Source organism: Nicotiana tabacum, chromosome 14 (assembly GCF_000715075.1).
Source record: "Nicotiana tabacum cultivar K326 chromosome 14, ASM71507v2, whole genome shotgun sequence".
Taxonomy (NCBI): Eukaryota; Viridiplantae; Streptophyta; class Magnoliopsida; order Solanales; family Solanaceae; genus Nicotiana; species Nicotiana tabacum.
Genome location: NC_134093.1, coordinates 95,787,778 through 95,859,866, shown reverse-complemented (window position 1 = coordinate 95,859,866; position 72,089 = coordinate 95,787,778). Strand labels below are relative to the sequence as shown.

At 37.4% G+C, this 72,089-nt stretch overlaps 2 protein-coding genes across 3 annotated transcripts; one reads left to right on the top strand and one right to left on the bottom strand.

Moving 5' to 3' along the window:
- The first annotated feature begins 31,338 nt into the window (after nt 1-31,338).
- Nucleotides 31,339-33,815, top strand: LOC107817288 (uncharacterized). Of its 2 annotated transcripts, none has more exons than XM_075229779.1 (3): nt 31,339-31,752; nt 32,048-32,529; nt 33,141-33,815. In XM_075229779.1, exons 1-3 carry the CDS (start codon nt 31,436-31,438, stop codon nt 33,464-33,466), a joined length of 1,125 nt encoding a protein of 374 aa, XP_075085880.1. In that variant the 5' UTR covers nt 31,339-31,435; the 3' UTR covers nt 33,467-33,815. The 2 variants fall into 2 exon arrangements, with proteins under 2 accessions (XP_075085880.1, XP_016498575.2); XM_016643089.2 differs by having other exon boundaries at nt 31,342-31,752; nt 32,051-32,529.
- A 10,287-nt stretch (nt 33,816-44,102) lies between these two features.
- LOC107830121 (serine/threonine-protein kinase STY13-like) lies at nt 44,103-48,065 on the bottom strand. Its single transcript, XM_016657602.2, has 6 exons — nt 47,709-48,065; nt 45,879-46,011; nt 45,393-45,588; nt 45,133-45,254; nt 44,901-45,056; nt 44,103-44,718 (listed from the first exon to the last, which is right to left on the bottom strand). The coding sequence occupies exons 1-6, from the start codon at nt 47,909-47,911 to the stop codon at nt 44,353-44,355; spliced, it is 1,176 nt and encodes a 391-aa protein (XP_016513088.2). The 5' UTR covers nt 47,912-48,065; the 3' UTR covers nt 44,103-44,352.
- Between the last annotated feature and the right edge of the window lie 24,024 nt (nt 48,066-72,089).

Here is a 72,089-nt window from a genome sequence, read left to right as displayed (position 1 = left end):
ACCGCAACTCTTCCCTTTGGGAGGGTGGAATATACCTGTCCAAGAAGATACGGGTGAACCTGTCCCAAGTCATGGGAGGAGAATCTGCTGGTCTACCAAGAGCATAAGACTGCCACCATCTACGGGCTCTACCCTCTAGCTGAAAAGTAGCGAAATCAACCCCATGGGATTCCAATATCCTCATGTTTTACAGTCTATCCTTGCAACGATCAATGAAATCTTGTGGATCCTCATGTCGCTCACCCCCGAAGACAGGAAGATGTAGTCTAGTCCATCTGTCCAATAGTTTCTGAGGATCGGCGGCTACAGCTGGCCTGGGCTCAGGTGTAGCTACTCCCACTGGCTGGACTCCACCCACGGGTAGTGCACCCTGGGTCTGATATACAGCAGCTGCTTGTCCATGAGCCTGTGCGGTAGGGGTCTGTGCTCCTCCGCCCGCCTGAGATGTGGCTGGGTTTGCCGGAAATAAACCGACCTGAGTCATATTATCCATGAATCGCAGCATACGACCCATGACATCCTAAAATCCCGGTGCAGATGTGAAGTCCACCGAAGCTGGCTCTGCCACAGGCACCTCACCCTGCTCCTCAATAATGGGATTCTCTACTGGATCCACAGGCGGCATAACCGGAATAGTCCTAGGACATCCTCGCCCTCTACCACGGGCTGGAGCCCTCCCTCGACCTCTGCCTCGGCCTCTAGCAACTGGGGGAGTAGCTCTTCCCTGGTCTGGAATCTCATTAGAGCGTGTTCTCACCATCTGTGAGAGAATAAGAGAAGGATATTTAGTACTACATCAATTGCACGATAGAATATGAAGAAAGGTAGTTTCCTAACACCATATAGCCTCTCGAAGATAAGTACAGACGTCTCCGTACCGATCCGCAAGACTCTATTAGGTCTGCTCATAACTTGTGAGACCTACGTGAACCTAGTGCTCTGATACCATGTTGTCACGACCCAATTTCACCTATAGGTCGTGATGGCGCCCAACACTACAGCTAGGCAAGCCAACTAATAAGTCAAACGTACATTGGTTAAACTTTTATTCCAAGAAAATAATAAAATACCAACTTCTACCAATGTGTGTGTGCTAAGACCCGGTATCACAAGTGCATGAGCATCTAGTAGATTATACAAAACTCCAAATACTGTCTGAAATAAAATAGACAGAATATAAATATAAGAAGAGACACTGATAGCTGCAGAATGGCTCAGAAAGACAGCTCACCACTATGCCTCGGGATGACGTGAGTATGTGATGATAGGTCCTCCACTAGTACATGTCTCAGATCCTGCACAAAAAGTGCAGCAAGTGTAGTATGAGTACGTAAACAACGTGTACCCAGTAAGTATCAAGCCTAATCTCGAAGTGGTAGAGACGAGATGGCCGACTTTGACACTCACTATGGGTCAATAATAATAAATGAAATATAACTAAAATATTTAAATCAACATGATTTACAGAATTTACAATAATTTATTTAATCAGCAGAGATAATCAAATTCCTTCAAATGTAACAATTCTCAATATATTAATTAAATTCCTTCAATTCAGAAAAATTCCAATTTATCAATTTAAATCTCATTTATAGGAGTAACAATTAATTCCATAAACAAGCAAGAATAATAATTCATTAAATTCCAAGGATTTTCCAACTTATTAATTAGCTTCTCAAGCTGAAATAAATTATTAAAGTATCGTGTAATTATTATTATTAAGCATGATTTCTGCCAAGGACGTACGGCCCGATCCAGAGTATCGTGTACACTGCCAAGGGACGTGCGGCGCGATCCATAGATGCATCTATCTTGCCGAGGCATTCGGCCCGCTCCATAAGAAAGGAGGACATTTTCTTATGTGCCTCCGGAAGGACAGTATGTTTATTATAAGATAAATTTGGGAGGAGAATAATTTCTTTTGACAATTAATTGATTTAAATAGAAAATCAAGCCTATGAGATTTTCATCCTTTAATATCTTTATCAAACAATTCACAATATATTCATATATATCAATTAATATTAATTAATCAAAAAATATAATTTACACAAGTAATACATACTTTGAGTCCTAAACTACCCGGACTTTAGCATTAATAGTAGCTACGCACGGACTCTCGTCACCTCGTGCGTACGTAGCCCCCACAATTAGCAACAATTATTTAATCTTAATCACCTATGAGGTAATTTCCCCCTCACAAGATTAGACAAGAGACTTACCTCGTCTTGCTCCAATTTAATCCACTATAAGGCCTTTTCCACGATTATCCAACTCCGTCTGGCTCGAATCTAGCCAAAATAATTCGATACAATCACTAAATATTATAGGAATCAATTCTATAAGAAAATACTACATTTTAAAGAAAAGATCCGAAATTAATTAAAAATTTGCCCGCGGGGCCCACATCTCGGAATCCAGCGAAAGTTATGAAATCCGATAACCCATTCAATTACGAGTCCAACCATACCAGTTTCACTCAAATCCGACTCCGAATCGATACCGAAATCTCAAAATTTCGTTTCTATGAGATTTCTAAACTTTTCCAAATTTCAATCTCAAAACACTAATTAAATTGTGAAAACAATGATATATTCGTGTATATTAATCAAATCCGAGTTAGAATCACTTACCCCAAATGTCTTTCCTTGAAAATCTGTCAAAAGTCGCCTCTGTTCAAGCTCAAGTTTGTCAAAAATGGCAAATGGGTTGAATGCCTCTGTTTTTATAACTTACAGATCTGCCCAGTTCGATCTTGGGAGCTCGATCTGTCCAGTTCGATCTTGGGAGCTCGATCTCGGGATCTCGTTCTCGAAAGCTCGATCTCGGGAGCTTGTTCTCGGGAGCTCGATCTCAGGAGCTCGATCTTGTCAGGGGTTCGAGTTTTGTCAGGCAGCTCGATTTTGACAGCATTTCCAGCAGAAAAATTGCAGCAGCTTTTGCAGCAACTAAGTCCTACTTTTGATCCGTTAACCATCCGAAACTCACCCGAGGCCCTCAGGACCTCAACCCAAAACACCAACAAGTCCTAAAACATCATACAAACTTATTTGAAACCTAAAATCACATCAAACAACGCTAAAATCACGAATCATGCTCCAATTCAAGCTTAATGAAACTTAGAATTTTCAACTTCTACATTCGATGTCGGAACCTATCAAATCAACTCCGATTGACCTCAAATTTTACACACAAGTCATAAATTATATAATGGAGCTATGAAAAGTTTTGGAACTGGATTCCGACTCCGGTATCAAAAAGTCAACTTCCCGGTCAAACTTTCAAACTTTAAATTCCTATTTTAGCCATTTCAAGCCTAATTTTACTACGGACTTCCAAATAAAATTCCGATCACGCTCCTAAGTCCAAAATCACCATACGGAGCTGTTGGAATCATCAAAATTCTATTCCGGGATCATTTTCTCAAAATGTTGAACGAAGTCAAATTTAGCACTTTAAGGGCAACTTAAGGAACCAAGTGTTCCGGTTTCACCTCAAACACTTCTAAATCCCGAACCAACCATCCCCGCAATTCATAAATTATTACAAGCACCTACGAAAAGTTTTATTTTAGGGAACGGGGTTCTAAAAGTTAAAATGACCGGTTGGGTCATTACAAATTAGATTAGTCTATTATAGTTGTATTTATGATATGTAATTGTTTTTTGCTACATTTGGACCATTCAGAGTCGGATATTCGTGGAAAAGGCATTGTTACCGATTGATTGAGCTTAGTTCGAGGTAAGTGACTTGCCTAACCTTGTGTGGGGGAAATTTCCTTAGGATTTGGTACTATTTTGATATATGAGCGCCGTGCAAGAGAGGTGACGAGTACGTACACGGGCTAGTTGTTGTAAAAACACGATTCCTGCTAAGTAATAATCTGTTTCCTTCTTATTTGAGTTACATCAGCATGTGTAGTATCCTGTTAGTTTAGAATAGCATGTCTACTTGCCTTAATTGCTTATCTGAACTTCATGCAACATGTTTAGTGAATTTCTTGCTTTTCCTTGACTTGTACCTTGTCTAAATTGTAGGATTTCACGTTGTTTCTGTTAATTCTATTATTTAAGCTGCATATTTACTTTTAGGACTATGGAACGGTATTCTGGGAGATCCCCCTGTACTGCATATTTACTTTGGGACTACGGGACGGTATTCCTGGAGATCCCTATGTACTGCATATTTACTTTGGGACTACAGATCGATATTCCGAGAGATCTCCATGTACTGCATATTTACTTTTGGACTACAGAACAGTATTCCGAGAGATCCCCCTGTACTGCATATTTACTTTGGGACTACGGAATAGAATTCCGGGAGATTCCCCTATTCTGCATATTTACTTTGGGACTATGGGACGGTATTCCGGGAGATCCCCCTGCACATTTACGTTTGGGACTACAAGACAGTATCTCGAGAAATCACCTATTGTTATCTCTGTTTACTAAGCTGTTGTCTTCTATGATTTTATTCTTATTAAATTTCAGTCTTTATTTTACTGCGGTATTTCATTCTATCTTATTTTATTTTATATATATATATATATATATATATATATATATATATATATATATATATACAGTAGGGCCCTGGCCTGACCTCGTCACTACTCGACCGAGGTTAGGCTTGGCACTTACTGGGTACCGATTGTGGTGTACTCAAGCTACTCTTTTGCATATATTTTTCGTGTGCAGATCTAGGTGTTCCTTGTCAGTCGCACTATCAGTGAGTCGGGATAGCTTTGGAGACTTCAAGGTATATCTTCCGCGTCTGCAGACTTCGGAGTCCCCTTCTACTCTTCTTCATGTCCATTATCTTCTATATATTTTTTTTGTTAGACTTTGATGTATAGAGACACTAGATTTTCCTTCTGTAGTTTGTGATTCACGATGTTCCGGGTTTTGGAAATGTTGTGTAGTATATTGAGTAGTTGGTTATTGTACATGCTAACGGGCATACTATTCAGTTACGGTGTTATTGCTACAGTTAGTTGTTAAATTTATGTTTTTATTTTATTATTCCGCAAATGTTGGGCTTACCTAGTCGTAGAGACTAGGCGCCATCAAGACGTCAAATGAAAGGAAAGTTGGGTAGTGACAACTGCATATACTGACTGAGAGTTTGCACTACATAGGAGAGATCCGGACGAGTATTTGTTAAACAATTCAACTTTCCTATGAGGCGTCTATACACAGTCGTGTCAGGCAAAGTTGAACCAAAGACAGAGGAAAACTTTACACTAGGATCCAAAGGAGTGGAGACAGTCCTAGATCCCTGGCAATTAAATTCAGACAAGAGCTCAAGAGCAAATTTGTGTTGTGTGTTCACCAATCCACCATATTCGTGAAGCAATTCCATGCCCAAAAAATAATGAGCCCGACCAAGATCCTTAATTCAAAATTCAGTATCAAGAAAATGCTTGAGCTCAACGATCCCTTCTTGATTATTCTCGATAATCATAATGTCGTCAACATATACTACCATAATTGTCACAAGATCGCCCGAAGCTTTGAAAAAGAGACTATAGTCAATGAGAGAAGAACTGAAGCCTCGTGTACGTAAAGCATAAGAGAGGCGAGCATACCATCGGCGAGATGCTTGTTTAAGGCCATAGAGGGATTTGCGTAGACGACAGACATGAGAATCGGAAGGTGGAGTGATCCCAGGAGGGAAGCATATGTACACTTCTTCATCTAAATCTCCATAAAGAAAGGCGTTGTTCACATCAATCTAGTAAAGTGTCCAACCCTTCTTCACAGCGATACTCAGAATACAACGGATTGTAGTCATCTTAATCACCAGTAAGAATGTTTCTGTATAGTCGATGCCTTGCCTCTGTGTATCCCCCATTACTACCAATCGTGCTTTGAGGTGCTCAAGAGTACCATTTGACTTTAATTTCACTTTATAAACCCATTTGCAGGGAAGGTCTTTCTTTCCTTCCGACAGAGGAACCACGTCCCAAGTTCGATTGGAAGCCAAAGCTTCAAATTTTGTTACCATCGCAGATTGCCAAGCCGGATGTAAAGCTGCCTGCTAGTAAGAATATGGTTCTTGTATTTGGCATATATAAGTGACAAGATGTTGGTTCTCATGTGATAATGCAGTAAAATAAAATGAGTGAAAGGGAATAAAAGGGGGATCAGGGGAAAACACAGAGGAAGCATTATTATAAATGTAGTATGATAAGTGCTTAGGAGGGTTGTGATCTATTTGAGATCTGCGCAAGCCTTGAGTTGATGCCTGAGATAACAATTTACCTATAGAAAAATGGGTAACTAAAGAAGGAGAAATATTGGAAGAAGGGTATTGAATAATAGAAGAAATTGGAGAGCGAGGTAAAGGAGATGGAGATGAAGGAAAACTAGATATAAAACTGCTTAGAGAAGAAGAGGAAATGGAGGTGGTAGGAGTGGAGGGGGGAAGGGCAGGAAGAGACATTGTATCATTGAAAACAGGAGAACAAATAGGAGGAAACAATTTGGTCATAGATGTAGAAGAAGAAAGAGGAAAAATAGACTCAACAAACTTGACATCTCTTGAAATAGAAATCTGATTAGTCTGCAAATTTAGAACTTTGTATCCCTTTTTTTCCAAAAGGATAGCCAATGAAGACACCAGGAAAAGCCCGAGGTTCCAGTTTATCCCTGCCTCTAGTTAAGGTAGGAGTAAAACATAAACAACCAAAGGCCCGTAGATGACTATAATTAGGCTCATACCCAAACAAGACTTGATATGATGATTGGTATTGGAGAACCCTAGAGGGGAATCTATTAATCAAATAAGTAGTAGCGAGCTAACAATCACCCCAAAACTTCTTAGGAAGATGAGACTGGAAAATCAAGGCTCGACAAGTCTCTAACAAGTGTCGATGCTTGCATTCAACTATCCCATTTTGTTATGGAGTAGCCACACAAGAAATCTGGTGAATTATACCTTGAGAATTGAAGAAATCAGTAACAATCTTTCCTATTCCTAGCTCATAAGCATTATCCGATCGAATGGTTTTAACTTTGGTAGAAAACTGTCTCTCAACATGAAGAAGGAAAGCTTTTAAAACTGGAAAGGCATTAGACTTAGTAGTTAGGAGATATGTCCAAGTACATCGTGAAACATCATCTACTATTGTTAGGAGGTATCTTTCACCTTTATAAGTTGAGGTTCTACAAGGGCACAAATACCAATGTGTATTAGGTCAAAATATTATTTGGATGCAATTTTACTGATTGGAAAAGAAAGGCTTAGACTGTCTTGCCATCGGACAAATGGAACAAGGCATCTCTCTTTTTCCTGTGAATTTTGGTATAGTAGTTATGTGTTTCATTGAATTAAAGGGTAAATGCCCTAATCTATGATGCCAAAGTTGCACATTATTAGAAATAGTAGAAACAAAAACCTTTTCTTTCATAATCTCATGGGAAGTTTCTTGACAAACATGACTCAACCGACTAGGACTCAAAGGACTGGGACTAACAGACTTAGACAAAAAAGAAAAAGACTCAGGACTACAAGACTTGGACTCAGAACTACAAGCCTTGGACTCAAAACTTAACACTGGAACAACTTGTTCATGTAGCTTGGAAGGAGAAATGATCAATTAAGAGGTGTTATCTTTCAGCACATACAACCCTGCTTTTTCTTCACCAAAAATTCGTACCCTCCATACTGAAAGGTCACGTAGAAAATAACCAAACTTAGCAAATAACATCATACAATTGTCCTGATGACATAACTGATATACTGACAGTAAATTATGTGAAACTGCAGGTACAAAAAGGACATTGTGAAGTTCATAATCAGAGGAAAGGTGAATGCTACCTGAACATGTCACTTGAACTTTATAAGTATTAGGTAAATTAACCAAACGAGGGACTGAGAAAACTTTTATATTGTGCATGAGGGTTTTATCAAAAGTCATGTCTTGTGTGGCTTCTAGTATTGTCCTGGTTCCCCCTTTTTTATGTCCATTTCTGCCCAGGTGATAGGATATATGAGGAATCAACAGAAAATGGTGAGTTAGAATATACCTCTCTTTGTGACTCCTCATGTAAGTTATAGAGTAAGCTTGGACTGTTGACGTATAGGTTTTATCATTAGGATATTTCCTCGCACTCCTGTATAAGCATCATTTAAATCCATCAAAACCTGAATGAGTTTTTGATCCTCGTTCACCTTATGGTTATGGGTCTTAGCACTATAGTTGCAGTCATAGGAACAAGTCATAAAAGTATTTAGTTCCTTTAGCCGATCCCAAATCTTCTTCAGTTTAGTAAAATACCCTGCTACTCCAGAAACACCTTGTTGAATATTGTTCAGCTCTCTTTGCAATTAGAACAACTTAGTTCCATCAGCTTGTTTGTACCTCTTTTCCTGCTCATTCCATAACTCAGCAGCAATTTGTGAGTAGATTACACTAGCTGTGATTTCCTTGCTGAATGAGTTTAGTAACCAAGCAAGGACCATGTCGTTACATCTAGTCCATTGAACAAGAAGTGTTGAGTCTTCCTTAGTCAATATGCAGGTTCTATTAATGAAAACCAACTTATTTTTTGTAGAAAGAGAAATCAAGACACAATGTCTCCAGTTTCCAAAGTTTGTTCCATCAAAAATGGTGGTGATAAGGGTCATTCCAGGGGAATCCGAGGAAGCCAAAAAGTATGGATGACTAGCATCAATGAGTGCTGAGTTGTTCTTGGAAGATTGATCTTCTCCTACCATTGTATTGATATAAAAATAATATGAGAAATGATTGTTAGAAAATTGGTTTTCAGATCAATTGCTCTGGTACCATAAAGCAATTTAAAGGAAATATTTGTGAAACTTTCAAGCTTTCATTTTCTGTGTGTTCTTCTTTTACACTGTAGAAGCCTATTTATATACTACAAAAGGAATAAAATGGACTAGGCTGGAAGAGCCCCTGCCGACCCAACAAAAGAATCTAATCATCAACTTCCTAACAACCTACAATAAAAATATATACAAAAGAATACATGATTACAGCTCTTTACTAAGTATGATAAAACAATATCTTCTAGAACATTTGACATTTGGCTCTTCCTTTAGCATATGATACTATCCACGCGTCTTCATCTGCTTATCTCCAAATTAGAAAATATAACATGTTGGTCTTTGGACAACACCTTATTTCATATTCATAGACCAGATCGAAAAATGAATCAGCCACATTCATCACTGGAATTAGATTCACTAGAGCTCGAAATTATCTTTTTGTCAACAATTTCTAGTAGTATGTGAGCATTTTGCCTAGAATGTATTTTCCATGCCCTCTTGATCACACAACAACTGCTTTTCTGTCGTGCAAAGGCTTTCCGTCTATAATTCTTTTTGTTATCTGGTCACATGTCTTTGCCAAAAAGTAGGATTTGGCTTCAAGCCGAGTGAGCCGGGCCCGAGTCAAATCCAATTGATTTTATAGAGGTTTTCATTAGTCTTTTTATTATGGAAAGACTAAGCAGTATAGCACCTTTCAAAAATAATAGCCAGCAAAACGTATATGTTTTTTTGTATATTAGTGTATAATATACATATTTTATACATACCTTTTAATTTGGATAGCAAATATAATTAGTTTTGGCCAACCGACCAAATGAGCAACTTGTCCTTTCTTTAACCATAAGTTTCCTATGCCTTTTAGGTTTTAACTTTGCTGGAGTAAATGTCACGACCCAATTTTACCTATAGGTCATGATGGCGCCCAACACTACAGCTAGGCAAGCCAACTAATAAGTCATACGTACATTGGTTAAACTTTTATTCCAAGAAAATAATAAAATACCAACTTCTACCAATGTGTGTGTGCCAAGACCTGGTGTCACAAGTGCATGAGCATCTAGTAGATTATACAAAACTCCAAATACTGTCTGAAATGAAATAGACAGAATATAAATATAAGAAGAGACACTGATAGCTGCAGAACGGCTCAGAAAGGCAGCTCACCAATATGCCTCGGGATGACGTGGGTATGTGATGATATGTCCTCCACTAGTACCTGTCTCAGATCCTGCACAAAAAGTACAGCAAGTGTAGTATGAGTACGTAAACAACGTATACCCAGTAAGTATCAAGCCTAATCTCGAAGTGGTAGAGATGAGATGGCCGACTTTGACACTCACTATGAGTTAATAATAATAACTGAAATATAACTAGAATATTTAAATCAGCATGATTTACAGAATTTACAATAATTTATTTAATCAGCAGAGATAATCAAATTTCTTTAAATGTAACAATTCTCAATATATTAATTAAATTCCTTCAATTCAGAAAAATTCCAATTTATCAATTTAAATCTCATTCACAGGAGTAACAATTAATTCCATAAACAAGCAAGAATAATAATTCATTAAATTCCAAGAATTTTTCAATTTATTAATTAGCTTCTCAAGCTGAAATAAATTATTAAAGTATCGTGTAATTATTATTATTAAGCACGATTTCTGCCGAGGACGTACGGCCCGATCCAGAGTGTCGTGTACACTGCCGAGGGACGTGCGGCGCGATCCATAGATGCATCTATCTTGCCGAGGCGTTCGGCCCGCTCCACAAGAAAGGAGGACATTTTCTTATGTGCCTCCGGAAGGACAGTATGTTTATTATAAGATAAATTTGGGAGGAGAACAATTTCTTTTAACAATTAATTGATTTAAATAGAAAATCAAGCCTATGAGATTTCCATCCTTTAATATCTTTATCATATGAGATTTCAATCCTTTAATATCTTTATCTAACAATTCACAATATATTCATATATATCAATTAATATTAATTAATCAAAGAATATAATTTACACAAGTAAGGCATGCTTTGAGTCCTAAACTACCCGGACTTTAGCATTAATAGTAGCTACGCACGGACTCTCGTCACCACGTGCGTACGTAGCCCCCACAATTAGCAACAATTATTTAATCTCAATCACCTATGAGGTAATTTTCCCCTCACAAGATTAGACAAGAGACTTACCTCGTCTTGCTCCAATTTAATCCATAATTTTGCCTTTTCCATGATTATCCAACTCTGTCTGGCTCGAATCTAGCCAAAATAATTCGATACAATCACTAAAAATTATAGGAAATAAATTCTATAAGGAAATACTATATTTTTAATAAAAATCCCGAAATTAATTAAAATTTCGCCTGCGGGGCCCACATCTCAGAATCCGGAAAAAGTTATGAAATCCGACAATCCATTCAATTACGAGTCCAACCATACCAGTTTCACTCAATTCCGACTCCGAATCGATACCGAAATCTCAAAAATTTGTTTCTACGAGATTTCTAAACTTTTCCAAATCTCAAATCTCAAAACACTAATTAAATTGTGAAAACAATGATATATTCGTGTATATTGATCAAATTCGAGTTAGAATCACTTACCCCAATGTTTTTCCCTTGAAAATCTGCCAAAAGTTGTCTCTGCTCAAGCTCAAGTTCGTCAAAAATGGCAAATGGGACGAATGCCCTCTTTTTATAAAACTGCCCAGCAGCCTTCGGAACTGGTCCTCGAACTGGGCCTCGATCGCGGCATCGAACATGTGCCCTCGATCAGGGCATCGAGGTTGTACCTTCGATCAGGGCATCGAGCTTGGGTCTCGATCCTAGCCCTCGAGCCATACCTTCGATCATGCCCTCGAGCCTTGCCTTCGATCGCGGCTTCGATCACAGGCTCGAGCCTGGACCTCGGTCATGGCCTCGATCAGGGTATCGAGGTTGGGCCTTCGATCATAGCCTCAATCATGGCATCGAGCTTGAGCCTTCGATTGTGACCCCTCGATCTTGGGTCTCGATCCTGGCCCTCGAGCCTTGCCTTCGATCATGGCCCTCGAGCTGGACCTTCGATCATGGCCCTCGAGTTGGACCTTCGATCATGGCTTCGATACACTAGCTCGAGCCTGTACCTCGTCAACCCTGGGCTCGATATCTGGCTCGATAGCTGGGCTCGATCACAGCCCAGAATGTCCAACAGAAGAGGAAAAATTGCAGCAGCTTTTTAAATTTTTGATCCGTTAACCATCCGAAACTCACCCGAGGCCCTCGGGACCTCAACCAAATATACCAACAAGTCCTAAAACATCATACGAACTTAGTCGAACCTCTAAATCATATCAAACAATGCTAAAACCATGAATCATACCCCAATTCAAGCTTAATGAAACTAAGAGTTTTTAACTTCTACATTCAATGTCGGAACCTATCAAATCAACTCCGATTGACCTCAAATTTTACACACAAGTCATAAATTACATAACGGAGCTATGAAAATTTTCAGAACTGGATTCCGACTCCGGTATCAAAAAGTCAACTCCCCGGTCAAACTTTCAAACTTTAAATTCCTATTTTAGCCATTTCAAGCCTAATTTCACTACGGACTTCCAAATAAAATTCCGATCATGCTCCTAAGTCCAAAATCACCATACGGAGCTGTTGAAATCATCAAAATTCTATTCCGGGGTCATTTTCTCAAAATGTTGATCGAAGTCAAACTTAACACTTTAAGGCCAACTTAAGGAACCAAGTATTCCGGTTTCACCTCAAACACTTCCAAATCCCGAACTAACCATCCCGCAAGTCATAAATTATTATAAGCACCTACGAAAAGTTTTATTTTAGGGAACGGGGTTTTAAAAGTTAAAATGACCGGTTGGGTCATTACAGTAAATTTCATGTATTGTCATCCAACTTTGTATACATTACTCAAAAGTCACTATTTTTTCTTTGAAAAAATACATAAAATGCATCCTGTACTTGTCCGAAAAAATTAGTTTCACACTTAACTTTATGGATGTTCTAATACCATTATCCTTATTTTTAGTGCAATAACAAACACTTCCCTAACACACATATAACCAGTCACATGGTGGGAAGTGTTCTACACTTGCTTCCACATCATTGCGATGTCACTGACACGTCAACACCATGTCAGATTTCAAAAAGATTATTTTGTCACCCAATTTTTTCTTCTCCGTTTCCCACCATCAAACCTGCCACAACACCACTACCAAAACCGTCAGCACCACCACAACAGATTTGACCACCATTCACATAAAATGATTCATTCATAAAAAGTCACCATCTTCCATTAAATTTCTAACATTTAGATAAGAAAAAAGAAGCTTAATTGCAACGAGAAGAAGAAACAACATCCTTTTTCCTATGGATCATCCTCTTTCTCTGAAATGGGTAAAAAGTTCCAAAACAAGAATGAAAATTTTGCTAGTTAGTAATATAAAGAATTTACTTCTGATAAAAGGGAAAAAATGAAAAGGAGAACCAAAAAATGTTCATTTTAGAGAGAGGAATTTTGTAGAAGCCAAATTGAAATTGTATTCTGTTGAAATCTGTCTTTGTTACAAGTAGAAAAGAAATATATACATTTCACTATCTACTAACTACCTTTTGTTATCCACGTGTAAATGAAAAAAAGAATACATAATTAGGCTATTCTAGAAACTTCTTAAAACTATATGTACAAACCATATGGGAAAATAAGAAAGATCTGGTGGTGGCCCAATAGGCTCAATAACTTCCTTGATGCCCAATAGCTTCCTTTATCCGTATATCTCCATTTAGTGGCCATTTACCTCATTTAAGCATAGGCATTGAGAAGAAAACCCTAGCACCTCTTCTTCTTCTTCATTCTGAGACTCAACTTGGGTCCAGTGAAATGTCACCGGCAACACCCCCTCCCCCCAAGTTGGAGGGGGAGGAAAGAACACCCAACTTGTCTAGCAAACCACGATGAAGAGGCCCAGAAAGGGGCTTGGTGAAAAGATGAGCGAACAGGTGCTGAGAAGGAAGGAAAGAAAGAGAGATGAGACCAACTTGGAACTGTTGCCGGATGAAATGGCAGTCAAGTTCCACATATTTGGTACGCTCGTGAAAGACAGGGGTTTTAGCGATGTGGATAGCATCCTGACTGTCCGAGTGAAGAGGGACTGGTAAAGAATGGACGATAGAAAGGTCATCGAGAAGACGAACGAGCCAGGTTAACTCTGCAACAACACGCCTCATTGACCGGTACTCAGCCTCAACAGAAGACAAGAGACGGAAGGTTGTTTCTTGGATTTCCAAGAAACAGGATAACCCCCCAAACTGATGAAAAATCCACTAACCGAACGATGACTATCAGGGCAAGAACCCCAATCGGAGCCGCAGAAGGCAATCAAATCAAGAGAAGGATCACCAAACATAAAAAGGCCCAAACCAGGATCACAAAGGAGGTAACAAAGACAGTGATGAGCAACAGAAAAATGAGGCTCACGAGGATCCTGCATGAATTGACTAAGATGTTGAACGGCAAAAGAGATATCAGGACGAGCATGAGTCAAAAAATTGAGTTTCCCCAATAGTTGACGATAGAGCAAAGGGTCAGAAAGAGGAGCACCAACCCCTGCATGGAGTTTTGAAGAAGGATCCAAATGAGAAGAAGTAGGAGATAAACCAAGACAATCAAATTCAGTAAGGAGTTCCAGGGTGAACTTGCGTTGATAGAGAATCAGACCAGAGGGCTCATGAAGGACTTCCATTCCCAAAAAATAAGATAAGTTGCCCAAATCCTTTATCTTAAACTCCTGATCTAGAAAATATTTTAAATCATTGAGCTCCTTAATATTGTTGCTTGTGAGTAAGATATCATCCACATAGACAGCCACCAAAGAGACATAATTAATATTCTTCTTGTAAAAAAGAGAGTAGTCGTTAAAGGAATGAGTAAAACCTTTGAAATTAAGGGCAGTAGTCAAGCGAGAATACCATTGTCTAGAAGCTTGACGAAGCCCATAAAGAGATATCTTGAGACGAAAAACCAAATTAGGAGCAGGAGGGTCTAGGCCAGTTGAAAATTTCATATAAACCTCTTCGTGTAGATCCCCATGTAGAAAAGCGGCGTTCATATCCAATTGATAAAGACCCCAATTTTTCTTGACTGCAATAGCAAGAATACACCGAATTGTGGTCATTTTGACCATAGGAGAGAAAGTCTCTGTAAAATCAATCCCTTCTCTTTGAGTGTCTCCTCGAATAACTAAACGAGCCTTGAGTCTTTCCACACTACCATCAAATTTTAGTTTGACCTTGTAGACCCACTTACAGGGTAGTGCTTTCCTTCCAACTGATAGTGGAACAACTTCCCAATTTATCATTATCCTTCAAGGCATCAAGCTCTTTGGCCATTGCTTCTTGCCAACCAGGGTCAAATATTGCCTGAGAATAACTAGAAGGCTTATGTATGTGAGGTAGGGAATTCAAGAGGTTTTGGTTAGGAGTTGAGAGTAGGTTAGCAGAAATAATAGAAAGGGGATACTGGTAAGAGGAAACAAGATGTAGAAACATCAGTTAAATGGACTGCTCCACAAATATAGTCAGACAAATAGGCAGGTGCATTGTGCTCTCTTAAAGACCTGCGCAAGACATCATGAGTAACACTGGAATTAGGTGAATAGACAGGATTAGGATTAGGATTAGTAGAAGAGGCAGATGTGAAAGGTGAAGTGGTAGAAGCAGTAGAAGAATCAGAAGGAGAGAAAGATGGTGTGGATAATGGGCTAGAAACAGGACTATGGTGATGTGAAGGAAGGGAAGCAGTATGTGAAATAGGAGCAGAAGGTTGTTCAGTTAAAGGGGATAGAGCAGGGGATGAAACAGGAGGAATAGAGAAGAAGGAGTAGCAGCAGGTGAGGAATCAGCATATATAGAGAAATCAGTGTTAGAAGAGGGAGGAAACAAAGAAGAGAAGCTAGTGTGAAAGTTTGTAAAAGGAAAAACTGACTCATGAAAAATAACATTTCTGGAATTGAAAATTTCTCCAGTCTGTAGGTTTAATAACTTGTATCCTTTCTTGCCAGTAGGATATCTAAGAAAAACACAAGTAATTGCCCTGGGATCAAGTTTGCCTCTAATATGAGGCAAAGTGGAGGCAAAACATAGACAACCAAAACTCCTAAGAAAAGTGTAATCAGGAGCTTTGTGAAAAAGTACTTCATAAGGAGATTTATAGTGAAGAAGTTTAGTTGGAAATCAATTAATGAGGAAAGTGGCAGTAAGAAGACATTCACCCCAATAACAAATAGGTACTTTAGAATGGAAAAGAAGGGCTCTACAAGTTTCCATCAAATGCTTGTATTTTCTTTCAACAATACCATTTTGTTGAGGAGTACCAACACAAGTGGTTTGGTGAAGAATTCATTTTGAAGAGAAATAGGCTATGGCTGCAATACTATTGCCTAATTCAAAGGCATTATCAGACCGAATTTTCTTGACCTTGACTTCAAATTGTCTTTCTACCATAGATATGAAAGACTTTAGGACAGTGAAAGCATTACTCTTGGTGCTCAACAAATAGGTCCAAGTACCCCTACTAAAATCATCAACAATTGTAAGGAAGTACTTAAAACCATTATGGGTAGGTACTTTATAAGGACCCCAGGTATCAATATGAATGAGTTCAAAAATGTGAGAAGTAGAACTGTTGCTATCAGAAAAAGGTAATTAGTGTCGCCAGCCATAGGGCAAATGGAATAAGGAATATCTTCTTTACAAATAGCATTTTGTGGTAAAATAGAAATGTATCTCATGGTAGAAATGGGTAAATGTCCCAGCCTTACATGCCACAAATTGTTACCACAACTAATAGAATTAGACATAGTATGTGAATGACAAGAAGTTTGAGAGGAATTTTGTGTAAATGTAACATTCTGATGTGGATGCAGAGAATCAGCAGAATGATGAATTTAATGGAAAAGATAAAGTCCAACTTTGACATCACCAAGAACCAGATTCCTCCTCAAAGAAAGGCCTTGCATCAAACAACAAGTTTCAGCAAAGGTAAGAAGGATTTTGAATTGGCTGCATAATTTGTTAACTGAAATGAGGTTGAATTTAAAGTGTGGGACATAAAGCACTCTGTGTATGGTCAAATTTGGATGTATGGTTACTTGTACCGCTAGAGTAACTTTTACCCTTTGTGAATTAGGCAGGTTAACATTAACAGGAATAAGTTATGGTTTGATATTAACTATGATAGTAGAGTCAAATGTCATGTGTTCTGAAGGACCAGTCAATGATCCAAATATGACTCTTAGAATTACTATGTGAGTAGGGAAGAATAGACAAGCATGTACCAGCACAGTTAGCATTTACATTGATTTCAGGACTTGTTGCAGCTTGATGACCAATTTTAACTTATTGAAGCAATTCCATTAACAGTGATAATTGTTCCTGCTTTATACCAATTATTGCTTCTGTATCATTTGCCTGAACTTTCCCATAACCTTCATCTGTTGTGACAGCATTCCCTTGAATAGGATTTTGAAATCTTCTTTGTTTAAAATTTGGCTTAAAATTTTGTGGATAACCATAAAAGTTATAGCATTTGTCAACTGTGTGTCATTGTTTTTGCAATAGTTGCAATTGATATTCCTCCTATTTTCTTGGTTATTTATGAAATTATAACCATCAGTATTCATTGTAAAATTTGTGGTTCTTCCTTGAGTCTGGTTAGACCTTTGTGTTGGAATAGCAAAAGAACTAGATTCACTAGAATATTGACCCATACTTTGTATTCCTCTCTGCCTTTCTTCTTGCAAAAGTAGGTAATATGCTCTATCAATGTTAAGTGGTGGATGCATCATCATGATATTACCCCTAACACTAGTGTATGACTAGTTCAACCCCATTAAAAACTGAACTAGTTTCTGTCTTTCTTCGAGTGCAACATTTTTGTCATTAGCCCCATATTTGCAGTCAACACAGATACACATAGTCCTAGCATCAAGCAATTCTATTTCACACCAGGTAGCCTTCATCTTATTGAAATAAGTTGCAATTTTTTAGGATCCATGTACTGTTTCCAACAACTGTTTTTTGTAATTCAAATGATTGTGCTAGGTTTGATTGCATATACCTATCTCCGAGTTGTTTCCACAAAATCCTTGCAGATTTGGAGTGAATTACATTTGGCCTAATTTCTGGAGTGAGAGAGTTCAGAAGCCAAGCAAACACCATGTCGTTATACCTAATCCAATACTTCAGATATGGTGAGTCATCTTTGGGCCTGACTAAGCTTTCGTCAATAAATCCTAGCTTGTTTTTGGCTGATAATGCAATCAGAATTTATTTTCTTCAACCTCTGTATCCAGTTCCATCAAAAGGAGGTGAAATCAAGCACATTCCAGGAGAATCCGAAGCATGAAGAAAATAGGGATGATCTGGATCAATTTTCGTCGCCATTGCTGCCATTAAAACAACTTCAAAGATGAAATTCAGAGAACTTCGAGTAACGGAACAGAATTCTAGAAGATCTAGAAGAAATATGTAATAGATTGATAGTGAAAAATAGCTGGGTCGAGCATAGGCTCTGATACCATGTTGATTTTAGAGAGAGAAATTTTGTAGAAGCCAAATTGAAATTGTATTCTGTTGAAATCTGTCTTTGTTACAAGTAGAAAAGGAATATATCCATTTCACTATCTACTAACCGCCTCTTGTTATCCACGTGTGTAAATGAAAAGAAGATTACATAATTAGGCTATTCTAGAAACTTCTTAAAACTATATGTATATCCCATGTGGGGAAAAGATCTGGTGGTGGCCCAATATGCCCAATAACTTTTTTGATGCCCAATAGCTTCCTTTACCGGTATATCTCCATTTAGTGGCCATTTACCTCATTTAAGCATAGGCATTGAGAAGAAAACCCTAGCACCTCTTCTTCTTCTTCATTCTGAGATTCAACCTAAGTCCGGTGAAATGTCACCAGCAATACAAGAACCAAGAGTTATCCACAATAGATTTAAAAAAAATAAATTATCAAAAAAAAAAAGATTAAGAAGAATAAGAGCTCTGGAAGGTATATAGGTATGAGAGATTTAACATCATAATTGTTAGAGTGGGCATGACTTTCAATTTTGATTGGTCTTAGAAAGGAATTCAATTAGATATTTTAACTAAAAAGTATTACTAGTAATTAAGGTTTTTTTTTGGGGGGGGGGGGAAGTTTTGATTTTTGGGCCTCTATGGTTTCTATATAAAAGTATTTAAAGGATTAGAAGATGGATAAGAAAGGAGGATGGCGTGAAGACAGGGGAGGTGGGGTTGGTGAAGATGAAGGACGGGCTGGTTGGCCTTGCTTTAGAATCTTACGCGCTCACTTTTTCTTTATATTTAATATTTTTGCCACATCAGCTTTTAGGATAGTATTTATTACACTAAAAATAAGTATAGGGTGGTATTACGACGCCCGTAAAGGTTAAGTGTGAACTAATTTTTTCGGACAAGTATAGGGTGCATCTTATGTATTTTTCTTTTTTCTTTTGTTACATAAACAATATTTTAATTTGCTCCACTTTTCACAAAAATAACTTTGATCATTTTTTTTTATTAAAAATCCACCTAAAATATGAGATAAATAAAATAAAAAAATTGATCCTTATATTTGTCACGACCCCAAATTCCCTCAGTAGGATGTCATGATGGCACCTAGTCTCTAAGACTAGGTAAGCCTATAAATGTGGAATAAAAATAGAAATCTAAAACTTTAAATAATTTCAACTCCCAAAACCTGGTAAAGATAAGTCACAAACTTCTAAGAGAAATAAGTCACGAGCTTCTAAGAATTTTATCCTCAATGTCTCTATATATATATCAAGGTCTAAAGAAAATAAGGAAGCAACATAATAATAATAGAAGGGGACTCCGGAGTCTGCGGACGCTGGTAGATATACCTCGAAATCTCCGTGTACAGGTAACTCACTGATGTCGGGGCTGGTAAGGAGTACCTGAATCTGCACAAAAAGATGTGCAGAAGCGTAGTATGAGTACACCACAGCGGTACCCAGTAAGTGTCAAGCCTAACCTCGGTAGAGTAGTGACGAGGTCCGGTCAGGCCCTACTGGAAAATAATAATTTTATGGTAAAATATTTAACAATATAATAAAATAAAATGACAATGAAAATAAATCAAGTAGCATGTCACCATTTAATTACACAAAATAATGGCAAATAATATCTCGTGGAATCAAAACAGAATTTCCTTTTAACTTTAAGAAAATCACGACAAATAATCAAAGGCAACTGCGGCCATAAATCAATGTCAACAAGGGCACTCCCGAGGTACCACCTCGTAGTCCCAAATCATAAATAAATTCGCAATATCTCATTTTCTTTTCTCACCGCGGGAGCCTTCACAATTTATTTTAAAGAAAATATTTTTCCCGAAATAGCATCCTGCGTTTTAGCCATCCTTATCACACTGCATGGACTTCTAGTAGTTCCCCTACTAGCCACGCGTATCAAGCCACCCTTATCTCACCGCATGTGTTTCAACACTCAAACCTTATACCACCGCATGCGTATCAATATCACAATATATCACAATTTGCACCTCAAGTGCCCAAATAATTCAACTTGCCAAAATAATTCAACAATAATACTTTTCACAATAAAGAGCTCACGGCTCATGCCAAATAAATTAACAATAATAGTTTTTCACAAATAAAAGCTCATGGCTCCATCACAATGAGTCCGAAAACCTTACAAAATATTCAGGAATAATTAATTCAACAAAATAATATTTCAAAAACCTTAATATGTTGCTTAAATACCAAATTTAAAACGTCAAATACTTCTTATTAATAACATTTAATTTAAAGAAAACCAGCCTTCAAATAATGCACAGAATAAAAACAATCAAGTTCCAACTAAACAGGTAACAATTAGCAAGAAAATGTCAAGCAATTTAAATTATAAATATTTAAATAAATGATGAAGAATATAATAAGGTAGAATTATTTAATTAACATGCAATAATGATATACACAATTTAAAGATATAATCTTTCACATTTAGCCCGTGTATACACTCTTCACCATATATACACGACTTTTAACACATTTTAATTTATCACTTCAATACCAATCCTAGGAAAAATTTTCCCCACACAAGGTTAGACAAGTCACTTAGCTCGACTTGCTCCAATTTAATTACGTAGTATGCCTTTTTCTCGATTTTTCGACTCCGATCGACACGTATCTAGTCATAATTAATTCGATACAGTCAACAAAAAAATATAGAATCAATTCCATAAGAAAGTACTATATTTTTCAATAAAAATTCGAAATTAACTCAAACATTGCCCGTGGGGTCTCGTCTCGGAATCCGGCGAAAGTTACGAAATATGAACGCCCATTCAACCACGAGTCTAACCATACCAAAATGACTAAATTCCAATGACAATTCGACCCTCAAATCCTTAATTCTATCCAAGAGGGTTTTCAATTTATTTCCAACTTAAATCACCAATTAAATGTTAAAAATAATGATAGATTCAGGTAATCTAACCAATATTGAGTTAAGAACACTTACCATAGTGTTTTCTCTGGAAATCTGCCAAAAATTACCTCAATCCGAGCTCCAATTCATCAAAAATCTCATTTTCAGAACTTAAACATTATGTCCAGTGATTTCTTCTATGCGATCGCGGCCAAAGGCACGCGATCGCGAAGAACAAAATAAGGTTGCCCAGAATTAAGCGTATGCGATCGCGGATAAATCCACGCGATCGCTAAACACAGCCTTCCTAGACCTATGTGATCACATACTCATCCACGCGATCGTGAAGGGTTAAGCGTGTGGTGAGGTTCTACTTCGTTTCCTCTTCGCGAACGCGGTCTTAGCCACACGTTCGCATAACACAGTCTGCCAAACTTACGCGATCGCGGACTCGCCCACGCCATCGCATACCATAAAGTTTTAGCTACCCACTTAACCCTACGCGATCGCGTGGAAGGAAACCAGAACCTGCAAAAAACAGAACTTCAGCTATCAAGCCAAGTCCAAAAATGATCCGTTAGGCATCCGAAACTCACCCGAGCACCTCGGGACCTCAACCAAATATACCAACAAGTCCTAATACATCATACGAACTTAGTCGAGTGTTCAAATCACATCCAACAATACTAAAACACGAATCACATATAGATTCAAGCCTAATGAACTTTGAAACTTTTAATTTCTACAAACGACATTGGAACCTATCAAATCAAGTTCGATTGACCTCAAATTTTGCACGCAAGTCATTAATGACATAACGGAGCTATGAAAATTTTCAAAACTGGATTCCGACTCCGATATCAAAAAGTCAACTCCCCGGTCAAACTTCCAAACTTAAATTTCTATTTTAGACAATTCAAGCCTATTTAACTATGGACTTTCAAATAAAATTTCAAACAGCTCCTAAGTCCAAAATCACCATACGGAGTTATTGGAATCATCAAAAATCTATTCCGGGGTCGTTTTCTCAAAATATTGACCAAAGTCAAACTTAGCATTTTAAGGCCAACTAAAGGAATCAAGTGTTCCGATTTCAACCCGAATACTTTCAAATCCCGAACCAACCATTTTCACAAGTCATAAATTAATAAAAGTACATACGGGGAGTTTTATTTAGGAGAACGGGATTTTAAAAGTCAAAATGACCGGTTGGATTATTACAATATTTTGGGTAAGTTTAAAATGCACCTTTAATATACTCCTTAGTTGTTTGATTCCATAAGACTGTCAAAAGAGTACTTTTGATTTTCGTCGAGTATTTAATAAACTATAATATTTTAATGGAAAATGCGAAAAAGAGATTTACTCTGAAATCACATTTAGAAATGTATTTTTTACAATTTCGGCTATTTTTGGCTTATTATAAGATTTGGTTTAGCTTTTTAAGGTGTAGGATGTTATTTTAAAATTTATTTCTAACATCTTGTGCAATATTTTGATTTTGCGACTTTTGAATTTGACAAGTTCATCCCGTTAAAGTATTTAGTGTTACTTGCAATTAGGTATAAGATAACTGAATTTTGTTGTTTCATAATTAACCATGCGGTCTAAAGATCTAAAATTCATATATCATGAAAGGAGTTAACTCATTTTCAAGGTTTATGTAGGTTAGTGTCATTAAAGTCAATTATGGTGATCAGTGAATTTGTGCCCATCCATTGATTTGTCTTTAGGACAAATCATTAGTTAGCTTTTTTTTTTTATCATTTAAAGGATCAAATACTAACTATTTAATTTAGTCTGGAAGAGGTGTGATTATATATATTGCAATAGGAGGATACAAAACTAAAGTGTGTCATTGGTTTCTTGTTTACTACTCAACTAGTTTCACACATAATATATATTTTAATAGTAACTTTATGTTTAAGTGAGCAGAGCACTTATGATTTTATTTTTTTTTGGCCAATTTGACGGAACTATATTGGTAATTTTAGTTTTCTGTATATTTAATAAGCAATTAAATATTCGATGAAAATCAATAGCGCTCACATTTAACAACCTTATGGGATCAAAATAGCTAAGGAGTATATTTAAGAGGACAATTTGAATTTACCCCAAATATTTATCATTTTCTTTGACATTTTAGGTGAATTTTCTTTTTACAAAAATGATTAAAGTTATTTTTGTGAAAAGTGGAGCAAAGTAAAATAATTTTTATGTAACAAAAAAAAAATAGTAATTTTGAGATAATGAGCATAAAATTGGGTGACCACCCACGAAATTTACTCAGGTGTAGATTAATGTAGGCCGAGTTGTGCTTCTTAGAATCTTAATGAGTATTTCTTCAGCACCTCATCATTGTTTAGCTGTCTAGCTAGTGCAATATGAATAATGCAAAAAGGCAGCTTGATCTCTATCAAAGAGACAGTAGTTACAGGAAAGGAAAAGGAGAGAAAAAAGTAAGATAAGCATATGGATGCATGATTTTGCTTTATTACCTTGGATTCTTATTTGGTATGACTTTTCAATATATATTGGACCTATTATGCAAAAAACTTTCATCCCAAATGGCTACATGATGAAAGACAAACGGTTACTTTTTCCTCTCCTATATGCTTTATATCAACAATCCTCACCTGTCCACCAGATTGTTAGGATCGATAAATCGGTTAGTACGAAATTTAGCAAAATAATATTATAATGATAATAATAAAGACAATACAAGTTGATAATAACGACAATTAAAGAAGATAAAGAAGACACAAATTTAACGTGGTTCGTTCAAGGTGACCTACGTCCACAAGCGGAGAGGAACAATTTCACTATACCAACAAGAGTACAAAAGAGAGTACAAAATTAGAGTAAATACTCTAATTAGTCTCAAATACCCCAAGAGAATAACCTCACAAGATCACTCCAAAGAAAGGGTTCACACAAGTATTTTCCGACACTCACTCTCTTACAATATACTCTATAATGAAATAAAGGAGGAGAAAGAAAGACAAGAGTGAAAAGCTCTTGAATTGGTGTGTTTACAAATGGGGAGAAACTCCTCTATTTATAGCAAGAAATTCTTGGCCTAATAGTGGATATTATGTTATGGCAAATGTCATGATCCACAAATTTTGTTATAGTGGATATTATGTCATGACAAATTAATGGTCATATTACAAATCTCCACCTTGGCCTAATTTCGTCTTATATATAGTAAATTTGCTCCACCTTCTCCGCAAAAACCCCTAATGGGCAAAATCATTCTTCATAAATGCCAATCAAGTTCAGGCAAAGCTTGAACTTGGACACTGAAAGATGTTTGGTGAACATGTCAGCAGGATTGTCTCTAGTGTTGATCTTATGAACAGAGACTTTTCCTTCAGCAATGGTTTTTCGGATGAAATGATACTTTATATCAATGTGCTTCGTCCTCTCATGATACATATGATCTTTAGTCAAGTGAATGACACTTTGACTATCACAAAAAATTGTAAGACCACCTTGGTGTGAACTGAGCTCCGCAAATAGACCCTTCAACCATAAGGCTTATTTGATTGCCTCGGTCACTGCCATATATTCTGCTTCGGTAGTAGATAAAGTTACTACATGTTGTAATGTAGCTTTCCAACTAATAGTGCAACCACTAATGCAAAATACATAGCATGTTAGTGATTTTCTTTTGTCAAGATCACCTGTATAATCTGAGTTTACAAAACCAACCAAAGTATTAGTATTTATCTCAAACTCCAAACGTGTGTTTGAAGTACCTCGCAAGTATCTGAGAATCCATTTCACAGCCTGCCAATGTGCTTTACCAGGGCAAGCCATATACCGACTTACCACGCTTACTGCTTGTGAAATGTCTGGACGTGTACAAACCATTGTATACACAACACTGCCGACTTTACTGGAATAAGGAACTTGTTTCATGTACCTCTCTTCTTCCTCTGACTGCGGGGACTGAGCAACTGATAACTTAAAATGAGCAGCAAGAGGGGTACTAACTGGTTTAGCATCTTTCATGCCAAACCTCTCCAAGACTTTTCCAAGTACTTCTTCTGGGTCAGAAATAGCCTGTTGGTTTTTCGATCTCTTTTGATCTCCATGCCAAGGATTTTCTTAGCTGCTCACAAATCTTTCATCTCAAATTTACTTTTCAGCTGACTTTTCAAATTGTGAATTTCTGTTAAATCCTTAGCAGCAATGAGCATGTCATCAATATATAATAATAGGTACACAAATAAACCATCGTTTAACTTCCGGAAGTAAACACAACTATTATACATACTCCTCGAATAACCATGACCCAACATAAAGGAATCAAACCTTTTATACTATTGTTTTGAAGACTACTTTAATCCGTACAAGGATTTCTTCAACAAGCAAAATGATCTTCTTTTCCTTCAATTACAAAGCCTTCGGGTTGATGCATGTATATTTGTTCCTCAAGCTCGCCATGCAAGAAAGTTGTCTTAACATCATGTTGTTCTAATTCTAAATCATACATGGCAACGAAGGCAAGCAAGATACGAATAGAGCTATATTTAACAACAGGTGAGAAAATATCATTAAAATCAACTCCTTGTTCCTGACTATAGCCCTTTGCAACTAATCGTGCCTTATACACGCATCTTCAACCCCTGGAATGCCATCATTTTTCTTGAAGACCCATTTGCAACCAACAATTCTTTTTCCTAATGGCGGCTTCATAAGAGACCAAGTACCATTCTTGTGAAAAGACTCAATTTCTTCATTCGTTGCAATCAGCCATTTGACTGAGTCAGCACCAGAAACTACTGAATATTTTGATGGTTCCCCAATTTCTTCAGTTTTCTGTGCAACTGAAAAAGCAAATGCAACATAATCTCCAAACCTTAATGGTTGTTTACCTTCTTTTCTTGGTCTATGTTTGGCTATAGAATACTCTTCTTCTTCTAATTCAACTTCAGGAGTCTCAACTTTAGGAATTTCAGCTTCTGGCTCAACTTCAGGAGTTTCAACTATATTTTGCTCCAAAGTTGATGAGCTTGGCTCAGAAAGAATGCCAATCTCAACCTCCACCTGCTTCTGTGTACTCTTTCCTTTATCTGTATTACAATAACTAGAAGACTCTTTTCTAGAATGTAACATAGAGGATTCATCAAAGGTTACATATCTGCTAATTATAAATTTTGGTGCCGTGGGATCAGGATAACACAGTCGGTATCCTTTTACCCCAGATGCATACCCAAGGAAAATGGACTTTTTAGCCCTTAGCTCTAATTTTTCATCATTTACATGTATGTATGCAGGACAACCAAATATCTTTAAATTAGAATAATTAGCAGGAGTACCTGACCACATTTCCTCTGGAGTCTTAAAGTTAAAAGGTGCAGAAAGAGCTCAGTTGACAATATAACAAGCTGTAGAGATAGCTTCTGCCCAAAAGGCGTTTGTCAACCCAGCATTTGAAATCATGCAACGAGCCCTTTCCAAAAGAGTTATATTCATCCTTTCTGCCATACTATTTTGCTGAAGTGTCATTCTCACAGTACGATATCGAGCAATTCCTTCATTCTTGCAAAATTCATTGAATTCATCATTACAAAATTCCAAGCCATTATCTGTTCTAAGCCGCTTAACCTGTTTTCCTGTTTGCTTCTCAATCAAAAATTTCCATTGTTTGAAATTTAAGAAAATATCATTTTTATTTTTCAGGAAATAAACCCAAACTTTTCTTGAATAATCATCAATGAAAGTTAACATATACCTGGTACCATCTTTTGATGGGGAACGTGAAAGACCCCAAAGATCTGAATAAATGTAATCCAAAGTACCTTTTGTTCTATGAATCACTGGAGATTTGAAGCTGACTCTTTTCTGCTTCCCGAACACACAATGTTCACAAAACTCTATATTTCTAGTACTTTGGCCACATAAGAGACCTCTTTTGCTGAGGATGAAAAGACTTTTTTCACTCATATTCCCTAATCGCATATGCCACAATTTGGTGATGTCAGAATCTGATTTATCTGATATTGAAACTTCAGCAGCACATGTAACAGTAGATCCCAAAAGAGTATACAACGTACCAGATCTGCGTGCTTTCATGATCACAAGAGCACCATGAGAAATTTTCAGAACTCCACCTTCACCTGTGTACTTGCACCCAAGAGATTCTAGAGTGCCCAAAGAGATGAGATTTTTTTCCAAGTCAGGAACATGTCTAACATCGGTGAGAGTTCTCACCACATCATCGTACATTTTGATTCGGACTATACCTTTTCACTACTAAAAAAATCAGGTTTTAGCGACGGATAAATTCTGTAGCTAAACAAATAAATCCGTTGCTAATCTCATTTAGCGACGAATTAGCAACGGATTATCAAGAAATTCTGCTAGCTACGAGCGTTTTAGCGACAGATTAGCGACGACATTCGTAACTAATTTCAGTTTTTTTTTGTAGTATTTCCAATAACTTTGCAGGCACCATAGATCAACCCGAATCTAAAATCCACTCATTGTTAGATTTGAAACTATTATTAGTTGCTAAAAAAATAGTTCCCTCAGTCTCATCAGCAACTACACTTGCTTCGACAGTGTCAGTATTTTTGTGCTCATTTTTCTTTTATGTATGCCTTTCTTTGTATTTCAATTTAAAGCATTCAAAAATAATGTGACCTCTCTTTATTTGCACATGACATTTCTGTATCTGGATTTTGACTTTGATTTAAGTTTCTCACTACTTGAATCTTTCTTATTAGATCTATCTCTTATGAATAAGCTTTCCCCTTGGTTTCCACTAGTTTTTCCAGTAATATCTCTATCTATTTATTTTTTTATTTCAAAATAGATTTGATATCTTTATAAGAGATATTATCCTTTCTATAAAGCATAGTATCTCTTATATGTTTAAACGACTGGGGTAAGGAAACAAGCAATAACACAGCTTGATCCTCATCTTTGATTTCAGCATCTATGTTACTTAAATCCATAAGAAGAGAATCAAAAGTATCAAGATGTGTAAGTATAGAGGTACCTTCAGCCATACGAAAAGTGTAGAGTTTTTGCTTTAGGTAAAGCCTGTTTTCTACTGTTCTTTTCATATATAGGGTTTTAAGCTTTTTCCATATGCCTTTAGCTGAGCTTTCTGCTGCAACTTCATGCAAAACCTCATTTGAAAGATTTAAAATAATACTTGCTTTTGCCTTTTTGTCTATGACGACAAACTCCTCGTCCGTTATTTTATCTGGCATCTTCTCCTTTCCTTGCAGTGCCAAATATAAGCCATCCTGAATTAGGATAGCTTCCATCTTTAATTGCCACATTCCGAATTTTGCGCTTTGGTCAAATTTCTCAACATAAGACTTTGTTAGAGTCATTTTGGCTATTTAAACTAATCCGGTTAGATCTGGCTCTGATACCAATTTGTTAGGATCGGTAAATCGGGTAATGCAAAATTTAGCAAAATAATGTTATAATGACAATAACAAAGACAATGCAAGTTGATAATAACGGCAATTAAAGAAGATAAAGAAGACACAAATTTAACATGGTTCGGTCAAGGTGACCTACGTCCACAAGCGGAGAGGAGCAATATCACTATACCAACAAGAGTACAAAAGAGAGTATAAAATTAGAGTAAATACTCTAATTAGTCTCAAATACCCCAAGAGAATAACCTCACAAGATCACTCCAAAGAAAGGGTTCACACAAGTGTTTCCCAACACTCACTCTCTTACAATATACTCTATAATGAAATAAAGGAGGAGAAAGAAAGACAAGAGCGAAAAGCTCTTGAATTGGTGTGTTTACAAATGGGGAGAAACTCCTCTATTTATAGCAAGAAATTCTTGGCCTAATAGTGGATATTATGTCATGATCCACAAATTTTGTTATAGTGGATATTATGCCATGGCAAATGTCATTAAAATTTGGCCCACTTGAGAAGAAGTCAAATTAATGGTCATATTACACAGATTATTGTTAATTTTAGGAATCAGTTTTTTTTTCACCCCTCGTTAAATTCTTTCGTATGAAGGGGAGCTTTAGAGCATCGGTAAAGCTGTATTCATGTGACCTATATGTCACAGGTTTAAGTTGTGGAACAAGCTACTAATATTTGCATTAGGGTAGGCTGTTTATATATAATCCTTGGGTGCGTCCTTCTCGGAGCCCTGCGTAAATACGAGATGTCTTGTGCACCGAACTTTCTATTTTTTTGGTTAATTTCTTTCTTATGTTTATGTTTGATGGTGATGGTTAATTATGCTAGTCTGTGTTTGTGATTTCTCGTTTTCTTTTTTCTTTTTTCTTTTTCATTTACTCCCAGTCCTATCAGGGAAATGAACACTATCCCAGTTTAATCTTTTATGACTCAAATATCCAATGTATTGATTAGTAGTGAAGGTACTCTACCATTAAAGTAAGTCTCACAGTCCTTGTTAGACTAATCAGTGTTAGTAAAATTAGGTTGATCACTTTGGGCTGAGTTGCTTTGAAATATGAGGATTTTAATTCTTTAAAGACTTATTTGCCCTAGAACTTTGTGAAATGGTCCAAATTTACCTCCGTAATTAATGGTTGAGGTTAAATATACCAATTTGGTAATAAGATAGGTTAAATAATGTCCTAATTGGCAAAAGCTCTCCAACACATGAGCTTTTTATAACAAGGAAAAAGAATCAAATTGCTTTTGAACTATGAGAAATGGTTGAGATTTATGAAGAGAGATAAACACTTGTCTTAATCATGTCAACGAAAAAAAACACACACAATTATAAATCTGTTTGGAAAGCCACCCGGTAATTGAAATTGGTATAATTACTAGGGTAGTAATTATACAGTCTAGTAATTACACAATACAGTAATTACGACAACCTATTTGTTTGTCATGACGTAAATACAGTGTAATTACAAGCGTACTATTTGGTTGTACAAGTATAATTATACAGTTAAATTAAATTTTAAATAAAGTAATTATCAAAACTTAAAATTTGATATAATAAATATATGCCTATAAATGATTTTTAGTAAGTATAAATGATATTATATTTTGTATTTGAGATGCATATTTTTTTCTTGAATATACATTAATTAGTAATCATATATTTATAACTAATATTGTACAAATAATTGAGATATATTTTAATTAATAATTATTGGTTTAATTAATTATAAAAATTTAAAAATATATTTTGTAAGAACATCATGGAATGCATGTTTGATAAAATAAATTAATATTTATAAATATAATGTCATAACATTATTTAAATATTTGATAAAATAAATTTATCAATTCTAACTAAAATGAATAACATGCAATGTGAAATAACAAGCTAATACTACTAAAACAAGTAAATTAGAACAAAAAATATAACACAATTTCAAAATCCAAAAATAAAATAAAATAGTTTAACATATGTCAAATTCCAACATAATAAAACTAAGTTCTAATACAACTTACGATTAGGAAATATAATAAGTTTATAATCTCATTCAACAATAAAATTCTACTTTAACGATATTACTCATTATATGCCAAGTTTGTTAATGACTCATTATTTCTAATATTAGGAGGTGTTGTTTCAAAAACTAGAATAATAACGCGGTTACGCTAAATTAACAAAAAATAAAATAAATAAAAAATAAAATATACGAGCAATTACATGGAATCACAAAAAGTAAAGGTGAAGAAATAAAAGATAAATATGTACAAAGAGAAATATATTTTAAAATTGAAAAAAAAATTAAAAGTAAAAATAATAAGAAATTCAAACAATGGAAATAAAAAGTTATAAAAAATAAATTTAAAAAAAAACAAAAAGGAAAGAAATTAACCAAGTAAAAAAAAAGAAGTAGTAATTACTTGGCGAGACAAACATATCAAACGGTATAATTACACACTATTATACTCAAATCCAATTCTTAGATAGCTTTCCAAACAGCTATAAAAGTAGTAATCAATTATGAACTTCACTCCCTTTCACTCCTTCTCACCAGTACTAGTATGATAATAAGGCAAGGCAAAAATTAAGTGGCAACCCCCCCCCCCCCCCAATTTCCCTCTTGTAGAATGTTCACTATTTAATAGTCGCAACAATGAGTTCCATATTTTCTGTTTGTCAAAGGCAAAAGTCCCCTCCACCATATCATACAGACTTCACAAGAAAAAAAGAATGGAAAAACGTTTCAAGCTTAGAATATGTAAAGCTGTTTCCTCCTTCCATTCCTCTTGCCGTTCCAAAGATCCTTCCATTCTTCCTCAAGATCCTGTCCCTAATTCCTTCTTCCGATCATCATCCCTTAACCTTAGCACACAACTTACCGTCAATAATTTCCCAATCACCCCACCCCCACCTTCAATACCCCATCACCATCAGCATCCTCATCGTTCCTCCTTCAAACGCCACGTGTCATCGGCTCTGGTAACCGCCGGCTGCCGGTGTAGCTCGGGGAATGGAGAATCATATGCATCCGATGACAGCCAGACTAGGTCTTGTTAGATACTTTGCTGCACAAATTTTGTGTCGATTATAAAGTTTAAAAGTTTTATAGCCGCACAAATAATATACATGTTTAGAATTACTTAAATTTTTAATTTAAATTTCATGTCTAATTAAATTATGTCACATAAATTGAAATGAAGCCGGTGCATTTATTGTGAGACTGTCCGCAAAAAAATGAATTTGAAGCTGACTTGGTATAGAGTTCTTCAAACACTATACAAACAATAACTGTTTCGTGCCACAGTTTCTTACAATCTGTTGTATATATGTTTAATTTTCTAGCAGGTCGTCACGTTCACAAGAATTCAAGTGGAAAAAAGAAGAGAAGTTGCATGTTGTTAATAAGATCGACGATGACACAGAACAACCTCATAGGAAAATTTCCTACTCTTCTGTCTCCGACAATTCTGACAGTGAGGTTTTAGCCTTACCTCCACCCTCTCATTCCATAACAGAGAAGAACAAACGACGAACTCAAAAGAAGAAAAATAAAACAAGATTTTGCATGAGCACGTCATCTGCTGATGAAAGTGATGGGAATTTTAGTAGTGAAATTTGGGATGAAGAAGATGAGGAGACTGAGACATTAGTATCATCTTGCAGAAGTTTGGAGTATTCGACTGACTCGTCCTCGGATTTAAACCAACAATTGGAGACCATATACGAGACTACAAAGACAAGGCGTCAAAAAAGAACGATTGGCAGCAGCAAGAGGAGGCCGGTGAAGCATTCAAAACGCAGCGTTTCGAGGGGCATGAACATGGGTAATGCTTAATGACTTTAAAGTTTTATACAACAACATACTCAATATATTCCTACCACGTGGGATCTAGATAAGATAACGTTTAAGCAAACTTTACCCAATTACAATCCACAAATCAATAATTTGGTAAAATTGAAGGTTAAGGCTTACTGATAGTCTATATATATATGTCTTAAATCCATGTTGATTTATGTGATCATATTATTTAAGAGATTAAAATGCTAGAGACAACACTTTTAGTTGCTTACCTTATTACTATATTATAAGTGTATTTTAATGTGCATTTACACAAATGGCCCTTTTTTATGCCACTAGTTAAATTCTGTCTTACATTTTGCCCATTTGGCTAAATTTGCATGATAGAAGAAAAATTGATCAAACTTCTTTAATTAAAGGTCAAATTTATCTCACTAGACTAACGTAGACCAAATTTAAAGAATGGCTTAAAAATGGCCATATGGTGCAAATAATCCATTCTTTTTGTAGTGACGAACCAAGACCTCCTTATTTTGGTAGCATGTCTCAATATGTGATAATCTCAACAAAATTTTAATTATTCTTTTTAAAAGAGGAGCACATTTTGAATTAGTTAATTATATTATGTCTCAACAGGTAGAAGGCTGTCAGTTTCGACTACATCATCGGATAACGAGCTTCCTCCGAGGTTATCTGTGTTCAAGAAGCTGATACCTTGTAGCGTTGACGGGAAAGTGAAGGAGAGTTTTGCTATCGTAAAGAAATCAGAGGATCCATATGAGGATTTCAAAAGGTCTATGATGGAAATGATTTTTGAGAAACAAATGTTTGAGAAGAATGATTTGGAGCAACTTTTGCAGTGTTTTCTATCACTAAATGCTAAGCATTATCATGGGGTGATCGTTGAGGCTTTCTCTGATATTTGGAAGACATTATTTTCACCTAATCATAATGATATATAGTTCTAGTATCTGTAACTTCCAGTAATTTTAGTAGTAGTGATTTTTCTTTTGTCATAAATCAAGAGATTCTAGGGTTTAATTACGCCTGTAATGGAGAACTAGTATTAGTTGCTAAAATCAGGGTGAAGTTTTTAGGTTGAAATTCCTAGCTGTTTTCAGTTATCATTTTCGTAACTCGCGCGATATGATGCAAAGTAGGAGTTGAACTTTTATCCACTAATGCTTCTTTTAGCTTTGCATGAAGGGGGTGATAAAAAGAAATGGAGAATGACACAAATATGATCTTTGGTGCTAGCTACCATTTAAATTTTGACCCCAATAAGGAAGGTCTTGAGAAAATAGTCATAAATTCTTAGGCAAGCTCTTGTGGTGATTCGCAGGAATTCTGACGGTTGCCAAAATTTTGCAAAGTTATGATGTTGGTAATTTGGATATCTTTATTCGGTCACTTACTTTCATGTTGTCTTGGTGGTATTTTTGATTCAGCTCGTTTTCGACAAAATAAAAGATACTTTCTTTTATCACCCTCTTTTTTTTCATTTTTAAAAAAGAAAAAAACTTACAAATCCAGTTTTCTTTTTTCTCTAATGAAAGTTGAATCGTGATCTTTTATAGTAATTCTCTTCATTGAATCCCTATGCTATCACTCTTTCATTTTACTATGACCATTCCTGATAGAATCTAGGGTATTTCGTCGGTAGATTCGAAATATTAATTACTACATTCAGCAGTACTTTTTTGGTGATAATAATACAAGCTCAGTATAATTACTTATTTACTAATGTTAGGATCGGGAACCCGAGTATTGTGGAATATAGCCAAACAACGGTATAATAGCAATAACAAAGACAATGGAAGTTGATAACAACGATAAATAAAGTAGATAAAGAAGACACAAATTTAATGTGGTTCGGTCAAAGTGACCTACGTCCACAAGCGGAGAGGAGCAATTTACTATAACAATAAGAGTACAAAAGAGAGTACAAAATTAGAGTAAACACTCTAATTAATCCCAAATACCCTAAGAGAATAACCTCACAAGATCACTCCAAAGAAAGGGTTCACACAAGTGCTTCCCAACACTAACTCTCATACAAAATACTCTTAATAAAGGAAGAAAGGAAGAAACAACAAATGAAGACTCAAGTCTTGTTGGTGTGTCTAAAATGAACTAATTGCCTTCCCTTTTATAGGCAAAAAAGTCTTGGCCTCTTAGGTGTAAAAGAAGAGATACAACTTGTGCAAATGATGTCCACCACATAATGCAATATTTTTGGGTCCCAAAGAATATTGCCAATAAAGTCTACACTTTGCAAAGATGCTTATGCTTATATGAGATGGACTCCATTAGCCAAAATATTGGCCATAATTACAACTAATTATATAATTCGAGTGCCGAGTGTGCTTGGATCTCGATCTACACTACTCTATAAGGAGTCATTTGGTTTGAAGATAAGTTATACTGAAATTAGTTATGCTGAGATTAGTTATCCTGATATTATTTCTTATTAATTGTTTGATATGTTGTATTAATTCTGGGATTATCAATTTTATTACTTTATCCTGGGATAACTTATCCTCAGATTACTATTCCACCCTCTGATGGGTATAAGTTATCCGGTACTATTTATAATCTTAAGATAACTTATTCCAAAATTAGTAACTAAACAAGCAATAAGGCAATACTAAATTTTTATTCTAAGATTATTTTTGCTTATTCATCGTACCAAATGATCGGCGAGAGTTTGCCCTCACTACTTTCACGCATTTTCACCCACCCCCAAGCCCTCCTCCCTCCTCAAGAAAAATAGAAAAAGAAAAGGGGCAATTTACAGTTAAGAATTGCCAATTGGAGTAACATAAAAGCAGAAAAGTACTAGCTAGGAAACCGATCTAATAAAGCAACTGGAACAAGCGAGGGAAGTAATGATTTTTGAAGACCAACAGAAATGATTAGAATTATAGAAAATAATCATCTCTACCTTACGCGGTTAAACTAAAGAATAGATGATAATGTTGCTCTTTGGTTGCACATGGAAGTAGCCATGTTTATGGGTTCATAAATTTCCTTCACTTATTACCCACACCAACTCATAACAGCTATAGCTTTGCTCATGAACACAAATACACAACGCCATCATTTTGTTTTTGATAGTGCATTTTTTTCATTTTCTATTTGGGCAATGCATTATAAATTGAAGTTTCTCTCATAATAACTATGGGTTAATCTAAATTAGTTAATGTCAATTATATATATAATATATATAGAATTTGGCAAATATTAAAACTACTCTTAGAATTTGTAGTATATATGTCATGACATTTCTATAATTATAAAAACACATTATTTAGGTAACATGAAAATTTTAAAATTAATAAATATTCACATAAAAGTTACTAATCCCTTCATAGTTTATACTAATAGTCAGCTAAATGTAATTATCTTTTTAAATAACTTGGCAATATAAAACTTATTTTAGCAATTCCTAAAAATTTACATGTGCCCAATCATGCTCTTGGACGTATTAACAAAGTCTAACATGAAAAGTAGGAAAAAAAAATCTATTTCTTAGGAGTTAGATACTTTTATAGTCTGTTTGACCAAGCTTCTTCAAACTCAAAAATATTTTTTTTTTCTTCAAAAAAAGTATTTTTTTTTTCAAAGTTGAAATATCTGACCAAACTTTTAGAAGAAAAAAAAATATTTTTGAGTAGAAGTAGCTTTGACCCAAAAACATTTTTTTAAAAAAATATTTTTGAAAAAAATACATGTAAAAGCACTTTTTAAAAGTTTGGATAAACACTAATTGTTGTTCAGAAATATTTTTCAAATTAATTAACCAAACACAAACTGTTTTTCATCAAAATTATTTCTCACGGAAAAAACTTTTGGACCAAACAGGCTATTAATGGTGTAGGCCTTTACAAGAAAACCGTGGGTTTAACCAAATGCTGACAATTCTTTTTCGAAGTGGTGATCCAAATCGAATACATAGCAATACGGCATCAGAGATTCTCCAACCTTTTTATCAAGAAACCCACCTAAAGTGGAGCACGACTTTTCATGATTATACGACCAATGATACAGTAAAATATATATATTTTTTCCTGCTCCCTATATCTAACGGAAGAGTTGATGCAATATCAAATTGATTATAGGCAGTTGGCTAGCTATTTGAATCATGGTCCATCTCATATTGTGGTGAATGATATCTATACGGGTGAAACCGAGCCCTTTGGGAGTCTCGGTTCCCGTCGGTTCCCGATGAAATAAACAGAGCAGAGATGTGACTGTAAGGAATTGGAGTCTGGACAAGAAGCATCTCGAGTCGGGGTCCGGGCAATACACCTGCCCTTAGAAGAATCGGGGCTACGTCCCCCAGGTCCGATTCGAACTCCAAAACTTCGGAGAGCATTACCAGATAATCGAGCACGACAAATAAAGGGCCGTAATATCCGTGCCTTGTCGGATGTTACAGCGTGAATCTCGGCACGTATCGGCAGAAAATCAGTGATTAGTAAAACGGAAGATTTTTACCTCTTTTGGAATTGTACTTAGGTAAAACTCCTCTACTATATAAAGAGAAGTCTAACTATTCATTAGGCACCATTGTAACACACATATCAAGGCAATATACTCTTATTTTCTCTGATATACAAAGTTCTTACTTTTGTTCATCAGTTCTTCATTATCGTGAGCCCGGGATCGAAGGCAAGCATTTCATTAAAGTTGTTACTGAGTCCGGGATCACTCCCCTTAATTGTTCTTCATTATCGTGAGCCCGGGATCGAAGACAGACATTTCATTAAAGTTGTTACTGAGTCCGGGATAACTCCCCTTAATTGGTTTGATAATTTATTACGTCCTTTATCTGTTTAATCTAACGCAATTTATCATTTGTATTGAATTAATTCGCGTATCCTTAAAATCACATATAAATTTAATTGTTATCCGTTTTTTAGAATAAGCAGTTTGGCGCCCACCGTGGGGCTAAGAATAATAGTGACAATTTGATACAAATTTTCATAACACACTCTATTTTACACTTGTTCTTTGAGCTCCTAATTTCAGGTCAAATTAAAAATGTCAAATTCCCAATATGCACATTTGAATGTTGATGTTGAATACGGCCACCATGGCGAGAACAACAATGTGGTGCCCAGCAACGAGGTGCCCCATGTTGACCCCAACAGAGTTCCAGCCGCGAACCCGATTGATGCTAACTTATATATGGCTACTGAATCAAACTTGCCAACCGACCCCAAAAACAACATTCGCGGGGGAACCCGATCGATAACCTGGAGTACACACGACGACGAATGCGATAGGATCAACTTGCGATTGATCTTCGAAATGTTACAGGATCAACAGGCAGCAATAGCCCAGTTGCACAACCAGAGCCACGCCCCCAGCAGAGTTGAGCCCTAACCATCCCGGGAAAACACTCGCAGAAATGAACCAGTCACAGAAAGGTCGAGTGAGGCTGAACCCGGGACCAACCTCGAGATAATAAAGATGCTCGAGGAACTGACAAAACGGGTGGAATTGGGAAAAAAGAAAATCGAAGCCAACGGCAAAAAAGTAGAGACCTATAACTCCAGGGTCGATCAAATCTCAGGAGCACCTCCGATATTGAAAGGCTTGAATTCCAAGAAGTTTGTCAAAAAGTATTTCCCTCCGAGCGCAGCTCCGAAGACGATCCCGAAGAAGTTCTGTACATCCAAAATTCTGAAATATAATGGAACGACTAATCCAAACGAACATGTGACCTCCTACACGTGCGCCATCAAGGGGAATGACTTGGAAGATGATGAAATCGAATCCGTTCTGCTGAAAAAATGCCTTTGTAAAAGCGCACGCCGGGGCCATCAAGGTCGAGACCAGGAAGTCAGACATTTTCAAGGTGAAGCAAAGAGATGACGAGATGCTCAAGGAATTCGTGTCGAGGTTTCAAATAGAACAGATGGATCTTCTCCCGATCGCGGACGATTGGGCCATTCAGGTATTTACCCAAGGACTCAACTCCCAAAGCTCATTGGCTTCGCAGCAGTTGAAGCAAAATTTGATAGAATACCTGGCGGTAACTTGACCGGATATCCATAACAGGTGCCAATAAAAAATCAGGGTCGAAGACGATTAGCTCGGGGGCCCTGGATCCGTTTATCCCGTCAGGACTAGTGACAGATCCAAAAGAGTCGTCGATCATGAACTAAGATCGAACAGAGATCGGTATCAACCATACAATAGAGATCGAAGGAGTAATGGGTCCGGACGCAACCCTGCAAGGATGTGACTGTAAGGAACCAGAGTTTGGGCTAGGAGCCCCTTGAGTCGGGGTCTGGGTAATACACATGCCCTCGGAAGAATCGGGGCCATGTCCCCCAGGTCCGATTAGAACCCCAAAACTTCGGAGAGCATTACCATATAATCGAGCACGACAAACAAATGGCTGTGATATCCGTGCCTAGCCAGATGTTACAACGTGAATCTCGGCACGTATCGGCAGAAAATCAGTGATTAATAAAATAGAAGATTTTTTACCTCTTTTGGAATTGTACTTAGGGTAAAATTCCCCTACTATATAAAGGGGAGTCTAACTATTCATTAGGCATCATTGTAACACGCATATCAAGATAATATACTCTTATTTTCTCTGTTATTCAAAGTTCTTACTTTTGTTCATCAGTTCTTCATTATCGTGAGCTCGGAATCGAAAGCAAGCATTTCATTAAAATTGTTACTGAGTCCGGGATCACTCCCCTTAACTGTTCTTCATTATCGTGAGCTCGGGATCGAAGGCAGGCATTTCATTAAAATTGTTACTGAGTCCGGGATCACTCCCCTTAATTGGTTCGACAATTTATTACGTCATTTATCTGTTTAATCTAACGCAATTTATCATTTGTATTGAATTAATCTGCATATCCTTAAAATCACATATAAATTTAATTGTTATCCGTTTTTTTAGGGCAAACAAGATCAATTCATAAAAGTTATATTGAACGTTTAAGTTGAATCATAAGTCACATAAGAGCTTGAAGACCAATGGATGTCCTAATTTTAGATCAAGTCAAGTAAGTAACGGTACAAATACTAGATTGAACTTAAGAGAAGTGGTCTAAAAATTTGACCTGCTGCTCTGAAGTTTAGTTTTGGCTAAAGTTGCATTAATCTTTAAATGCAGAGCGCGAAATGCAGAAAGAATTACCAAGACTTAGGTACCACGAAAAATCTTTCACACAGTAAGTGTCTATGCTAAGGGTGGCATGTGGGCCGGTTAGGATCGGGACCGGCCCAGGACCGCAAGCCCACATGGGCGGTGGGTCTAAACGGTCCTAATCGGATAGGACCGGGACCGTGGGGTGGTGGGCCGGGTAGTGGGTCGGTCTCATAGGGGAGGCCCGCGAGACCGGGACCGTTTAGGACCGGGAGCGGCTGAGAAGTGGGCCGGTTCAAGCGGTCCTAAACGGGCCCAACGGATAATTTTTTTTTTAAAAAAAATTTGGTCGTTTGGCCATTTAAAAACTAGCCATTTGGTCTGCCAAAATAGCTGTTGGCTATTTGCAAAATAGCCATTTAACCCCTCAAATTTTGTTTTAACCCCAAACTTTTTATAATTATACTTTTTTCTTATTTTCAACTATAAATACCTCCTCATTCTTTTATTTTTCTCACAAAATCATCAATCTCTCTCTAATATTCTTCTATAATTGCTTACTTAATTGTTACAATTTGTGCAAAATTATGAAGTTGGTGAATTGAAGTCTTCAAGTATTCAACGATAATTATTTTTCAACAAGTTGTTCGTCAATTCGGTAAACTCGTTCCAACTCTTAAGTTTTAATATTATAGTTTTGTTTGTTTTATTTACTTTGCTTGATTAATTAAGATGGCTTATTCCCTAAAAAAATATTTAGTAAAAATAAGGGAAAATCCAAGAGTGGTGAATCTAGTGGCCAATCTGTTCCTCCTCCACTTCCCCCGGCTCCCCGGCCGAAACCTGTTACCCGTCCTACACCTGTTATTTTTGATAGCGATAATAGTTTATTACAATTTACCGAGAGTCAACTTTGCCATAATATTGCACCCGGTGAACAATTAAACCATGAATATATGAATGCTCTTTATGGTAATCCAACTATTGATGAAAATGATGATGAAGAAATAGATTTTGATGAAACGCAACAGGATGACGATACACCCACTAGTCATGCTCCTGAACTTAACCCAACTAATAATAATCTAAATGATCCCCCGGCTGACCCTCCTGTTATTGCCCCTACTTTTTCTAGACAACCTTCTAAACGGGCAGAAACATCTCTTGTTTGGCCATTTTTTATTCAACTAAGAGAAAAAAATAGGGCTAAGTGTAAAACTTGTGCAAAAAGTTAGTTTTTAAATATGTTGGAAGTCGGGGGAGGGGTTTGACTAGACACATATTGCTACACCCTCAAGATAAAGCTAGATATTTTCGTATGAAAGCTTTGGCCGAGGGGACAACTGCACCTAGTCAGGCTGACCTTAGTACCGGGTCAAATCAATTTCAATCGGAAATTAACACTGTTACCATTGGTATTTTATATTATGATCCAAAAAAAAGATCGGGAAGAATTGGCAAAAATGGTTACTGTTATGTACTTACCCTATAGTTTTCCTTCTAACCCTCACTTTGTGCATTATATTAAAAAAGTTTATAATCCTACTTATAAAGGTTTTCCTCGCACAACCATAAAGAGTGATATTTATAAATATAAACATGAATATGAACAATATTTGCGCTATTTATTTACTCATATAAATTGTCGTGTTGCTATTACAACTGATATTGGTAGAAGTGGTAATGACTGTGATTACCTTACTGTTACCAGTCATTGGATTGATGAGGATTGGATAATGCAAAAGCGCATTATTGCTTATAGAATAATTAATTCACGTCACACAGGGAAGTTTATTTCTAGCACGATATATTTGTAGATATTTTTGCATTAGTGATAAAATAATGTCAGTTTCAGTGGATAATGCTACTAGTAACACAAATATTGTAGCCTTGCTTACCACTACACTAAGTCCTGCATTTAGTAACATTTTTCATGTTAGATGTATTTGTCATATTTACCATTTAATTGTGGGTGATGGTATGCGAATTTTAAATGTTGAAATTGAAAAGGTTAAAATGGCTCTTAATTGGCTTTTTTATTCAAACCGTAGAAGTAGACTTAGAGAATATTTTAAAAGATGCGATGAATTTAGCCTAAGAGAAAGAAAGGTTCCTAAACCTTGTCCAACTAGATGGAATTACATGTATGAAAGTTTAGTTGTTGCATATGAATATAGAAACCCCATAAACTCAACGTTTAATCCTCATGTAAGTGATGATGATGAGCACCTTACAAATGCGGATTGGGCTAATGTTAAAATGCTTGTAGATTTTTTAGAAAAATTTCATATTGCTACAAATGAATTTTCTAGGTAATATTATCCTACTATTTCTAACTGTTTAGTTTATATTGCAGAACTTGCAAATTTGTTTGATCATTTTTCAGAGGGTGAAAAAAATTATCAATTTGCTATTGATTCCATGAGAAAAAAATTTAAAAAATATTTTTTCCTTATTCCCCCTATTTATGGTGTTGTTGCATTGTTAAATCCTACTATGAAATTAGGAGGTCCTCAATTTTGGTATGAAACTGTTTATAATGGTTTAGCACTTGAAGATGAGGAGTTGTCTACACTTGCGGACGCAATAGCCTCAATTAAAATAAATGTTCAAACTATTTATAATGCTTATCAAGTTGCATTAGATCATGCTAGACCAAATGTTCCAACTCCTTCTTCTTCTAGTTCTCAATCATCTAAAAGAACTGCGGGAGTAAGAGCACTTAGTGCTTGGGCAGGGTTCAGGGGTTCTCAAGGTTCTAGTACTAGTGATTTTTCACAACTAAATGAGCTTGAAGTTTATTTGTCACAGGGAATTGAGGAAGTGAATCCCGACGGCTCCTTTAATATTTTGGAATAGTGGAAGGACAAAGAAAAATACTTTCCGATTCTTTTAAGGATGGCCCGAGACATTTTAACTATTCAAGTTTCAACAGTGGCATCAGAGAGCGCTTTAGTCAAGCAAGACTTCAACTCGGTAATTATAGAGCGTCTATGAGGGAGAGCTTGGAAAAATCAGTACTTTTCAGAGATTGGATCCGTTCGGAAAAAAGAAATTTTGGACTTGCTGAATCACAACCAGAGGTAGACGAAACTTATGAAGAAATGCTAGCTGAACTTGTGGAGGATGATGCTTCGCCTGGAAGCGGTGATGACCAAGCTTCATTTCCGCCACCACCAACGAAAATTCCTCCGGACCTCGAAGGATTTATGAAATTTGTAAGAGATATCATGTAAATTAATATATAACTTGTATTTTGGCACATCTTGATTAGTTTCTTTTTCTTCTCAATGGTGGTATTAGCACCTTGTTGTGCTCATTCCATAGGGGGGAGGAAGACTAAGAAAGATATTGCCATGATTTTTTAATGCTATAATAAAAATATAACGCATTGCTTTGAATATCTCTTTACAATATTTTTGTCTTTTTATATACCTTAAGCTATACATATAGTATAATATAGTATATACTATACTCTCTCTCTCTCTCTCTCTCTCTCTCTCTATATATATATATATATATATATATATATATATATATATACATCTTACTATATACATAGTATATAAGCCATATTCGATAGTATACATCTTACGATATACTATATATACATCTTAATATAGTAAGATGTATATTTAGTATATATATATATATATCTTAAGCCATATTCGATAGTATATAAATATATATATCGAATATAGCTTATATATATACTATACTATATATACATCTTAAGATATATATAAAATATACATATATACTATATATATACTATACTCTCTCTCTCTCTATATATATATATACATCTTGCCGTAACCTTTTTCCATATCCCATATATATATATATATATATATATATATATATATATATATATATATATATATATATATATATATCTTAAGATGTATATATAAGTATATAAATCGAATATTAATGTATAAATCTTAAGATGTATATATAGTAAATCGAATATAGCTTATATATCTTAAGATGTATATATAGTATAGTATAGTATATATATTATAACGCATTGCTTTGAATATCTCTTTACAATATTTTTGTCTTTAAATTTGAATTAAAAAATTTAGGTGACAATTCTATAATATAATTTACTAGGAATTGCCTAAGATATTTTTATTACCTTTTTTTTCTCTAACTTGTATAAAAATAATTTAAAAAATAGAAAGTTTCCGTTGGGCCCACTTTGGCCCGCTTAGGACCGTTTGGGCCCGCTTAGGCCCGGGACCGGCCCACTTAACACGGGACCGCTAGTTTGTGGTCCCGGTCCCGGACCGGTTCCAACGAGAAGCCCGCGAAGCCCGAGACCGCTTAGGACCGGACCACTTAGGACCGGGCATTATGCAGCTTGGAACCTCGTAAACATAACTGATCACATACTAAAAACTACATCATGCAAAAATCACACTTAGTATTATGTTTTGTATAACTGCAGAAATACAGCGGAGAATGCATACGCAAGAGATAGCGAGTTGTTAAGTTGATGTGAGCTATACTCTTGTCCTTATTTTTCTGTTTTTCTCTTTACAAGATTCCATGCTGTTGCTTTCTGTACAATGTCAAGAATGATGGTGTATTTGGACAACATATGCTTTGAAGCGTAATCTATACTTTCTGTATATCCTAACTATAGCAAAATTGGCAGAGGCAGGACTTGTAATCTTGCATCAATTATCTACATTTACCTTGACCAGTGAAAAGCTACTGCATTTATTGGAGATTGTCATTGTAGCCACTCTTGAAACAGCATAACCAACTCTTGCTTTTCTTCTTCTTATTTTCTGCACTCTTATCCATCAAATTGTTGGTGCCAGAAGAATTAGCAATCTCTTCGCTCGTAGATTGATCCTTGTCAGAGAGATTTGGAGTTATCGTTTGCGGAGTATATGCAGCAGGCTGCTTCCCCTCAGAAAGATTTGGCGTTATCGTCTGCTGAATATATGCATCGCCAAGGATGTTTGCAAGGATATCTGATATTTGCGCAAATTCTGGTCGATCTGCTGGATCCTCCGACCAGCAGGAGCTAATGAGAGGTACAATGTCCTTAGGAATGTTATCCGTGCTAGGCCTTAAATTCTGGAATTTTACCAAAGAAATGGAAATTATATTCTACCTCAGTAAAAACAACAATAATTATGCCTCAGTGCCAAGCAAGCATCTATATAACTCCAACGTTTAAATCAATACTAGCATATAGTCAAACTTCAACACAATAGAAAATGAATATAACTGTAATATTCTAAGGTACAGAACCATACTTTAGCTGTAGCATTCGCTGCCATTATGTCGGTTTTTCCCTTGAATGGAGTGTCGTTGGTGAGTAGCTCCCATAGAACCATCGAGAAACTGTAGACATCTACTTTATGATTGTAGTGTTTCTTTGCCCCATAATCAGCTGGTTCTGTGTACAATAACTGGCATCGGCAAAAGGTAAGCATATAATATGATTTTAAGCAGGACGTAAAAATTTTAGCCCAATGTAAAATATACCTCAGGAGCCATCCAGCGGTATGTACCAGCTTCTGCGGTCATTTCAGTTTCTGCCACCACCCTAGCTAACCCAAAGTCAGCTAGTTTAATTCTTGTCTTGTCTTCTGTGAGGAGTAGATTACCTACAAATGTACACACGCGGCCATGAATGAGACAGATTTTGAGAATGAAAAAGTTTAATGTGCTACTGCCTACTTACTTCAGTCACGTAAACATAAAAATTGAAGCGAAATAGAGAACTGAGAGATAAGGCGGAATACTTGGCTTCAGATCACGGTGAATGATGCCAATTGCATGCAAATACTCCATTGCCCGAGAAATTCCCAATGCAAAACTTAGAGAAAGGTTGAAATCCGGACAATGTGGTCGGATGCTCCACAGGTACTTCTGAAGTGTGTCACCTTTCATTAACTCTGTGACTAATATCAACGCTGGTTCCGTGGAGGCACCAATAAACTGTAAGGATTAAATGACATAAGCATAACCGGTAAAAAGAAAATCATATTGAACAGTTCTTTATATTTGATATGATTACATACAACACATGGCTATGGATTTTATTGTCTTTCCTTAGTTAAACATCAAAGTTAACAATGTCCTTCTTGATTTAGACTCTTCGATTAAGTAAACACGTGCAGTGACTCCAGCTAAACTAAGGTAAACACATGGAGTAATGCCACCTAAACGATGGTAAACTACGTGAATGAAATTTATCTTGTGGCACATTTCTTGTTAACAGCACATACCTTCACAATGCTGTCATGCTTCACTCTAGATAGCATCGTAATTTCCCTCTCAAATTTCACCTTCCTCTCAGGACTTACATTTGAGGATTTCTCTGGCTGTATAACTTTTATCGCAACAGGCAGGGATTTATATCTGGAACATGTAATATAAAAATTTGCTTCAGAATAACATGACTACTAATAATTTGAACTTTGACACAAAAGACCTTTGCAAGAGTATATATAGTAACATCAAGACTTCCTAAAATCTGCGGTCAACCTATTGTTGTAACCAAAGTGCTGCGTTCACGAATAGAATGAGAGGTATCTAAAGCATGCACATATGTAAGGGATATTAAAAATTTTCCTCAGATGCACCCTCTCCTTTCTTTGTCTGATGAAGTATTTATTTTCTGATGCAAGGAGAAAAGAAAAATCAAAAAGAGAGGTAAGTGAAGTATTGCATTCTCGGATATTCATAAATTAGCAGAACTATCAGCATAGCTTCATTTATGTCATCCTGTTAGTACTGAAATCCTATCACATTACCAATTAGCAAGTCAGTGAGAGAAGTAGCAGATTTTAAATGCTTTGGGTAAAAGAACAGATATTATCGACAAATTCTGCGAAACAGTTGAAAGAGACCTCAGTATGCATAATAAGTTCCATCTTTTCCAGGTTTCTAGCCAAAGTTGAATCTCTTTTAACAATACATTGACCCCCCCCCCCTCTCTGGATTATAGTCCCCTTTTATAACAACCAAACTTGGCAGGCAGATCTCTTCCACCAACAGTTAATCTAGACGAAACATTAGAACATTACCTCCATTTCTTAATCAACTCCATTAGGATCTTGAACTCCATTTTGAATCAAATGTTATCAGATAAAATGGAACGGAGGAAGTACATAAAAAACTAGTTAAAGCTAATATATTAGTTGCAAAGTTATACATTGTAGTTCTAAGAATGGGATCCATTTCAATTTAAGGAACATTCCATATCTCCCCTTTGATAGTTTATATGAAATTTTGATTGTATAGGACTAAAGAAGACGCTTCAGAATTAAATTCTTCATTCGAGTCACACCTATTACCTCATTGGCAGAGAGACTCAAGACCTATTACCTCATTGAAATTTTCTTTTAAAGAAACATCAATTAACTTTTTTGTAATCTCAAACTAATTGGAAATGGCTATATGAATCCTCTTGCATATACACTAACTGTCAACCTATCACAAACTCTCTCTTTTATTCAGTTTTAGGACTGGCTATACTCTGACGCTCATAAATGCAGAACTTCTTTTCTAAATGAGAAAATGAACTAAGATAAAATAAAATACTATTGGGATTCTGCATTGACTTGATGCTCAATTAAAGAAGGAAAAGCTTAATCCAGATATGGTTAATATAGTCTAAAATCTACAATCGCCAGTACAATTTCTAAGGTTTTTTTTATTTTATATTATCACATAAATTAATCAAGAAATAAGCACAATCAGCACTCTTAGATACAAAATTTTGAAGCTAATTGGAAAAACCAAAACTTTCACCACACTTATTGACTTGAAGATAGAAGCAGTTTTTAATTCCCAAAACAGATAGCAATTCAGTTACAGACTAAAAGATAATTTAACCCCCAAAAACAAATATATAACAAGAATGACAGAAAAATAGTCTCAAAAGAGAAGAAGGAACAGATTATTATAGCCGACAATTCAAGAATGATCAAGTCCATTACAAGAACGAAAATTTGGATAAAAACCAAAATTCAAGAAATTAATTCAAGATATTACTAGAACAAGAAAATGAAGCTACTGAGAGAAGTAGAAATTAGAAAAAAAGGGGGACTCACAATCCTTGGTAAACCACAGAATAATGAGCTTCACTGATAATAGGCCCAATTGAAAGCTGCTGTAAATCGATCAGTAGCTTCTTGTCAATACTGATAGTAACATTTTGGGCATCAAGATTGTCACCCTTTGGACCGTCGATAAGTTTCTCTGATGGGGTAGAGAGAGAACGTTCAAGATTTGGAATACCCTTTTCATCAGCCATGGATATTAAGCAAACTGTTGCATTAACTGAGAGAGAGAGAGAGAGAGAGAGAGAGAGAGAGAGAGAGAGAGAGAGAGAGAGAGAGAGAGAGAGAGAGAGAGAGTGTGGGTGTGTTTTGAGTTTTTTCTTATCAGAGGGTGTGGGAGTGGCGTTGTATTTGAATTTGAGTTAGAGATACAAATGAGAGAAATAAGAGGGAAGAGCGGTTTTAATCATCTATCTTACGTATTGATGGAAGAAAAGTTGCTCGCGTTCTGCGTCGTCGCCACGTGTACAAAAAAAGACTGTTTTACATTCTTAAGAGCTCAATTGTAAAAGGTACGTACTACAAAGATTTGAGATTTGTCAATTACTATTATAGCCTCTTTGACCGCGCTTCTAGAAAACTTATTTTGTAAATCTTCTTTTTTTCCAAAACATGTCTTTTACGGATAGATCCAAACATCTCTATCCTTTTCGTCATGTCCTTGGCACATGTGACAATTATCACCTCTACCACGTCCTTTTTTATGTTCCTTATTATCTCGAATTCATACTCTCCGTTTCAATTTATGTGAACCTATTTCTTTTTTATTCCGTACCAAAAAGAATGACATCTTTCCCTATTTGGAAATAATTTACCTTTATGCAATGATTTATAGTCATACAAAATATATGTGCCTCATTTTACATCACAAATTCAAAAGTCTTCTCTCTTTTTTTAAATTCTGTGTCCAGTCAAATGAGTTCACATAAATTGAAACGAAGGGAGTACTTTTTTCAAAAGTGCTTTAAAAAAAAAATATTTTTGCTGATATTAGTAAAACATTTGTCGATGCCGAGACGAGGTACCCACACCTCGAGAAATTGGCCTTGGCACTAGTCGTAGCTTCACGAAAGCTTAGACCTTATTTCCAGTGCCACCCAATCTCGGTCGTTACCACTTTTCCTCTAAGAAGAATTTTACATAAACCCGAGTTGGGGGAGGCTGGCTAAATGGGCCATCGAGCTAAGTGAGCACGATATCACATACCAGTCTCGGACAGCGATAAAGTCACAGGTGATCACCGACTTCGTCGCAGAATTTAGCGCAAAAATAATGCCCGAGGTCGAGAAGGAAGCCGCTCAAGCTTCTCTTCAAACACAAGACCTCTAGGTCATGTACACTGACGGTGCATCCAATGCTTTTGGGACTGGACTGGAACTCGTACTCGAGGTCCCTACCGGCGAAGTAACTCGCCAATTCATAAGATGCCCAGATATGACTAACAACGACGCCGAGTATGGGGCCGTAATTGCAGGGCTAAGGCTAGCACTCAAATATGGGGCGAAGCGGCTAAAACTCAGCTTTGATTCTCAGCTCGTGGTTAACCATGTTACAGGAACTTTCCAAATCAAAGAACAAAGGTTGCAAAAATATCAAGTCGAGATCTGTAAGTTGCTTCCCCATTTCGATGAATGCCAGGTCGACCAGATCCCGTGAGCCCATAATATCGAAGTAGACGGCCTCGCCAAATTGGCCGCAGCCAACAAGAGCATCACGACCGGGGATAAAAGCGTAGCCCACCTCCTCAACTCGACATAGACCAAATCGAGGTAAATTCTGTAAGTTTAACTTGGAACTTGCACAATTCTATTATTACCTACTTGCAGGATGGCACCCTCCCAATCGACTAAAAGGAAGCCAAAAAACTAAGAATGCAAGCAGTCAGATACAACCTCCTTCATAATAACTTGTACAAAGAGAACGTATGGTGGCCCTCTGGCGAAGTGTTTGGGTCCAAACCAAACCCAACGTGTTCTCGAGGAAGTCTATAAAGGCCACTGCGACGCTCATTCCGGTGATCGAGCACTCCTTAGGTGCCTCATACGGGATGGGTACTAATAGCCCACCATGAAAAAAGACGCCTAAGAGTTTGTGAAGAAATGTGAACAATGTGAGAAATACACCCCAATAATTTACCAAGCGGGCGAACACCTTCATTCGGTCACCTCTACATGGCCATTTATCAAGTGGAAAATGGACATCGTGAGTCTCATCCCGCCAGTGCGAGGTAATGTACGATTTCTTTTAGTTTTAACTGACTATTTCTCTAAATAGGTGGAAGCAGGAGCATTCGCCCAAGTGCGCGAACAAGAGGTAATCGCCTTCATATGGAAAAACATCATCTGCCAATTCGGCCTACCCAAGGAGATAAGTTGCGACAACGGACCCCAGTTCACGGGAAAGAAAACCGTCGAATTCTTCGAGAAATGGCAAATTAAGAGAATACTTCCAACCCCTTATCACCCAGCGGGCAACGGGTAGGCAGAATCCTCCAATAAGTCCATATTAAACATCATGAAGAAAAAACTTGAAGAAGACAACGGACTATGACCAGAAATACTCTCAGAAGTATTGTGGGCGTACAAGACCACCCCGAAGACGAGCACAGGAGAGACACCTTATTCTCTGGACTACAGAACAGAATCAGTTATACTTGTCGAGGTCGGAGAGCCCAGCCTAAGGTATTCCTATAAAAGCGGCACCAACAATGACAAGAGTAGAAGGCAAGAGCTCGATCAGATCGACGAACGAAGAGATATGGCGTACATAAAGATGATCGCCCAAAAATAGCAGTCAGAACGTTACTACAACAAAAAGGCAAAGGCCTGACCACTCAAAGTCGGGGACTACTTACTCAAAGCCAACCCAAGCAAGTAGAGATCCATAAGAAGGCAAATTAGGAAGCATCTGGGACTGTCTGTACAAAATTGTAGGTAAGGCAAACAAGGGTTCATTCCAAATAGAGATAATGGAAGGAAAACCAAAACAAATGGAATATCAGCCACCTCAATTAATACTTCAACTTCTAAAAAATGAGAAGCACCCCCAAATCATACTTTTTTTTCCCTCAGTTGAGTTTTGTCCCATTAGGGTTTTCTCAAGGAGAATTTTAATGAGGCGGCAAGAAGGACACTTCGAGTCGAAGTATGCGAAGAACGAACTAATTTCTTTTTCATGACCCGACTCCTCAAGATTCTCCAAGTCGAACAATGAAGGGACTAGATATATCGGGACTGGGACAGGAACGCCAGGCAATGCCCAAAGTTTGTAACTTTCTTCAATTATGTAATCAGAGCAACAACGACAAAGTAATAGAAACTCATATGTATCGAAACTGCTTTAACGAAAGGTTAAGTTTGACCAAGTTCGAACATACCTACTGGCCCTCGGTCGTAACTTAACAAAAGGTTAAGTTCAACCAAGTTCGAACGACACCTACCGGCCCTCGGTCGTGACTTAATGAAAGGTTAAGTTTGACCATGTTCGAACAACACCTATCGGCCCTCAGACGCGACTTAATGAAAGGTTAAGTTCGACCAAGTTCGAACAACACCTATCGGCCCTCGGCCGTGACTTAACAAAAGGTTAAGTTCGACCAAGTTCGAACAACACCTATCAACCCTCGGCCGTATCTTAACAAACGGTTAAGTTCGACCAATGCCTATCGGCCCTCGGCCGTAACTTAACGAAAGGTTAAGTTTGACCAAGTTTGAACAACACCTACCGACCCTCGGTCGTGGCTTAACGAAAGGTTAAGTTCAACCAAAGCTCGAACAAATACCTACTGCCCCTCAGTCACAACTTAACAGGAGGTTAAGTTTGATCAGACTCGAACAAACACCTACTGGCGGTTAGCCACAACTTAATAAGTGGTTAAGTTCGATCAGGCTCGAATAAACACCTATCGGCCCCCGGCCACGACTTAGTAAAAGGTTAAGATCGACCAAGTTCGAGTAACAACCACACCCTAACTAAGAAACATTGACCTATATAAAAGGACCAATACGGCCCACGGCTATTCGGCTCAAAGGCCACGATCAGCTAAAAGCCGACAACAATAAAAAGGACAAAAACTGAAATGTGCAAGCAACAGAAGCAAAAATATACAAGTATAGAATCAAACCACATGAATGAAAGAAGGTACAAAGAACAACTTTGATATTTCATATTTAAATAAAGAGTTTTTTTACAAAGGCTCTTGAAGAAGCTGACAAAAATACACAAAAAAAAGTAAAAAGAAAACTGCTGGCCATCACCATTACGACCTTCAACATCCTCATCAGCTGTCTTCAACGACGTCACCACCCTGACCATCAACATCATCATCGTCTCGGCCCCCAGTATCCTCTCCATCCTCGCCCTGAGGGTAAACAAAATCTTACCAGGCGTCCTCCTCAAGGTGATCTATGCCCTCCTCCTTATCCTTCTTGGCAAGACGAGGCATTGTAAGGTCATAACGATAAGTCAGCTGAGCCCCGTGAGCCTTAACCCGAGCATCCTCAAGACTCATCTTAGAAATGGAGCTCATTCATGGAACACATCCAGTCGGGACTCGGCATGGATATACTCTTCGTAAAACTCCCAAGGGACGTTAGGGAAGTTAGAAGCATTAGACGAAGAAGGCTGCGCAAGCAGTTGGTCTTTCTCGGTCTCTAGAGCGGCAACTCGATCATAAAGATTAGAGGTTTCCTTGTCTGGCTCCCCAATCCTCTCCTCAAGCCGGTCTTCCTTAGCCCTCGTCGTTGACAGATCGTTCTCCCCCTTGGAACGAAGGGTTTGGTTCGCGAGCTCATGCATCTCCACTTTCCTCCGAACATCTAACCGATAAGACTCCGCGTGCTCGAACTCCTCCTACTTCTCTGCAATTTCACCCCTAAGAGCCTCCATCTGAAACTGGCACTCAACTAACTGGCCTTGCAGCTAGACCACCTGAGCTTGAAGGTCGCTGCATTGGGCCTCCACTCCCTTAATAAGCTCCAACTCCTCTTCCTTGGCCTTCATCGTTCCCTCAAGGATGCTGAATTTCTCCATGGCTGCCATCAACTCCTCGTCTTTCTTCTTGAAATATTCTCTTAAGGCCCCATGTTTCCTCCCTCATGAAGCCGATCCTGTAGCTCCTGGTACTTCCCGCAGTACTTGGTGTACTTTCCTTTCAACTTCACAAAAATCTCTTTACGCCTCTTGTCCCTCCGAGCACTCTCAATTTCCAAAATAATCGTCTACAAATCGAAGAAAAGAGTTTAGAACCTAAAATGGGCTAAGACATAAGGAAAAAGGCAGGCATCAGTCGTACTTACCCTGAGAGCAAGGCCGGCGATGCTCTTCGATAGAGTACTGTTATTTATCTTCTTGAGGGTCTCACCCTCGACGTCAAAGAAAAGGGGACCTATGGCAGGAACTACGTCCTCGGTGTCAACAAGCAAATTACGATCCATTGGGATCTTGATAGTCCTCTAACCTTCCTCATGTCTCACCTCAAGTTGGGCGAGCCACTCATCGATCATCCTCAGATCGTCCATATCAATGTCCGAACCTGACTCGTTGCCTCCTCGGTGACAGTTTTCCCTCTGACATCAGTGGGCGAAGAAACATCCATTGCCGCCCGAGAAGATGAAGCCTCCTCTCGCCTCTGAAGTACAAGGCCATCGTCAAGTGACCCCACAAATGCCGTTTTCCCCTCGGGATGCACCGGCACGTCCACAATCATCTCTTCTAGTTGCAGGGCCTCGGTGCTTGCCTCGTCATCCTCTCTTATATGAATTGTCGCCGTCTCCCTGAGAACCAAGTCATCCCCTAGTGAGTCGACAACAACCGGGACTTCCCCTCTATCGCCCATGACTCTCCTCTTGCGAGGCCTTAAACCCTTATCACCAGGGGAGACCTCGTTGTCCTCATCAAATCAAGGAAACCAACTAAGGAACAGAAGCAGCAGTTGGGATGGAGACAGATTCTTAGATCGCAGCAGCCAAGGCGGAGGCAGGTGTGGGAGGTACTATAGCTGTAACGGTGGCAGAAATAGAAGGCGTAGCAGCCCTTCTCCTAGACGAGGGTACATGCGCCCTGCTCCTTCGAGAAACCCCTAGCCAAACCTAAAAGGAAGAAACACAGAAGTTAGAAGAGCAAGCCAACGTATGACAAAGAGGGGCAACGGTCACAGACAAGACAAAAGGAGAGCCGGTCTGAACTTCTTAAAGAATGGCCAGTCGTGAATCCCTACGGCATGAGGGACAATCTGCTTGACCCAGTCAGTAATGCGCACGACTAAAGGATGAGGTTGGTTGTTGGCTGCAAGGAAGGAGAAATCACTCAACTAGCTCGAAATAAGCGAAGAGATGTAAAAGATGAAAAGGGAAAAAAATGTACAATTACGTGTATTATTCCAAGCCTTAAGGAAGCCATCGATATTAGCCATGACGTCCTCGGTCCTAACATAAAAGAAATCCAGCCAACATTGGTGACTGGCCTTGTTATCCATATTCACCACTAAGCACTTACCTCCACGGTGGCGAATGTTTAAAATTGTCCCTGTATAGAAGCTAGGGGCGAACAGGTGCACCAAATGCCGCACCGTCACTTAGACCTCGGCAAGCTCGACAAGCTCGGTCAACATCTTGATGACTTTGGAGACATACGATGTGAGATTAGTAGGAAACACAACCGCCAAGGGAGAGACACGACTCCCAGCATCGGATGATAAGTTTGACATGTTGTGAGATAATGAAGAAGAGTACTAGAAAAAGCTTGGGATACAGTGTAGGGCAACGAAGCAGAGAAGAAAGGTTCAAAGAGGAGGTTTGGAATTTCAAAATTTTGGGAGAGTAAAATTTCAAATTCAGATTTGACAACCCTATTTATAGAAATTGAGGCACCAAATCCGAAACATTTTGTCTTAATGGGCACCAAACCCTAGACGACTCACCATAATTGGCACCGGAATCGAAATGGCAGATCCTATCAAAGGTCACGCGCAAATCAATGCAATGCATCGGGAACAAGCATTATCATGACGCATGATGTCATGACGTCACCCCCTCTCATGGACCAGACGTCTCCAACAAAAATCACCCGGGAAATTTAAGGGATTTGAAATACGCAACCCACAGAGAGCCATGTTGCGTGCTCGCCACGATGACTACGACCCATGTTATCTGTTCGATAAGTTCGACCATGAATGACATTATCCACTCATCGAACTCTCCCGCGAGGGCGATCTCGACAAGCGGAGAGACTATGTGTATGGGCCAAAAACTATCTTAGTTATATTTAAACCATATCAACTTTAAGAAGGCATGCAAAGGCTGCCACGTGTTACCAGTATGACTTCGACAAAAGACATATTCAAGGCCGAAGTGATCTAACAAGAGATAAAGGACGTAGTCGAGGAGTCAACAGAGATCAAGGGCGAGGACAGGCACTCTTCTTGAACAGAGTAATAACGGCTAGTTTTAGGATAAGACTTTAAGGTAGAATATCCTCTGGATCTGTACTATTAGGTTTTTTGGCATATGTTCCCCTATAAATAGAAAGAGACATAGTTATAGGGGACATTGAATACTCATTTGTAAGACAATACATTGATATTCTCTGACGAATCTTGCTTTATTACACACATACAAAATATACCTTTTTCTTGAGATTCTTGTCTAACTTTTCTCCCACCATCCAAGAACATTCCGAATATTCAAAGGCTCATCAATCATTAATCATTGTCTGAAAAAATACCCATAAATCTTATCCTTTTCGGGTGACTCACATGTTCTTATTTACTTAAATGTCATTCATTACTATTATTATTATTTAATGTTATCTTCCTTATTTTTGGGTCATTGAATATTACGAGTGTTATCATCATTTATTGCTACTTAGATAATATCCGTACTATCTTGTTACAAAATCGGTTGATATATTTTTTGGATATTAATATTGACTAAGATTCACTCTATTTTATTAAATCTAATTATTTAAACCAACATCTAAATAATTTTGAGTCAAACAACATGCATGAACATTTGAATTGGTTAACCCGGATTGTATGAGTGAAAAAGAAAACTCGGGTCTTATGATTGAATTATGGTCTTTAATAACTTCTTTGATTATTTCATTACGAATAAACGTTGTTTTCCTAGAAGAAAATAGATGCATGAACGAAGCAATAATAGTTTAATTGTAGAGCCTTCTCAAGCATTAATTCAAGCCTAAAAAGCATCATATTTAATTCATAATTCATCAAATGTTCACGATTAATGTTCTCATAAGTAACAAATCATCTTAAGACCTGAAAGTGACCGCAATAGTTACCAATCATAATTTCTTCCAATGCAAAATGAGTGTATCTTAAATTATTAAGGGGAATTTGTAGTTAATCTTTTCCTTTTTCTTTAAAAAAACTGTAGTCCAAGTTTGAGGCAAAATGGAGCATACAACAAATTAAAGGGTGATACATAGTACTCCCTCTGTCACGACCCAAAATCCCACCTCAGGCGTCGTGATAACACTTAATCCCTGAGACTAGGTAAGCCGATTTCAATCACATTTCAAGCCATTTTTTAAATAAGTAATCAAAACTACCAGTGGAAACAAATATGAAAATCTCCCAAGACTGGTAATACTGAGTCACGAACTCTAACTGAATACATGAAATATCTCAAGGATCGAATACACAATACTGTCTGAATAATAATTAACAGTACAATAAAATGGAAAGACACCAAGGAACTGCGATGACCAAGCAGCTCTAACTTGAATCCTTGCGATCACACTTTAATTCTGTCCGAATCCAATATCTTCTATATCTGGCTCTGCACAAAAATGTGCAAAAGTGTAGTATGAGTACACCACGGTCGGTACCCAGTAAGTATCAAGACTAACCTCAGTAGAGTAGAGACGAGGTACAATCAAGACACTCACTAGTCTAATAACTTGTGCAATATAGTATACAAAATAATAGAAAACAAATAACAACAAGGGCAACACAAGACAACCAGTGATATGCACAACAGGGCAAGAAGAACACCATTAATATTGCTCAACAAATAATAATTACAAATACACCCAATTAAATCAAGCCCTTCAAATATAAATCTTTCGCGTATATGCTTCTCAAATAATACTCTTCGGGATATAATACCATTTAACAAATATATCTCGAATATACTCCCTTCAAATAAATACCTTTCAAATATAATTCTTGCAAATAAATCTTTTTCAAATATAATTCCTTCAATAAATATCTTTCAAATAAATTTCCTTCAAATATATATATCTTTCGAATAAAATTCTTTCAAATAAATATCTTTCGAATAAAAGTCACCATGTGACACCTTATTTTAAAAATCATAAAGTACGGGTCTGAGCCCAATTTCATATTCTACGGCACCTCGTGCCAATTTCTCTATCACAACCGCACGGACAACTCACGTGCTAAATATCATTATCATTTAACCACAGCACCTCGTGCCCACATTTCATATCACAACTGCACGGATAATTCACGTGCCAATATCCTCATTATTTACTCACGGCACCTCGTGCCCACATTTTATTTTATAATCCACCTGGCAATAGCCGCAGGCTTCCAATTTCAACATAAATCAGATTGTTATCAATTTACCAACAACAAGACAAATTGCACAATGTATAAAAATAAACACAAGGAAAATCACAACATCACATGAAAATCACCAACACAATAACTCCACATCATCACAAATCATCTCTGACAATAGCCACCCTTATCTCTCATATAGCAACCCTTATCACTCCTAATAACCTCCCTTATCCCTCCGCCCTAACATTATCAATAGGCATCCTTATCGCTCATATAGCCACCATTATCTCTCCTATAGCCACTCTTATCACTCCGCCTAGATAATATTCCAACACACATAACAACAGTGAAATGCCACCCTTATACCCACATAATATCAACAGTGGAATGCCCCCCTTATATCCTCAAAATAACAACTCACACAATACAATAATTTACACAGAAAATTATCACGGCAACATAACAAAATCAATTCATATCATAATTTGTCCAATGGCCACAACCAATTCCAAAGAATACAACAAATCAATTAATTTCAAAACAAATAGCCGAAGGCTCCACACAATGTGTATAAGACCTCAAAAACAATCAACATAGATAGAACCTACTCAGCATAGGGAAACGCCTTCATTAATCCACATTCTCAATAATTATATAAACACCTCTTCTTAAGCTCATTTAATTAATTATTTGCAGAGAAAAAATCTATAATGAGATTAAATTCCAAGAAATATCAAACCAACAAACACACAGAATTACATAAATATTCAAATAACAATCACATCAAATTGTCATAAAAAATAAATTCAACAAACAAGGATTTAGGCATAGCAAATAGATGATTTAATAAATGCCAACGATTATCCAATTTACTACACAATAATGCCTAAGGCTTTAATCCAATAAAATTTGCATATATAAGCCCGAGTACGTACTCGTCACATCGCATACACGGCTTTTCACATTTCACAAATGGCACATAAGACTCGATGCCTAAGGGGTAATTCCCCCACTCGAGGTTAGGCGTGATACTTACCTTTTTGAAGTTATGCCGATATTCCAAAATTGCCTTCTTGCTTGAATTGACCTCCGGACCGCTCAAATCTATCCAAACTAATTGTATAACTTTATTAAAATTCATCGAAAAAAATTCCGGATAATAATACGTCGACTTAAAAATTTATTCCAAAAAGTCAACAAAAGTCAACGCGGGACTCGCCTCTCGGAACCCGATAAATTTTATGATACGCGAACATTCATTTCGATACGAGTTCAACCATACCAATTTTATCAAATTTTCTATAACAAATCGACCTTCAAATCTTAAATTTGCGTTTTTGGAAGATTTTGCAAAAAACTTGATTTCTTCCGTTTAAATCCGAATCAAACAATGAATATAATCATAGATTCATAAAATATAATCACTTTAGGATATAGAACACTTACCCAAGTCAAAGTCTTAAAGAACTCCTCCAAAATCGCCCAAAAATCGAGCTCTAAAATCTCAAATCGAAAAATGGCGAAATGATCAATTTTGGTCCTTAATGCTTCTGTCCAGTTTCGCACCTGCGGGCAAAATGCCGCATCTGCGCACTCGCTTTTGCGAGCAAATTCTCGCTTCTGCGATGTCCACTGGCCACTACCCTTTCGCACCTGCGGAAGAGCTTTCGCTTCTGCGATCACGCAGGTGCGGAAAATGCATCGCGCTTGCGACCTCTGCCCATTCTAGACCAGACCGCATCTGCGAGCTTCATCTCGCTTCTGCGATGGTCGCACCTGCGCCCAAACTTCCGCAGGTGCGATTCCAACAGCTGCTGCCATTTTCCAGTAGCTTCCTTCAAGTCCAATTTGCTCCGTTAACCTTCCGGAATTCACCCGAGGCCCTCGGGACTTTAACCAAATATACCAACATATCTCAAAATACAATACGAACTTAGTCGAGGCTTCAAACCACGTCAAATAACGCCGAAATTACGGATCGCACGTCGAATCGAATTATGAGTTTTCAAATCTTCCAATTTCTATATTTGCTATGAAACGTATCAAATCAATCGGGAATGACTTCAAATTTTGTACACAAGTCATAAATGACGTAATGGAGCTATTCAAATTTTCGAAATCGAAATCCGACCTTATTATAAAAAATTTCACCTTTGGTCGAACTTTCCAAAATCTTCTGTCATGACCATAATTTCTCACCTTCGGACCATGATGGCGCCTAATATTTCACTTGCTAGGCAAGCCAACGTTAGAATAATATTAATAGATTTTTAAACAATCTTTACATTATTAATAATCATGGAAACAAAAGCGGAAGCAAAGATTAAAATATAGTAAAATAATCCAAAAATGCAACAATGTCTAAATACCATCCTAGAATTGGTGTCACAAGTGCACGAGCTTCTAGAATAAATACAAATAAAGGTCTGAATAAAGTAAAGCTGTCTGAAAATAAACACACAGCCAAATTAAAATAGACGGGGACTTCAGAGCTGCGGACGTCATGCAGTTATACCTCAAGTCTCCTCTGGTCGCTGAAATCCGAGCAAGTCTATGGTATGCCGCTGGGACCAACTCCAAAATCTGCACAAGAAGTGCATAGTATAGTATCAGTACAACCAACCCCATGTACTGGTAAGTGTTGAGCCTAACCTCGACGAAGTAGTGACGAGGCTAAGGCGGTTCACTTACATTAATCTGTACGCAATATTAGTAACAACAACAATAAGAAGAATAAATCAGGTAATTCATTTATAATAATTGAAGGCAAGTCAGCAGTCATAACCAATTATCACTTCCATAATTTATGTTGCAACGTGCAACCCGCTCTCACAATATATCCACATTCAGTTCTATTACGGCGTGCAACCCGATCCTCCAATATTAACTTTTTAACAAGTCTGTTGTGGCGTGCAACCCGATCCTCCACTATTGATTTTTAATATGTCTGTTGCGGCGTGCAACCCGATCCTTCAATATTGAATTTTAATAAGTCTGTTGTGGCGTGCAACCCGATCCTCCAATATTGACTTTTAATAAGTCTGTTGCGGCGTGCAACCCGATCCTCCAATATATTCATTATAATCAATCATGTTGCGGCGTGCAACCCGCTCCTCCAACATTTTCATTTATCAATTCTTATAGAAGAAATTTTTCTAATAAATGTAACAATTAATATAAAATTACGAGACAACAAGCATACAATAATTATAGTTTAATTATGAAGCAAACAATGACAAATAGCAAATTATTATGGAAATCAGGGAGCGAATAGGCAGTTTAATATTTATTATGCTAAATGTCAAATAACAATTAAGGCACATAATTCAAATAGCATGTAACAATTAATGCAGGAATTCAAGAATTTATATTTGCAAAGAATAAGAGAGAAATAATTATTATAATAATTAATTTATGATTAAAAATAATTTATGATTTTTCAAGTAAGCAGGCAAATAATTAATTTGACAACGTATAGACACTCGTCACCTCGCCTATACTTTATTTACATGCAATTCACATAACAAATAATTTAAGGGTTCTATTCCCTCAAATCAAGGTTAACCCCGACACTTACCTGGCTTTGCAAATTCCAATCAATTATTCAACCACAACTTTTTCTTTTAAATTTATCTCCGAAAGTTTCAAATCTATTCACAAACAATTCGATATATTCAATACGAATCATAGAAATTAATTCCATATGAATTTACAAATTTTTCGGATAAAAATCTGAAATTCATTAAAATATTCGGCAGTGGGACCCACATCTCAAATTTCGGAAAAACTCGCGAAATCCGAACACCCGTTTCGATACGAGTTCAACCATACCAAATTTGTCCAATTCCGATATCAAATGGACCTTCAAATCTTAAATTTTCATTTTTGGAAAGTTTTACAAAAATTCCAATTTCATCCATCTAAATTCGAAATGAATGATGAATATAGACATGGATTTGTGAAATATAATCACTTTATGATAAAGAATACTTACCCAGTTGAAAGTCGTGAAAATTCCCCTTGAAATCACCCAAATCCGAGACTTAAAACTCAAAAATGAGTAAAAATGGCTTAGACCCGATTTTATGTATTCTGCCCAGCATTTTCGAATCTGCGGTACCTGGGCTCGCACATGCGAGCTCGCATCTGCGAAAAGGGACTGCCAGGCGAGTTCCGCATCTGCGGACAAAATGTCGCACCTGCGACGTCCGCTTCTGTGCACAAGGGCCGCACCTGTGAAGGCCGCATCTGCGATGAAAGTCTCACTTCTGCGAGCTCGCACCTGCGGTCAAAATTCCGCAGGTGCGATTACACCAGAACTCAAAATTTCAGATTTTGCTTAAGTCCAATTTTTGTTCCGATTTCGATCCGTTTCACTCTCGGGGTACTCGGGACCCCGCTCAAATATACCAACAAAGTCCCGTAGCATAATAAGAACTGACTCGGGGTATAAAATCACGTCAAACAACACTGAAATTATAATTCACACCCCGATTCGAACTTTGAGTTTTAAACTTTTAATTTGTAAATCTCGTGCCAAAACATATTAAATGAATCCGGAATAATTTTAAATTTGGCACACAAGTCATAAATGACATAACAGAGCAGTTCAAAATTCCAGAATTGGATTCTGGCTCCGATATCAAAAAGTCAACCTCGTGGTCAAACTTGGAATATTTAGCCTTTAAATTGCTAGTTCCGTTAAATGGTCATAACTTGAGTTAGCGACCTCCAAATTAAATTTCGGGCATACGCCCAAGTCCCAAATCACGATACGGAGCTATCGAAACTGTCAAAACACTGATCTGGGTCCCTTTGCTTAAAACGTTGACGAAAGTCAACTCACTTGAATTTTACAGCTCTATTTCACATTTTAATTTATTTTTCACATGAAAACTTTCCAGAAAATTTTACAGAATGCGCACGTAAGTCGAGGAATGATAAATGGTACTTTTAGAGGTCTTAGAACACAGAATTACTTATTAAATTTAAAGATGATATTTTGGGTCATCACATCTTCTATTTTCCAACTTTTGTCTAAATGCGTCGAATTGTCCTACGGACTTCCAAATTCAAATCCGGACACACGCCTAAGTCCGGAATCACCATACGAAGCTATTGACATCATCAAAGTTCCATTCCGAGGTCGTTTGCTCAAAAGTCAACTCTCTGGTTAACTCTTTCCATTTAAGCTTCTAAATAAGAATTGTTCTTCCAATTTAATTCCGAATATTCCGAAAATCAAACTCGACCACACCCGCGGGTCATAATACATATTACGAAACTTCTCGAGACCTTAAGTCACGGAACGGGGCATTAATTCTTAAAACGACAAGTCGAGTCGTTACATTCTCCCTCTCTTAAACATACATTCGTCCTCAAACGTGCTAAAAATCTTTCTGATGACCATTAATTTACTAATTGCATTAGTTCATACTCACGGGCGATTCTACGTCACTGTAAATTTAACAGGGGTCCGACAACATCATCTCAGTAGAGATTATTTCTTTTATTCACACTTATAAGCCTTTAAGCCAATTCCTTAACACTCCAAATAAATTTTGAATTCTTGACATCAACACACAGTATTACTCTCAACCGGCTGTAGCAATTCGTGCCTACGCACACATCATACTTATGTCCATAACCACATCTTTGGTCGTAATAGTTGTTTATAATTAATTTCCAGCATTTTCAATTGTTCTCATATTCACCAAAATCTCATTCCAACTTTTTCGTAACACTAACAGCAACACGCGAGGCATGAATACCTCATAATTATTTATCTGAATTAACGAGTCACATTTAACGCCACCTAGGCACTCACCTTATAGGCTAAAATTCGATATTTACAACACGAATATGGCTAAATATGCACAAAAAATATACAAGAATTATCAAATAGGCCTAACAAGCATGACTCCCTATTTATACTATAGTACAAATTTAATTTCAAAAAGGGAGAATTTAAACTCATAAAATTTTTACCACAAGGACCTCGTCATTATATAACTCCCATCGCGGCTCGTAGCCTAGTTTAAATATTTCACATCATATAAAAATGCGAGGGTCTCGTCCTCAACTCCGAATCACAAGTATTTTGCATATTGTGCCAACTGAAATTTTCAATTTCCTTTCTTTCTTCTTTTCAATAAATTTCGTAAACAGTTTTCATAACACATAATGAACCCTCATACCGGTAGGGTATATAATTCATAAGATTGAATTCAATTATTCTGAAATCACATAAAAACCCACTGTAGCGAGTAATAAAAAGTCACGTTTGGACTTATAGCCCTCAATGGTATACAAAAATAAAAATGATAGACACGGGCTAACATCATCAAACCTCCCAACATGGATTAAACATGTAAGTAGGTCACAAAATTACGAAGCTCACCCATAAGCGGAGCATAATAGGAGGACTCACCTCAAAATTCAGAATCGAATCAAATTAATAAATATATCCTTTTATAACATATCAGGATTATACATGTAACGACACCATCTGGTGTAGTGGCCTCAACCACACCATAACAAATATATCAACGAGCTGGGCCTAGTATCACCACACTCATAACAACCCCTCTGAGGTCACGGTTGCTCGTACTGAGTCTGTGCCGGATAACTAGAATAACCATTGTAAGAATTTAGTATTGGTGGTGCACTAAAAGAACTTACTGTAGCACCACGAGTATTCTGATGCGCAGACTAAGCTGGTCGACTGCTCGAGCCTCCGCCATAATAGGTTATAGCTGTCACGACCCAAAATCCAACTAGTCGTGATGACACCTAACCCATCCCGTTAGGTAAGCCAATTTCCAACTAACCAATTTCAATAATAATTATTAAAGCAATTTAAATGAATAAAGATCCTGATCTTATACAATCCCAAGAACTAGTAGTACAAATCATGAGCTTCTAAGAATAAAGTATACAACGCGAAAATAAAATAAATACATAGTATGTTTGAATAATATATAAATAGAGCTTTTATAAATCTAAGGCTACCCTGAACAAGAGGCAGCTACAACATGAGCACTAGTACATCTTCAAATCCCTCAACCATCGAGCACAACAACAACAGCAGCCAACATCTGCACGCAATGTGCAGAAGTGTAGTATCAGTACAACCGACCCCATGTACTGAGTAAGTAACAAATCTAGCCGTAGGTTGAAAGTAGTGACGAGCTTCCACCAAGGTCGGGTCCCAAACCAATAATCTACAACAATCCATGACAACATAAAGCAAATAATACCAGAAGTAACTCAGAGATAAAATACTCAACCCAAATAATGATTTCAAAAATAGTAGTTCTTTATTTCAAATACATCAGTGAAAACCCAAATCGTTTGCCGAAGTTGCCAATAATATGAATAGTTTGAAAACAATAAATTTCTCCAAAAATCTTTTCAATAATAGATAATATGTTTCATTTTCCTTCCGGATAACTCGTGTAAAACAAATGCATCACTATGCCCATCTGTCAAAATATGTGAGAAATCATGAATGATGTGATGTTGTACAGCATGAGAAAAAATACATCTCTATGCATGTATGTCATGTGTGGATGCCAATGCGATGCAACTCAGTGATAAAATCATAAACAACCCCTCGGGCAGAACATCACTCATATACAGCCCCTCGGGCAAACCTCATAGTCACTCGTGCCACTCGGGCATACCTCACAATCACTCTTGCCACTCGGGCATACCTCACAATCACTCTTGCCACTCGGGCATACCTCGCAATCACTCATGCCTCCCAGTCAGTCAGCACTCGGCACTCGCACTTAGTAGGTACATGCGCTCATTGGGGGTATGTACAGACTCCGGAGGGGCTCCTTCAGCCCAAACGCTATAATCTGCACGGACAACTCACGTGCTATAATAATAAAGTATGCTGCAGGCGGGCAACTCTGATCCACACTCATCCTCACAATCAGGCCCTCAGCCGATATCAAACATGCTGCGGCGTGTAGCCCGATCCCATAAATATGCAACATGCTACGGCGTGCAGCCCGATCCCATAAATATCCTCACAAATCAGGCCCTCGGCCTCACTCAGTCATCAATCTCTCCAGTCTCCCGGGCTCACAATGTCATGAAAAATAGCCCAAAATGATGATATGATGTGTCAATAAATAACAACAGAGACTAAGATATGATATGCAATGAAATGAATAAGACTAAGTATGAATTTTCAATTTAACACAATAATTCACAGCAATATGACCTCTGTGGGTCCCAATAATACTGGCACATAGCCTCAACATGATTTTTAATGTGCTTTTCAGCTCAATTTCTTTAACACATAAAACCGCATGAAAAATGCCAAGATTATTTAAATATAAAATTTCACAGAAACAATTATGTCACAATTTTTATAGTGCACGCCCACACGCCAGTCACCTAGCATGTGCGTCACCTCCCAACAAATCACAAAATACATATATTCAGGGTTCATACCCTCAACTCCAAGATTAGAAGAGTTATTTACCTCGAACATGCCAAATCCAATGTAGAGCAAGCTAAGCAATGCTCTAGAAATTCCATTTTGTGCATATCCACTTCCAAACGGCTCGAATCTAGTAACAATTAATTTGATTCAGCCCACAAAATTTATAGGAATTAATTCCATATCAAAATACTAATATTTTCCAAAAATCCGAAATTGCGCCCAAAATATCCGTGGGGCCCACATCTCGAAATCCGACGAAACTCACAAAATACGACAACCCATCCAATTACAAGTTCAATCATACTAATTTCACTTAAATCCGACTCCAAATCGATATTCAAACTTGAAAAATTCGTTTTGTGACATTATAGAAATTTCCTTCTATTTCTCTTGAAGATTCAATAATCTTACACCAAAAATGAAGATTAATTCATGGAATATAATCACAAGGGAGTTAAGAACACTTACCCCAAGTTGTGAGGAAAATTTTCTCTCCAAAATCGCCCAAACCGAGCTCCAAAATGTCCAAAATGAGAAAAAATCTCGGAACCCTCGTTTTAAACACTGCCCAGGCATTTTCGCACCTGCGGTGCCTGGGCTGGCACCTGTGCATCCGCATTTGCTGAACAAATTGCGCGCCTGCGGACAATGCCAACCTTTCAAAACCTCGCATCTGCGGCGCCCTTATCGCATCTGCGGGCTAGCAGATACGCAAACCTTCGCACCTGCGTTCGCCCCAGGCCAACCCCAGTCCGCATCTGTGCCAACACCTTCGCACATGCGAGCACTGCCCATTCCCACTCTTGGCAGCTTCTGCGGCTTATTTCATGCACATGCGACTTCGCACCTGCGATCAAAATCTTCGCAGGTGCGATCACACTAGTAGGCAGCAGTTCTAGCATTTCCTTATGTCCAAATTTGATCTGTTAACCGTCCGAAACTCACCCGAGGCCCCCGAGACCTCAACCAATTGTATCAACAAGTCCCATAACATAACACAGACCTACTCGAGGCCTCAAATCACACCTAACAACATCGAAATGATGAATTACTCCTCAATTCAAAATTAACGAACTTTAAACTTTCAAATTCTACATCTTGTACCGAAACACATCAAATCAATCCGGAATGACTTCAAATTTTGTGCACAAGTCACCTTTCACATTACGGACCTATTCCAATTTCGAGAATCGGATTTCGACCTCGATATCAAAAAATCAACCCCCCGGTCAAACTTCCCAAAAATTTATTTTTCAGCATTTCAAGCCTAATTCTATTACGTACCTCAAAAAAAGTTTCCGGACACGCTTCTAAGTCCAAAATCACCATACGGAGCTATTGAAATTATCAAAACTCCATTCCGGGGTCGTTTACACATAAGTCAACATCCGGTCACTATTTTAACTTAAGCTTTAAACCTTGAAACTAAGTGTTCCAATTCATTCCAAAACCTCACCGGACCCGAACCATTTACCCCGGTAATTCACAAAATAACTGTTAGTACAATTTGAGCAGTAAAGGGGGAAGCGGGGTTATAATACTCAAAATGACCGGTCGGGTCGTTACATTCTCCCCGACTTAAACATACGTTCGTCCTCGAACGTGCCAAGAGTTATTTCTAAGCCATCAAATCACTGTTCCATCTTATCACGCACGTACCCGGGGGTGAATCCACGTCACCCTATTCCATATGAGCTTGACAACACAATACAACTGAAAATCCTTAATTTAACCTTAGCCCAAAAACCTTGAAATTTAATTTCCAACCTTTAGAATTTCTTTCAAGACACGAATCTTACATTTACACACTGTATGAGTTTGAACAAGCTGTATCAAGCTATAACCATAACCACGGATATAATTAACCAATATATTACACAACTCGTATGCTCGTAGCACCATTCCTGATCGCAATGACTACTCCAAAACCAACCGCATACTAGTATTAAACCCATATCAAACCAAACCTCATCCCAAAAACTTTGTACACTGTCGATAATAAAGGAAACGCGCGAAATTTCATGACCACTTACCAGATAACAAGTCACAGAGCCCTCTCGCCCCAACCAGAACCATAATCCCTTTCTAAGCCGACTTTCAATATTATACTCCCGAATATACCAAAATCAAACTTGATAGTACCCATTCTAGTTCCAATGACCTTATATTACTAAATACAATTGTTCTGTAGACATGCCTCACCAATATAACTCAGAGCCACAACTCGTGCCATCCGTGCACTAATACGCAACAATTCAAATGTACCGAGTTATGGAAAATGACTCAAATGAGAGAACTGCCGCGCCAGATTAACAAGTACCTCTACAACGAAACGCTGAAAATTCATCACACACCGTAGAACCATCACCCGATTCTAACACGAGGTTCATGTTATATACTCCAAGCCACCCTGCTCCAAATTAATAACGACAGAGAGGCAAATAACAAAAATACCACACAAAACCTGAAAGGACATAACCATTATGCTATCGATTATACAATACCCAAGTACTCATCAAACTCAAATTCCGCTATAAAGCTCAAATAGAACCGCACCATCTGTGCATATAACCAATGAATCACAACTTCTCGTAGCATAAAGGAGTAACTCACGGATCATTTGAGACCACGAATAAGTTCAACCTCAACCAAATGACACATCCCTCAATATTAGTAGTGTGGAGCCAATCATTCCGGCTCGGTGTAAAATATACATCTTAATTGGGCCTACCTATGAACCCCCAAATTAACTTGGGTTACCCACAAATAGATAAACATCCCTCCGAAAATCCATAATGACTGGATCATAACACATTTCATCATCCGGTTAGCTCCGGCCACAACTTCACGGTCCACAACCATGAAACAATCTCCTCTTGGGAACTCCCAATCTCCAAATCCATAGAACACGCGAATCACCATATTTGATTCCATCTCCACCACCCGAATGCCTTACACCTATCTCATACACGATCATCCCACGAGAAATACTTTGAAAGTTCTTCTGTACCACTTGATAAAATTTGAATATCAGCAGTCTATCAACCATATGAGTACCGCAATACTAATTTATACATCCGTAAGTCAAAATACAATGCGCCTTCTGAAGTCCGCCCCTTTTCTCATACAACACCAAGTAGTAATAGTATTCATCTAGTTATTTGAAACCATCCATATTGTCTAACATTCGTTACCTTCTCTTCAAGACTGTACTGCCACCTTGTACATGAAAATCTAGCTTTCGTACAACACATAACATCTATCTTGCCATCATGGGAAAAACACAAGAATTTTATTATCAACTTTGAGTCACCAATAATTTACATACCATTTTAGTTAGAAACCTTTCTCTTGCTTCTTTCCAGGAGGAAATCACAATACACAACATGTTCTACACACCGGTAGAAACTATCAAGAAAACTTTGGAATCTATTTGCACATAATCAAGCCCTTAAAACTAAATTCCTCTAACTCGACTAAGCCACACAGGTCGCCAAGTCCAGGTGTATAGCCACAAAGCACCTGTAGAAAAATCCCCACATCATAAGCACCCAAAGAACCGATCATATCCATTACCATACTGATCCAACATACTACCCGTTTGTCTTATTTTCTCCGAGTTTCTTCCGAATCTGTCTTCAGATTAATACTTCTCCTTGCTAAAACGCCACGATATTTAGCCACAGCTCACCCTACAAACCTTAGTATAGAACCACAATACCCTACGGCCCATAAGCAACTGTATTCTTCTTAAGCACCTTCAAAAATACCACATTATAACACTCACTCTGAGAATACCTTATGTGAATTTTAAATTGTTCTTCTTACCTTCCTTATACAAAAATATAGAATCTATAGTCATATAGAATTTCCACAAGTCCAGGCACCATCAAACGCAAATCTCGGATTTTATCCATCCACAAGTCCGGAGAAATTCTCAATTGCTATATAAAATTCTCAAACCCACAAGAATATTTTTCGGGAGTCACCCACTTTGCTCAAATCTAATTGCACCGCCCAAATGGGTCAAAAGACACATGCCCCATTAGCACCACAACACTCAAAGAAGTAATTCTACTCCAATACCCCCAATCAAATTCATACTCCGTGCATACTACATATTTTGAAAATAACAACTCACTCAGCCCATGATTTTCACATACTCATAAAGTACAATATAAACCGTATCTAAGAATTCGTTTACTCAAGTCATTCTCGAAGTCCATCTCTGCAAGTCATAACTAATCCACAAGTATGCCTCAGACCAAAACTAAAATTTAATATATAACCATGAAATTAAGCCGTCTGCAGCAGGCACCCCCACTTGGATCAAAGCCATAAATTTAATCACTCCATAACTCACAATACCAATACTATATTACTGTCATAATGCCACAGTTAGTTCAACGAAGCTTCTTCTCAAACTCATGTAATGCCAACCGTAAAAATACCCCAAATCATCCGCTAAGCTTGCAATCCTTCTCTTGACACTCAAATCAACTTTCTCAGCCAGATTCAAATTCAACTCTCCACACATACGCCCCATTGGCAGAAAAGAAACCCTCCACTCACATTACAAGTAACACACCTACGTAGATTACTCTCTAGGAGATAACCCACCTCCCTAGCCTCAAATTGGCATCTTGTTATATATTTTCACAGCCACAATTACTATGCAATCACTTAGTCTATCTGAGTCCAAACTCATTAACCAGACATGAGAATTTAATTTGTCCCAAAATTTAACATTGTGAAAGATCTTTCAAAACATTCATTACTCGAGACTGCTCGTCACATCAAATCGAAAATCAAGCACCCAATGGCCTTTTCCATTACATTTCAAGGAAACACTTCTCGTTATATTCCAATCGTCTTAACATATCCCGCGGTTACATCATACCCATCACACCATATTCCACCGCTCATCGAGCCACAAATTCCAATATAGGGTCATGATCGGACATATAAGTCCAATTGTACGAGTTACAACTGAAGCTACCGAGCTTAAGATGTGGTCTAACCATGGCCTCAAGTCCTCCAGACTGGCTCATCACCAAAACATAAAATACACATCTCGTACATCATCCCTGAAATCACAAGCCGATGATACACAGCTGATACCGAGCGCTCATGTGCGTATACGAATACGTGGAAGGAATTCAAAGAGTTTATGTCTCAAGCTGAATTAATCTCGCACGATAAGGAAAGAAAGATGTGAAGTATATATCCTAAATGCCCTGTAGCCTCTCGAAGATAAGTATGGACGTCATCATACTGATCCGCAAGACTCTACTGGACACATGCTCATGACTTGTAGAACTAATGAACCTAGAGCTCTGATACCACCTTGTCACGACCCAAAATCCAACTAGTCGTGATGGCACCTAACCCATCCCGTTAAGTAAGCCAATTTCCAACCAACCAATTTCAATAATAATTATTACCACACACGTACCCGGATACCATCTTAATCTTATACATCCCCCAAGAACTGGTAGTACAAATCATGAGTTTCTAAGAATAGAGTATACAAAGCGAAAATGAAATAAATACATAGTCTGTTTGAATAATACATAAACAGAGCTTTTATAAATTTAAGGCTACCCTGAACAAGAGGCAGCTACAACAGGAACGCAGGTACATCTTCAAATCCCGCAACCATCGAGCACAGCAACAACAACAGCCAACATCTGCACGCAATGTGCATAAGCGTAGTATCAGTACAACCGACCCCATGTATTGAGTAATTAACAAACCTAGCCGTAGGTTGAAAGTAGTGACGAGCTTCCACCAAGGTCGAGTCCCAAACCAATAATCCACAACAATCCATAACAACATAAAGTAAATAATACCAGAAGTAACTCAGGGATAAAATACTCAGCCCAAATAATGATTTCAAAAATAGTAGTTCTTTTTTTCAAATACATCAATGAAAACCCGAATCGTTTGCTGAAGCTGCCAATAATTTGAATAGTTTGAAAACAATAAATTTCTCCAAAAAACTTTTCAATAATAAATAATATATTTTATTTTCCTTCCGGATAACCCATGTAAAACAAATGCATCACTATGCCCATCTGTCAAAATGTATGAGAAATCATGAATGATGTGATGTCGTACAGCATGAGAAAAAATACATCTCTATGCATGTATGTCATGTGTGCATGCCAATGCGATGCAACTCAGTGATAAAATCATAAACAGCTCTTCGGGCAGAATATCACTCATATACAGCCCCTTGGGCAAACCTCACAGTCACTCGTGCCACTCGGCATACCTCACAATCACTCTTGCCACTCGAGCATACCTCACAATCACTCTTGCCACTCGGACATACCTCACAAGCACTCTTGCCACTCGGGCA

Excerpts from the sequence above, each read along its gene's own strand:
- LOC107817288 (XM_075229779.1), top strand. The coding sequence starts at position 31,436 with ATGGAAAAACGTTTCAAGCTTAGAATATGTAAAGCTGTTTCCTCCTTC. Across the intron at positions 31,753-32,047 it reads TCCGATGACAGCCAGACTAG|CAGGTCGTCACGTTCACAAG; the intron begins GTCTTGTTAGAT and ends TTAATTTTCTAG. Across the intron at positions 32,530-33,140 it reads TTCGAGGGGCATGAACATGG|GTAGAAGGCTGTCAGTTTCG; the intron begins GTAATGCTTAAT and ends ATGTCTCAACAG.
- LOC107830121 (XM_016657602.2), bottom strand. The coding sequence starts at position 47,911 with ATGGCTGATGAAAAGGGTATTCCAAATCTTGAACGTTCTCTCTCTACC. Across the intron at positions 45,255-45,392 it reads TCACCGTGATCTGAAGCCAA|GTAATCTACTCCTCACAGAA; the intron begins GTATTCCGCCTT and ends GTACATTTGTAG. Across the intron at positions 45,057-45,132 it reads ACCGCTGGATGGCTCCTGAG|TTATTGTACACAGAACCAGC; the intron begins GTATATTTTACA and ends TGCCGATGCCAG.